Below are 72089 nucleotides of genomic sequence, written 5' to 3' on the forward strand. Positions count from 1 at the left end.
CTTGTGGCATTCGTCACAAAAAGGCAGTTTTCCGGCATAGCCTTTCTTGTCGTTGGAGGTAAAAGGCTTCTTGGCGGGGTTGTTGTTATTGTTGTGGTTGCTTGATTGAGAGGCTTCCCATGTTCTTTTGTTGTTACTCGGGTGGTTCTCGACCATTGGTGCCGGTGCTTCCATTTCATTCACCGTTTCTAAGGCTTGGCGGGCCATTGTTAAAGCCTCTTGTAGGTTAGTGGGTTGAGATGTCATTACCTTGTGTTGAATGCTCTTAGGGAGGCCATCCATGTAAAGTTCGACTCTTAGGGATTCGGGAGTCATGAGAATTGGACACATCGAGACTAGTTCGGTAAACCGTTGATTATAAGCCTCGAGGTCCTTTCCGGCCGTTTTTAAATTCCTTAGACCCTGTTCGAGCCTTCGAGTCTCGTCGCGCGGGAAGTATTCGGTGATCATTCTTTCTCTTAATTCGGTCCAAGAGAGTGTGTGGGCTTCATCGCTTCCCACTAATTGTACATACGTGTTCCACCATGAGAGAGCAATACCGGTGAAAGTGAGGGTGGAAAACTTGACCTTATCTTGGTCTCGACAACCGCTTGTGTTAAAAACGGTCTCCATTTGTTCAAACCATCGGGTGAGAGTAACCGGTCCCCCGGTTCCATCGAAAGTGGGAGGATTGTACTTCATGAAGTTCTTGTAGGAGCAACCTTCGATTGAATTACCGGCTCCATGATTGTTGTTGTTAGAAAAGTGATCGGCCACGGCCGTACCCACGGCGGTGGTTATCATTCGTTGAAGAGCTTGTTCTAGAGTTTCGAGAGGAGTATTGTGTTGACCTTGGTGAGCCATTGTTCCTTCATGAGACAAGAATATCGTTGGTTAGTATTTTCAACAATACTAACCGTGGCATGGAATAAGGATAGAGAGAAAATTTTCCTTGACTCGCCTTAAATTCTCTATGTCATAATGTCGGAACGTCCATGTGAATCACCGTAATATAATCCCGGAAATTATATTACCCTGATTCTCATGTGCATTTAACATTACTTCATAAAGTCAAGGTGGCGCACCAACAAAATTTATCAACGTAAGATCAAGATCGAATACGAGTTAGATATGATAGAAGAGTTCGAGTATAAATGCACAATTAGTCAAATAATTCCTACTTCAGTCTATATGCCGGTTGTAGTCTAGATTCACCTATGTACCCTATGACTCGGGGTGAACACAAATGAACTCTAAATCCCTACAACCAAGGCTCTGATACCACCTGTAGCGACCCCGACAAATCGTCAAGTGACGGCGTCGGCTACGTGGGTCCCATTACCTGATTATAAGTCTTTAAGATAACGTTTGACCAAAATATGTCGCCTTCATTTCAAAATAAAGATTGTTTCAAAGTTTACAAGAATTGTTCAACCCAAAAGTTAAGTTACAACGTTATAGATACGATTGAAATCTAGGCGACACGGTTTAAAGTAAAGTCAAAAGACGCTCCATGAAATGCATGTATACTCGACATCGGATGCAAGTATCAAATAGTAAGCGGAAGCATGTTTCACATATCGTGCAAGACCTGAGAAAAACATAGAAATCTGTCAACGAAAACGTTGGTGAAATCATAGGTTTAAGTAAGTAAGTACAAGTGAACCACAAGATTTGCATCAATGAAATAATAGTAATACATTCCAAAAGTTTGTTTCACGAGCACCCAATTATCAAAGCTTAACATTCCTTCCATTGTATACCCCATCACTTAGTGCTAGAACAAACACTGATTCTCGAAATTATATTTCATCCGTAGACGGTAGCGAACCGTCAAGGATGAGGGTTGTCAACCCATATGGCCATATAACATAAGTTCTCGCTTACACCCGGCAAGTGTAATTAATGATAATCGAATTGAGGATTTTGTTCTAAACTCGTATGTAGAATGTTTGTTTTCCCGTTCTTGTGTTCACTTAGTTCAAAAGAATCGTTTATGTTTTCTCATCCCAATATAAGTTCAAAAAGAGTAAAAGTGGGACTATGATCTCACCTTGAGTGCACGAGTAGTAAAGTACTTCAACAAGTAAACGTGTGCAAAGAACAATGCTAGTCTTGACCTAAACAATAGGTTGTATCAATAACGGTAAACACGATAGGTCAAAGATGTTCAATTAGTCCTATGGCTCAATACGACTCGATTAATATAGCATGTGAAGCAAATTGTCAAGTTTCATGCAAGATACAAGTATAAAAGCATGTTAGGAAGATTGCATAATTAATTGGTTAAGTTTGACAAAAAGTCAAACTTTGGTCGGTCAAAGTCAACGAAAGTCAACACGTTCGGGTCGGGTTTCGGACAAATTTTCTATGCTAGTTATTCATATATAAGCGTGTTAGGACAAGTTGCATGCGAATTGGAAGTCTAAAACATGGCAAACATTTCACGTGAAACGGACATTGGAGACAGAAGCTGGGCACGGCTTATGCCGCGCCGCGGCCAGGCCTGTCGCGCCGCGACAATGGCCGTGGCCTGGTCCCAGGCCTGTTTCACTTGTTCAAGACTTGGTCAATTTTCAAACAAACGCAAAACTCAAACCGTAAACAACTAGAAGACGTATCTTATACCGTTGGAAAGCTCTTTTGACAAGGAACACAACTAAACATGTTTCACCAAACAAAAACATCATTTATAATAGCCGAAAACTCATCAAGTGATCATTAAACGTTCATTTTTAAGGTTTCAAGTTCTTCAAATGCAATTTGAGTTTCGGGAAATCAATTCACACATATAATATGCCGTTTTGAAGGCAATGAAACATACATTACAACTAAACACTAATAATTAACATTCCATGGCATTCAAGCATCCAAAAATTCATGTCAAGAACTATCAAACCCTAGTCAAACATCACAAAATCAATATTCATGTTTTTGAAGTTTTCTTAATCAACCTACGCATCAAAACGAAGCTAGTGATACTAGTAACACAATTAAAACATGCACTTTAACAATCTAACAACATTAACTCATCCAAAATCAAGGATTAAGCACACCCATTTCAAGTTCATGCTAGTTACTCCAAAAACAAAAAATCGAGCAAACCAAACATATATTCATGTTAGACTCGAGCCATAGACACTAACTAACACCATTTCAAATCAAAAACACGAATTTAGAGAAATCTAGAGTTTTAGAAATGTTACCCAAACGAGATGAAGTTGGTATCAAATTGTAGAGGATGAAGAGAGGATTCCAAATATGTAATCGGATTTGTTGTGAGCTTCCAAGATTGAATTTAGATGATGAATGAATGGAATGGGTTTGTGTGTGTGTTCTTGAGATGGAGAGAAAAGGGATGAGGGAGATGATGGAATGGATGAAATGGGTTGACTAGTTGACCTAGTCAACTAGTTTGCCCATTTGGCAACTCCGGTCCCTCGAGTTTCAAAGCGGGTGCGGGATTTAACCGATCGAATATTTTATTAACGAGAGATGTTATAATTAAATGACGGAATTATTATGAACGTTAGTCAACGGAAACTACGAATTTAAATAACGAAAGATATTATTTAAAAGAAAAAGACGGTGTTAAAAATAAATTTAACGGAAAAACGCGGGATGTTACATGAAAGGTCCCCAGTAACGATGACGAAAGGGCAACATATCTATGGAGGTTATAATAAGACTAGTCCGACTGAAAAGTCAACGTTAACTTGCTGGAGCTATGACAAAACTGTCTACTTTGAAAATGAATTGAAAAGTCATTTTAGCTAATAAATGACAAAGGGTCTAACACGGATACGCGTCGAAATATGACTTTGGCTTCGAGAGCTTTTTAGGTACATAAATGTGGGTAATATGTGGTTGGATCATCATCTCGATTGTTCATTGTTTGAAGTGTCTTCGAAAACTTCGGAGAGTTTGAACACAGTTTGTAATCGTTAATATACATATGATGTTACACAGTTTTGAAGTCAAAGTATAGCTTTGAAAGATGTAGGAATCTAAGAGTGATGTCTTCTGTTAAATCATGACTTGGATTTTGATTTGTCAAAATCAGAATGCGTAATCAAATTTGGGTGAGAATGGTTGTTTTGATTACTATACAAGAATGTATATTGTTGTGAGATTTTAGGAGTATAGTTGATGATTTGCTTAATCAGATTCGAAAAATGTAATATATTAATTGTGAATTTATATATCTCTCGGGTATTACCTACCCGTTAAAAAAAATTTTCACAATTAATATTTTGTACAACAGAATTTTATTACAGTCTTTATGAAAATATATATGTGCATATTTTCTTCAGATGTAACATAGATTTAATGAGTTAATATTAAATTAAACTCATTTGATTTACGGTTGAAACTAGAACTGAATAATCCCTAAAGACTTTAGAAATTACATAACTTTTTCGGAGTATTTATTCAATAAAATTGAAATTATGAATTAATACTTCGTTATTTGTTGGTGTTTGTAACCCTTGCACCATATTCTCTAAAGCCACTACTCGAACACGAAGCGCGTTGACTTCTTCTATTACACCGGGGTGATTGTCGGTTCGAACGAGCGGATAAATAAAATCTAGAATTTGATGTAGTATATAATCGTGACGAGATACTCTGGAAATGAGAGAGAAAATGGTGTTTTGGACCGATTCGCTGGTAAGTGCTTCAGGTTCATCGCCAAGAGGGCAATGTGGTGGATGGAAGGGATCACCTTCTTCTTGTCTCCAATTATTGAAGAGGCTACGAACCTATCCCCAATTCATCCAGAATAGATGATGGCTAATTGGTTGATCCATTCTGGTCACACTGCTTTCGGAGCTTGAGTGGGATTCCATATCGGAATTCGAGGGACTTGAACTAATGACGAATTCCATTTCGTTCGAGTGAATAAAGGATTTTTCGATATGAAATGATTTTTCGGCTATCGGGTGGTATTCTAATTACATAGAATATCTATATATATAGCGCAAAAGATTTCGTAGATTACGGAGGAATTTACGGGATATGTCAGGCAAAGTTTACAGTAACAGATACGCTAAGATATGGATTAGCAGATACGCTAAGATATGAATTTTTTCTATACACTATTCATGCAATCAATGCAATAAGATGTGTCTAGACTAAGAATGATAAGCAGGTAATTTCCGACAAGAATGATGAGCGAAACTTTTGAAATGCAGACACGGTCGAAGTCCAGACTCACTAATGCATCCTAACGACTATCAGTTAGACACACTAATGTAGACCTGGTTCGCTAAGACCACCGCTCTGATACCAACTGAAAGGACCCGTTCATATACATTATAAACGATTCACAATAGTTGATTACATCGCCAGGTATTTGACCTCTATATGATACATTTTACAAACATTGCATTCGTTTTTAAAAGACAAACTTTCTTTACAACAAAAGTTGACGGCATGCACACCATTTCATAATACATCCAACTATAATTGGCTTTATAATAATCTTGATGAACTCAATGACTCGAATGCAACGTCTTTCAAAATATGCCATGAATGACTCCAAGTAATATCCTTAAAATGAGCTAATGCACAGCGAAAGATTTCTTTAATACCTGAGAATAAACATGCTTTAAAGTGTCAACCAAAAGGTTGGTGAGTTCATAGGTTTATCATAATAATCATTTCAATATATTAATAGACCACAAGATTTCCGTTTATAAATATATGTACACTCGCAAGTGTATAAAAGTATTCTATAAGTTGTAGGCACCCGGTAACAAGCCTTAACGTTCATGTTTTACCCTCTGAAGTACACCAGATCAGGTGTGTTTAAAATAACCTCGAAGTACTAAAGCATCCCATAGTCAGGATGGGGTTTGTCAGGCCCAATAGATCTATCTTTAGGATTCGCGCCTACCGTACATAGACAAGTAGTTTAATGTTACCAAGCTAAGGGTATATTTCTGGTTTAAACCCACGTAGAATTAGTTTTAGTACTTGTGCCTATTTCGTAAAACATTTATAAAAAACAGCGCATGTATTCTCAGTCCCAAAAATATATATAAAAGGGAGCAAATGAAACTCACCATACTGTATTTCGTAGTAAAAATACATATAACGTCATTTAACAAGTGCAAGGTTGGCCTCGGATTCACGAACCTATATTAATTATATATATTTATATGTTGGTCAATATTTGTCTAATAATTTTTGGTCAAGTCATAGTGTACCACAATCCTAATGCTCGAGACTAATATGCAAAAGTCAACAAAAGTCAACTTGACCCAAAATGACTTCTAAAATTTATACGTGTTTATTATATAACTTAACTATAGTCGTTTTATATATTTAAATATATTTATTAGATTTTATAATAATAAAAGTCATTTATTAATAAAAATTTATATTAACGTTTATATATGATAAAATATACTTTTATATATCTTAAGTAGTAAAATTTATAAAGTTCACTTAATATCGTAAAACTATAGTGGTAAGTATTATTAATGTAATTATATTACGCGTGGTGAAAAATATCTTTGTATCCCCTATTTATTTGATAAAATAATATTGATCATAATAATAATAAGTAAAAGTTGTATTATTTTGTAATAATAATTATTATTATTCTATAAAAAAATAACAATATTTATATTTACTAAAAATGGTATTATGATAAAATGATAATACTAACATAATAGTAATAATGATATTTTATAATAACAATGATATTTCTATTAAAATAATAACGACGATAGTAATAATAATCATTTTAACAATAATACTAAAATTCAGTTGACTATAACTTCTAATCTGTTCATCGAAACCATTCGATATCTAAATGAAAAGTTCTTAATTTTTCGCTAGCTTTCCAATGACATGCATATCATATACCCTATCTCAGTAGCATATGTATCTAATTCAGGATTCAACAAACCTATCTAAGGATAATATCGAATGTACAAGCATGCATAATCCTATATACTCGAGCACTAGTCAGGGATACACTATTGATATATAAAAGTTAAGTTATGAGTGCTCACGTATCAATATTGAGATTCAATATTGCAGGAAAGTACGTAGACGCAACGGAGATGATAAACACTAGATTGACCTCACGAGCATACCCATAAACCATACCCATCACCTCCATAGCTATAACCCATAATTTCCTTAGCTTCGACTCATTTAAAAAAAACTATTTTGAAATCACTCGGACATCACTCCGTCGTAATATTTTATGTATACTAATAATATCTTGAAATAATACAGAGCATATATATATAAATCGATTGAGAGAGTTTTAGAGAATTATATTTACAAATTATTCTGAATACCGTTAAGATGAATAGATTTTCTCAAATCATAGTGGACCTCTCAACAGAGACTTGTAATCATAATTCAATGTTTCTGATAATTCAATCATTTAATATATTTTTTTTTCGTCGAAAATCATATTGAAACAAATACGTTCGTGTAAAGTATTATACGTTTAATACTTTATTAATATTCTCAAGTTATAATATATATATACATATACATATCTATTTATATATAACGGTTCGTGAATCGTCGGAATTTGGTCGAGGTTATAATGAATGTATGAACACAGTTTAAAATTCTGGAGATTTAACTTAACAAACTTTGCTTATCGTGTCGGAATAATATAAAGATTAAAGTTTAAATTTGGTCGAAAATTTCCGGGTCGTCACAACAACTCAAACTATATATATTTTGGAATCAACCTCAACCCTGTATAGCTAACTCCAACATTCACATATAGAGTGTCTATGGTTGTTCCGAAATATATATAGATGTGTCAACAAGATAGGTCAAAACATTGTATACGCGTCTATGGCATCTCAAGATTACATAATATACAATACAAGTTGATTAAGTTATGGTTGGAATAGATTTATTACCAATTTTCACGTAGCTAAAATGAGTAGTTTTTACCAATTTTGTTTTGCTCGCCATTTCTTCGTTTCTAATCCGTTTTGAGTGATTTAAGCGGCCACGGTTTTGTATTGAACTTGAATTTATGAAACTAAACTGAAAAGGTATAGGTTTATAGTCGGAAATACAAGTTACAAGTCATTTTGAAAGAGGTAGTCATTTCCATCGAAAGAACGACATCTTGATGACTGTTTTGAAAAATATACTTTCACTTTGAGTTTAACCATGATTTTTGGATATGGTTTCATGTTCATAAGAAAAATCATTTTCCCAGAAGTATAGCTTTTAAATCAAAGTTTTTCATAGTTTTTAATTATCCAAACCAAAACAGCCCCCGGTTGTAACTACGACGGCGTAAATCCGGTTTTATGGTGTTTATCGTGTTTCCGGGTTTTAAATCATTAAGTTAGCATATAACATAGATATAGATCATGTGTATAGTTGATTTTAAAAGTGTAGTTAGAAGGATTAACTTTATTTGCGAACAAGTTTAGAATTAACTAAACTATGTTCTAGTGATTACTAGTTTACCACTTCGAATATGATAGCTTTTTATGTATGAATCGAATGATGTTATGAACATCATTACTACCTTAAGTTCCTTGGATAAACCTACTGGAAAAGAGAAAAATGGATCTAGCTTCAACGGATCCTTGGATGGCTCGAAGTTCTTGAAGCAGAATCATGACACGAAAACAAGTTCAAGTAAGATCATCACATGAAATAAGATTGTTATGGTTATAGAAATTGAACCAAAGTTTGAATATGATTATTACATTGTATTAGAATGATAACCTACTATAAGAAATAAAGATTTCTTGAGGTTGGATGATCACCTTACAAGATTGGAAGTGAGCTAGCAAACTTGAAAGTATTCTTGATTTTATGTAACTAGAACTTGTAGAATTTATGAAGAACACTTAGAACTTGAAGTTAGAACTTGAGAGAGATCAATTAGATGAAGAAAATTGAAGAATGAAAGTGTTTGTAGGTGTTTTTGGTGTATGGATTAGATATAAAGGATATGTAATTTTGTTTTCATGTAAATAAGTCATGAATGATTACTCATATTTTTGTAATTTTATGAGATATTTCATGCTAGTTGCCAAATGATGGTTCCCACATGTGTTAGGTGACTCACATGGGCTGCTAAGAGCTGATCATTGGAGTGTATATACCAATAGTACATACATCTAAAAGCTGTGTATTGTACGAGTACGAATACGGGTGCATACGAGTAGAATTGTTGATGAAACTGAACGAGGATGTAATTGTAAGCATTTTTGTTAAGTAGAAGTATTTTGATAAGTGTCTTGAAGTCTTTCAAAAGTGTATGAATACATATTAAAACACTACAAGTATATACATTTTAACTGAGTCGTTAAGTCATCGTTAGTCGTTACATGTAAATGTTGTTTTGAAACCTTTAGGTTAACGATCTTGTTGAATGTTGTTAACCCATTGTTTATTATAACAAATGAGATGTTAAATTGTTATATTATCATGATATTATGATATATAATATATAATATATCTTAGTATGATATATATACAGTTAAATGTCGTTACAACGATAATCGTTACATATATGTCTCGTTTCGAAATCATTAAGTTAGTAGTCTTATTTTTACATATGTATTTCATTGTTAATACACTTAATAATATATTTACTTATAATTTAAAATAATTAACCAAGTGTATCAATATCTTAGTATGATTCATATGTACCTAGTAAGACGTTGTTATAACGATAATCGTTATAGATATCGTTTTCGAGTTTCTTAAATTAATAGTCTCATTTTTTATGTATATAACTCATTGTTAAAATACCAAATGAGATACATACTTATAATAAAATCATCTTAACTATATATATAACCATATATATGTCATCGTATAGTTTTTACAAGTTTTAACGTTCGTGAATCACCGGTCAACTTGGGTGGTCAATTGTCTATATGAAACCTATTTCAATTAATCAAGTCTTAACAAGTTTGATTGCTTAACATGTTGGAAACACTTAATCATGTAAATAAAAATTTCATTTAATATATATATATATAAACATGGAAAAGTTCGGGTCACTACAGTACCTACCCGTTAAATAAATTTCGTCCCGAAATTTTAAGCAGTTGGAGGTGTTGACGTATCTTCTGGAAATAAATGCGGGTATTTATTCTTCATCTGATCTTCATGCTCCCAGGTGAACTCGGGTCCTCTACGAGCATTCCATCGAACTTTAACAATCGGTATCTTGTTTTGTTTAAGTCTCTTAACCTCACGATCCATTATTTCGACGGGTTCTTCAATGAATTGAAGTTTTTCATTGATTTGGATTTCATCTAACGAAATAGTGAGATCTTCTTTAGCAAAACATTTCTTCAAATTTGAGACGTGGAAAGTGTTATGTACAGCCGCGAGTTTTTGAGGTAGCTCCAGTTGGTAAGCTACTGGTCCGACACGATCTATAATCTTGAATGGTCTAATGTACCTTGGATTTAGTTTCCCCCGTTTACCAAATCGAACAATGCCTTTCCAAGGTGAAACCTTAAGCATGACCATTTCTCCAATTTCAAACTCTATATCTTTTCTTTTACTGTCCGCGTAGCTCTTTTGTCGACTCTGGGCAGTTTTCAATCTTTGTCGAATTTGGATGATTTTTTCGGTAGTTTCTTGTATTATCTCCGGAACCGTAATCTGTCTATCCCCCACTTCTCTACAACAAATCAGAGACCTGCACTTTCTACCATAAAGTGCTTTAAACGGCGCCATCTCAATGCTTGAATGGTAGCTGTTGTTGTAGGAAAATTCTGCTAACGGTAGATGTCGATCCCAACTGTTTCCGAAATCAATAACACGAGCTCGTAGCATGTCTTCAAGCGTTTGTATCGTCCTTTCGCTCTGCCCATCAGTTTGTGGATGATAGGCAGTACTCATGTCTAGACGAGTTCCCAATGCTTGCTGTAATGTCTGCCATAATCTTGAAATAAATCTGCCATCCCTATCAGAGATAATAGAGATTGGTATTCCATGTCTGGAGACGAATTCCTTCAAATACAGTCATGCTAACTTCTCCATCTTGTCATCTTCTCTTATTGGCAGGAAGTGTGCTGATTTGGTGAGACGATCAACTATTACCCAAATAGTATCAAAACCACTTGCAGTCCTTGGCAATTTAGTGATGAAATCCATGGTAATATTTTTCCATTTCCATTCCGGGATTTCGGGTTGTTGAAGTAGACCTGATGGTTTCTAATGTTCCGCTTTGACCTTAGAACACGTCAAACATTCCCCTACGTATTTAGCAACATCGGCTTTCATACCTGGCCACCAAAAATGTTTATTGAGATCCTTGTACATCTTCCCCGTTCCAGGATGTATTGAGTATCTGGTTTTATGAGCTTCTCTAAGTACCATTTCTCTCATATCTCCAAATTTTGGTACCCAAATCCTTTCAGCCCTATACCGGGTTCCATCTTCCCGAATATTAAGATGCTTCTCCGATCCTTTGGGTATTTCATTCTTTAAATTTCCCTCTTTTAAAACTCCTTGTTGTGCCTCCTTTATTTGAGTAGTAAGGTTATTGTGAATCATTATATTCATAGATTTTACTCGAATGGGTTCTCTGTCCTTTCTACTCAAGGCGTCGGCTACCACATTTGCCTTCCCCGGGTAGTAATGAATCTCAAAGTTGTAATCATTCAACAATTCAATCCACCTACGCTGCCTCATGTTCAGTTGTTTCTGATTAAATATGTGTTGAAGACTTTTGTGGTCGGTATATATAATACTTTTGACCCCATATAAGTAGTGCCTCCAAGTCTTTAATGCAAAAACAACCGCGCCTAATTCCAAATCATGCGTCGTATAATTTTGCTCGTGAATCTTCAATTGTCTAGACGCATAAGCAATTACCTTCGTTCGTTGCATTAATACACAACCGAGACCTTGCTTTGAGGCGTCACAATATATCACAAAATCATCATTCCCTTCAGGCAATGACAATATAGGTGCCGTAGTTAGCTTTTTCTTCAATAACTGAAACGCCTTCTCTTGTTCATCCTTCCATTCAAATTTCTTCCCTTTATACGTTAATGCAGTCAAGGGTTTTGCTATTTTGGAGAAATCTTGGATGAATCTTCTGTAGTAACCAGCCAATCCTAAAAATTGACGTATATGCTTCGGAGTTTTTGGGGTTTCCCACTTTTCAACGATTTCGATCCTTGCCGGGTCCACCTGGATACCGACTTTGTTCACTATGTGACCGAGGAATTGAAATTCTTCCAACCAAAATGCACACTTTGAAAACTTAGCGTACAGTTTTTCTTTCCTCAATACTTCTAGCACTTTTCTCAAATGTTCTTCGTGCTCTTGATCATTCTTTGAGTAAATAAGTATGTCATCGATGAAAACAATGACAAAATTGTCAAGATATGGCCCACACACTCGGTTCATAAGGTCCATGAACACAGCTGGTACGTTAGTCAATCCAAACGGCATAACCATAAACTCGTAATGACCATAACGCGTCCTAAAAGCAGTTTTTGGAATATCAACCTCCTTTACTCACATTTGATGATATCCGGAACGTAAATTGATCTTCAAATAAACCGACGAGCCTTGTAGTTGATCAAATAAGTCATCAATTCTCGGCAGTGGATAACGGTTTTTGATGGTAAGTTTGTTCAACTCTCTGTAGTCAATACACAACCTAAATGTACCATCTTTTTTTCTTGACAAACAAAACAGGAGCTCCCCATGGTGATGTGCTTGGTCGAATGAAAACACGTTCTAATAGTTCTTGCAGTTGGCTTTGCAGTTCTTTCATCTCGCTGGGTGCGAGTCTGTAAGGAGCACGAGCTATTGGTGCAGCTCCTAGTACAAGATCTATTTGAAATTCAACAGATCGATGTGGAGGTAGTCCCGGTAATTCTTTCGGAAATACATCGGGAAATTCTTTTGCGACAAAAACATCATTGCTGCTCTTTTCTTCAGTTTGTACTTTCTCGACATGTGCTAGAACAACATAGCAACCTTTTCTTATTAGTTTTTGTGCCTTCAAATTACTAATAAGATGTAGCTTCGTGTTGCCCTTTTCTCCGTACACCATTAAGGCTTCTCCTTCTTCTCGTACAATGCGAATTGCATTTTTATAACATACGATCTCTGCTTTCACATTCTTCAGCCAGTCCATGCCGACTATTACATCAAAACTCCCTAACTCTACTGGTATCAAATCAATCTTAAATATTTCGCTAACTAGTTTAATTTCTCGATTCCGGTGTATATAATCTGCTGAAATTAATTTACCATTTGCTAATTCGAGTAAAAATTTACTATCCAACGACGTCAATGGACAACTTAATTTAGCACAAAAATCTCTACTCATATAGCTTCTATCCGCACCCGAATCAAATAAAACGTAAGCAGATTTATTGTCAATAAGAAACGTACCCGTAACAAACTTCGGGTCTTCCTGTGCCTCTGCCGCATTAATATTGAAAACTCTTCCGCGGCCTTGTCCATTCGTGTTCTCCTGGTTCGGGCAATTTCTAATAATGTGGCCCGGTTTTCCACATTTATAACAAACTACATTGGCATAACTTGCTCCGACACTACTTGCTCCACCATTACTCGTTCCGACACCATTTGTTCCTTTCGTTCTGTTAACCCCTGGTCCTTAGACCTCATACTTAGCCGCGCTATGACCATTTCTTTTACACTTGTTGCAAAATTTGGTGCAGAACCCCGAGTGATACTTTTCACACCTTTGGCATAGCTGCTTCTGATTATTGTTGTTGTTGCGGTTGTTATTATTGTTGGGATGATTGTTGTAGTTGTTGTTGTTGTTGTTGTTGTTGTTGTTGTTGTTGTTGTTGTTGTTGTTGTTGGGCCGTTTGTTGTAGTTGCGATTGATGTTGCGATTGTTGGGATAATTGTTGCGATTATTATTGTAATTGCTGTTGTTGTTGTATTGGTGATTCTTATCACCGTTTTCCTCAAACTTTCTTTTGACTTGCTTCACATTGGCCTCTTCATCCGTCTGTTCTTTAATTGTTTCCTCAATCTAGTTCACTAGTTTGTGAGCCATTCTACATGCCTGTTGTATGGAGGCGGGCTCGTGTGAACTTATATCTCCCGGACACAATAGGCACAATTCTGTGAATCGTCTTTCGTATGTGGTAATATCAAATCCTTGGGTTCGTAACCCTCTAAGTTCTGTCTTGAGCTTATTGACCTCGGTTCTGGGATGGTACTTCTCATTCATCAAGTGCTTGAATGCTGACCACGGTAGTGCGTACGCATCATCTTGTCCCACTTGCTCTAGATAGGTATTCCACCATGTTAACGCAGAACCTGTGAAGGTATGCGTAGCGTACTTCACTTTGTACTCTTCAGTATACTTACTTATGGCAAACACCGATTCGACCTTCTCGGTCCACCGTTTCAATCCGATCGATCCTTCGGTTCCATCAAATTTCAAAGGTTTGCAGGCAGTGAATTCTTTGTAGGTGCATCCTACACGATTTCCTGTACTGCTAGATCCAAGGTTATTGTTGGTATGTAGCGCAACCTGTACTGCGGCTATGTTTGAAGCTAGAAAAGTACGAAATTCCTCTTCATTCATATTCACGGTGTGTCGAGTAGTCGGTGCCATTTCCTTCAAAATAGTCAAATGGAACAAGTTAATCATACAGAATATTAAGAGTACTTAATAGTATTTCGTAGCATAATATGAACTCATTTATAAAAGCTTTTTCTTCATATTAGCATTTTATAAGTTTAAATTCGGGTAGTACCTACCCGTTAAGTGAAATGTCCCGTTCTTATTGATTAAAAACGTTCCATATTAATTGATTTTGTTGCGAGGTTTTGACCTCTATATGAGACGTTTTTCAAAGACTGCATTCATTTTTAAAACAAACCATAACCTTTATTTCATAAATAAAGGTTTAAAAAGCTTTACGTAGATTATCAAATAATGATAATCTAAAATATCCTGTTTACACACGACCATTACATAATGGTTTACAATACAAATATGTTACATCGAAATCAGTTTCTTGAATGCAGTTTTTACACAATATCATACAAACATGGACTCCAAATCTTGTCCTTATTTTAGTATGCAACAGCGGAAGCTCTTAATATTCACCTGAGAATAAACATGCTTTAAACGTCAACAAAAATGTTGGTGAGTTATAGGTTTAACCTATATATATCAAATCGTAACAATAGACCACAAGATTTCATATTTCAATACACATCCCATACATAGAGATAAAAATCATTCATATGGTGAACACCTGGTAACCGACATTATCAAGATGCATATATAAGAATATCCCCATCATTCCGGGACACCCTTCGGATATGATATAAATTTCGAAGTACTAAAGCATCCGGTACTTTGGATGGGGTTTGTTAGGCCCAATAGATCTATCTTTAGGATTCGTGTCAATTAGGGTGTCTGTTTCCTAATTCTTAGATTACCAGACTTAATAAAAAGGGGTATATTCGATTTCGATAATTCAACCATAGAATGTAGTTTCACGTACTTGTGTCTATTTTGTAGATCATTTATAAAACCTGCATGTATTCTCATCCCAAAAAATATTAGATTTTAAAAGTGGGATGTCATAACCCGTCCTTAACCATAAGAACGTGTTAGATAACGTATGATTTCATTGCGAGGTATTGACCTCTATATGCGACATTTTTAAAAGAAAAACTGCATATATTATACATTACAAACCATGATCCTTATTTTTGATACAAGCTTTGGACAAAATAAAGATGATTATCATTTAGCGATAATCTTCGACTTACAAACTTTACAAATGATAATAACAACCCGATTTCTAGCATATTTTACAACACAAGTTCTTGGATATGCAGTTTTGTTTTTGACACATATATGCGTACGCAAGATCTTGCTCAAATTCAACATAATGCAGCGGAAGCTTCTAATTATCACCTGAGAATAAACATGTTTAAAACGTCAACATAAAGTTGGTGAGATATAGGTTTAATGCCGGCAGCAATATATATATATAGACCACAAGATTTCGTATATAAACAGTTTAATAAAAATATTCTAAGTGGTTGAGCACTTGGTAACCATACTTAACAATTAATCACGTCGCATATTCCCTTTAATATGAAATCTTACTACACTGTACCAAGTGTAGTCACGAAACGAAGTACTGTGCAACCGTTGAATACTGGTCGTCCAGTCCGGTTGGGGTTGTCAGGCCCGATAGATCTATCAACAGGATTCGCGTTTACAATACCGTTGTAAATATTAGTTACCAAGCTACAGGGAAGTATGCCAGTGGTACAACTCAACGTAGAATATATTTTTCAGTTACTTGTGTCCATAACGTAAAACATAAAATACATGTATTCTCATCCCGAAATATTTAGAGTTTAAAAGTGGGACTATATACTCACTTTCGTCTTGAAGATATATATAATTTGACTTGGTCTCCGGTTGATATCACGAACCTATCCATATATAATATATCAATACCTTTTCTTTTTAAACAAACGTCTCATATATATACTTGTTATACTTTTAATACTTTGAATAATTCCTTAGTCCGTAGTTAGCAGTTCGTTGTTAGTAATTCAATTTTAATGGTTCATTTGTAGATGTTTAATATACCCGCAATGAAATAAATAAAACCCCCAACGAAATAAATAAAACCCCATCGTATATGTATTGGTCGAGATTAATCTTGACCTACGGTACCGGTGTTGTCAAATGACGTGTTGCGTACATAAAGTACCGGTGTTGTCAAATGACGTGTTGCGTACAATCATGGGATCTTATGATTAATCTTCTCGTGTTGTTTACGGGTGATCCTGAACCATATAAAATTGAATTATAAGTACATATATATAAAATATCATGTTATCTTAGAAAGATGTGATTTTATTTAATTTTTCCCAATTAATCCCGAAGTTAAACTAGTCTTGGATAACCAATTTTGTTTCGGTCATAGTTTCTTCGTTACAACTCCATTTTCGTTGATTCAACTTGCCATCTCCTTGGATCGAGTCCCTATTTAAGACCATGAACTGTAAATACCTTAGTTTGTATTCAAAATCACACGGCATAGGTGAAACTTTAGTGAAACTTATGAAGTTAAACATTTTCCTTTATGTAAACAACCTTAAATGATTATTTTTCTAAAAATACTTATACTTTGAATTAGATCATGAAATTTTTAGGTGTTATCATATTCATAGTAAAAATCATTTTTCCAGAAAATAAACCTCCAATTCAAAGTTTAAGATGGTTTTTAATTATCCAACCCAAAACAGTCCCCGGTGGCACTCCGACGTCTTAAAAACAGTTTTTAAGATATTCTTTGAAAAACCAAGTTAAACCTTGTTAAGTTGGCATATATTTAAGTTATATTACAGGTCTTGAAGTATTTTAAAAGTTAAGTTAGAAGGATCTATTTAGTTTGCAAACAAGTTTGAAAACATTCAAACTATGTTCTTGTTGTTAAAATTTTATACCACAAAATAAGATAGCTATATATATATGAATTGAATAAGGTTATGAACATAGATTCTACCTCAAGTTCCTTGGACAAGGTTGCTGTAAAAGAGAAGTAAAAAGCTAGAACCAAAAGGGTGATGGAATTGGATGAAAGATTGGAAGTAAGTTTGTGTTCTTGGAAGGATTTCTTGAAGTGTTTTTGTAAGGTTTTCTTATGAGGTTTAAGTGTTGTTTTTGAAGCTAAATGATGGGGAAAATGCTTGGAGATGATCAAGTATGAAGTTAAGAGTATTTTTAGAGAGAAATGGAAGTGTAAGTATGAGAAAATGGGGTGAAGAAATGGTGTGCATGCATAAAAACGTTTTTAGGTTATAAAGGAAAAAAAAAATACCTAACTTTGTTTTCTTGCTAAATAATTCATGCTACTTGACAAATGGTTGGTTCCACATGTTTCTTAATCATTTAAGGCTGCTAAGGAGCAGATTTTTATTGGTATATACCAATAGTAAATACATCTAGAAGCTGCGTATGATACGGGTACATATACCCTAGGTATACGTATAGAAATCTTTGAGAAAACGGAACGAGGATTCAAATATAGCTATCTTTTGTAAATATACTTATATTGTTTTATGTATTTAAGTCTTTAAAAGTGATTAAATACATTATTTATACGATATATGTATAAACATTATAGGTCATAAGTATTTAAGTCAAATAACGTTACGTATGGTTATCGTTTTGAAAACTTAAGTTAGTAGTTTCAAAATATACTTATAACTTATTGTTATTAATACAAAATGAGATATTAAAACATTCTTAGATCATGTTAAATATGTATATATACATATATATACACAAACGTATAATTATCATATATTGTATAGTTCGTGATATCATCGGTCAAACTAGACGGTCAAACGTTGTATAAAACTCTTTTCGAAAACATAAGTCTCAACAATTTGGATTGCTTATCATGTTGGTAAGGTTTAATTTATGTAAATATTAATCTTATAAGTATAGAACGATCGAAAAAGTGCGGGTCGTTACATTACCTCCCCGTTAAATAAATTTCGTCCCGAAATTTTAAAATTGTACCTATTTTGCGTCATCGAGAAACAAGTGTGGATACTTTTGTTTCATCTGATCCTCTCATTCCCAAGTAAACTCAGGACCTCTTCGAGCATTCCAACGAACCTTAACGATCGGTATGTTGCTCTGCTTGAGCTGTTTAACTTCACGGTCCATGATTTCGATTGGTTCTTCGATGAATTGTAGTTTCTCGTCGACATGGATTTCTTCAAGAGGAATGGTGAGGTCTTCCTTTGCAAGACACTTTTTAAGGTTTGAGACGTGAAAGGTATTATGTACTCCGGCGAGTTGTTGCGGTAACTCGAGTCGATAAGCTACCGGTCCAATGCGTTCGATGATCTTGAACGGGCCTACATATCTTGGGTTCAGTTTACCCCTTTTTCCGAAGCGTATTACACCTTTCCATGGTGACACCTTTAACATAACCATGTCCCCGATCTGAAACTCTAATGGTTTCCTTCGGACATCAGCGTAGCTCTTTTGGCGGCTACGGGCTGTTTTCAATCTCTCCTTGATTTGTACTATCTTCTCAGTCGTTTCGTGTATGATCTCGCGACCAGTTAATTGTCGATCTCCTACTTCATTCCAACAGATAGGAGATCTACACTTCCTTCCATACAATGCTTCGAATGGCGCAGCTCCAATGCTCGCATGATAACTATTATTATACGAGAATTCTGCTAACGGTAAATACTTATCCCATCCGTTTCCAAAATCGATCACACATGCCCTGAGCATATCTTCAAGAGTCTGAATTGTTCTTTCACTCTGCCCGTCCGTTTGCGGATGATATGCGGTACTCATATCTAAACGAGTTCCTAGTGCCTCCTGTAGTGCTTGCCAGAACTTTGAGGTAAATCTACTATCACGATCAGATATAATGGAAATAGGTATTCCATGCCTTGAAACAACTTCCTTTATATACAATCGTAATAGTTTCTCCATTCTATCCGTTTCCTTTATAGGCAAGAAATGTGCAGACTTGGTGAGACGATCAACAATCACCCAAATGGTGTCGTAACCCCAGGTAGTCTTTGGTAACTTCGTGATGAAATCCATGGTAATACCATCCCATTTCCATTCTGGGATTTCTGGTTGTTGAAGTAACCCTGACGGCTTTTGGTGTTCTGCTTTGACCTTGGAACAAGTTAAACACTCCCCAACATATGTTGCTACGTCTGTCTTTAAATTAGGCCACCAATAACGTGTCTTAAGATCTTGATACATCTTTCCAACTCCAGGATGTATCGAGTATCTTGTCTTATGTGCCTCATTCAATATCAACTTCCTTAATCCACCCAACTTCGGTACCCAAATACGATTTGCAAAATATCGAATTCCGTCTTCCCGTATAACGAGTTGCTTCTCATACTTCTTCATTATTTCATTTCCTATATTTTCTTTAGTAAGTGCTTCTCGTTGAGCCTCTTTGATTTGTGAGTTGAGATTCATATGAATTTTTATGTTCATTGCTCGTACTCGAATTGGTTCTCGTTCCTTTCTGCTTAAAGCGTCAGCCACCACATTCGCTTTCCCGGGATGATAACGAATTTCACAGTCATAGTCGTTTATTAACTCGACCCACCTACGTTGCCTCATGTTCAGCTGTTTCTGATCAAAAATATGTTGAAGGCTTTTATGATCAGTAAACACAGTGCATTTAACCCCATACAAGTAGTGTCTCCATATCTTCAATGCAAACACGACTGCTCCCAGTTCTAGATCATGCGTCGTATAATTCCGCTCGTGAATCTTTAATTGTCGGGATGCGTATGCAATAACTTTCTTTCGTTGCATAAGAACACAACCAAAACCTTGTCGCGAAGCATCACAATATATTTCAAAATCATCGTTCCCTTCAGGTAACGATAAGATAGGCGCCGTAGTTAACTTCTTTTTCAGTAATTGAAATGCACTCTCCTGCTCAGAAGTCCATTCATATTTCTTCCCTTTTTGTGTTAACGCTGTCAACGGCTTAGCTATTCGGGAAAAATCTTGAATAAACCTTCTATAATAACCGGCTAAACCCAAAAATTGGCGTATCTGCATTGGTGTCTTAGGAGTCTCCCATTTTTCAATGGCTTCAATTTTTGCTGGATCAACCTGAATTCCTTTGCTACTAACAACGTGGCCAAGAAATTGCACTTCTTTCAACCAGAAAGCACATTTAGAAAATTTAGCATATAGCTGTTCTTTTCTTAACAACTCTAATATCAACCTTAAATGATGTTCATGCTCTTGCTCACTCTTGGAATAGATAAGAATATCATCAATGAAAACGATAACAAACTTATCTAAATATGGACTACAAACTCGATTCATGAGGTCCATGAATACAGCTGGCGCATTCGTCAATCCAAACGGCATGACCAAAAATTCGTAATGACCGTAACGTGTCCGAAAAGCAGTTTTCGGTATATCTTCTTCTTTGACACGTAATTGATGATAACCCGATCTTAGGTCGATTTTTGAATAAACACATGATCCTTGGAGTTGATCAAATAAGTCGTCAATTCTCGGTAGTGGATACCGATTCTTGATAGTTAACTTATTTAATTCACGATAATCTATACACATTCGGAAAGATCCGTCTTTCTTCTTGACGAATAAAATTGGAGCTCCCCACGGTGAAGTACTTGGTCGTATGAATCCACGATCCAGTAATTCTTTTAACTGACTCTGAAGTTCTTTTAACTCGGACGGTGCAAGTCTATATGGAGCACGGGCAACCGGTGCAGCTCCTGGTACAAGATCTATTTGAAATTCTACAGATCTAAATGGAGGTAATCCCGGCAACTCTTCCGGAAATACTTCAGGAAAATCTCTTGCCACAGGCACGTCATTGATGCACTTCTCTTTTTCTTTCTTTTCGACTTTATTAACATGTGCTAAGATAGCATAGCACCCTTTCTTCAAGTACTTTTGAGCTTTCAAATAACTAATGAGTTTTAGCTTTGAGTTACCCTTCTCTCCATAAATCATTACCGGCGTTTTATCCTTACGAGGAATGCGAATTGCCTTCTTGGCGCACACAACTTCAGCTCCTATTTTGGACATCCAGTCCATGCCGATTATTACATCAAAACTTCCTAATTCTACGGGTATCAAATCAATCTTAAATGTTTCTCCGGCTAAATTTATTTTACAATCACGGCAAATTTTATCGGCTTTAATTAGTTTACCATTAGCTAACTCAATCATGTACTTAGCATCTAGAGGTAATGATGAACAATTCAATTTAGCGTGAAAGTCTCTACACACGTAACTTCTATCAGCACCAGTATCAAATATAATAGATGCGGATAAGTTATTAATGGTAAACGTACCCGTAACAAGCTCCGGGTCTTCACATGCCTCTCTAGCATTAATACCAAATGCTCTCCCACGTGCAGGTCCGATATTCTTCTCTGGATTCGGGCACTGGCTCTTATAGTGACCTTGTTTTCCACACCCAAAACAAGTAATGGTAGCCAAAGCAGTTCTATTTGCATTGGTGGCAGGAGTCTTGGTACCATTTGTATTTGTAACGAGAGCCCTACAATCTTCAGCAAGATGACCCTTTCGATTACATTTGTTGCATACCACATTACAGTAACCAGAGTGATGTTTGTGGCATCGGTTGCATAAAGGATTTTGTCCTTTATAACCAAAGCTTAAACCACTACCCGCACCTTGCGTGATTTCTTGTTTCTTAAAAGATTGTTGTTGGTTACCTCGATCATAATTTCCATTCCACTTTCTTTTGTTACCTGATACCTTCACATCAGTATTGGATACTTTCTTATCCATGATGACCTGATCCATTAGCTCGTTTGCCATGGTTATAGCTTCATGAATTGTCTTAGGTTTCGATGCTGTAACATTTGCTTTGACCTTTTTGGGCAAACCATCTTTGTACATTTCAATCATCCGTTCTTCGGTTGGAACCAATTCAGGACATAGCAAAACTAATTCCATGAATCGCTGATTGTAGTTGGTGATTTCAGTACCAATAACCTTCAAACTTCGTAACTCATCTTCCAACTTCCTAACCTCGTTCCTTGGACAATATTCGTTGATTAACATTGTTTTGAATTCTTCCCACGGAGTATCATAAGCTACATCTCCTCCTACAGCCTTCACATAATTTTTCCACCACGTGAGTGCACTATCTTGTAAAGTGCACGATGCATACTTGGTCATGTCCTTTTCAACACAACCACTGATTTTAAACACAGTCTCCATCTTTTCTATCCACCGGGTTAAACCGATCGGTCCTTCTGTTCCACTGAATGATGAGGGCTTGCAAGCTTGAAAAGTTTTGTAAGTGCACCCCACACGAGGATTTGGGTTAACTGCAGCACCTCTTGCAGCCTTGACCCATAACATTCTGTCGTTCACTCGCTGATTGATGAGTTCCTGGATTTCTGGTTCCGTCATTCGGTTCAATCGCGCCATATTCTTCTATAAGAATGAAAAGAAAATAATTATTCACATGGAATATTATAGATGTAGTGTATATTTACAGTACATTATAGCTTATTAATAATATGAACCAGGTATTATTATAAAAGCCTTTTCTTCTTATTAGCGTTTTATAATTATATCTAGGGTAGTACCTACCCGTTAATGTCCATACTTAATAGCTTAGTACAGAATCAATTACTACCATCTAAATAATACTTAACCATGGAAAATTATTGCATTTCACACTTCACTATTTTACATATGCTTATCTTACATCGAACATTAAGCAAACCACACTAATAATATTATACAAAACATTATATGATCCCATGGTTTAATACGGCAGCGCATCGTTTGGTCTATTTTCTAGGACGTTTAGGTTCAAAGAATCGCTTAACGCTTATCCTGGCTGTCTGCCTATATTTTGGCTGTGGGACTGAAGAACTGGATGCCGGGATAGAACGAATAGGAATAGCGGGAATAGGGGTGGTAGTGTCTAGTGGAGTTGGTACCACATCATCCTTATTAAACTCAGGATTTGAATTTTCTAATTCATTAGCCTTTCGTTTCTTTCCTAGTTCGAACTCTTCTTTTGTAATTTCCTGTATTTCTTCCTCGGGTTCACTTTCCTCCTCGGGTTCACTTTCCTCCTCGGGTTCACTTTCCTCCTCGGGTTCACTTTCCTCCTCGGGTTCACTTTCCGGGTTCTCTATAGTCGGTTCATCCGGAATTTGTGAGTCTTCCCCAAAGATATTATTTTCATCATCGGATAGGTTAATGACTGGAACACCATCTGAAGATTCTGGTTCGGAGTCGCTGAATGTGATAACAAGTTTTGAGCCCGACATCTATCACACAACAACTAACCCATTAGTACTACATAATATTTACATATAAATTTTAACCAACAATGATAAGCAATGGTTTTTAAATCAGACCCGGTCAAAGTCCAGACTTACTAATGTATCCTAACGACTTATCAGTTAGACACACTAATGCAAACCTGGTTCGCTAAGACCACCGCTCTGATACCACATGTCATAACCCGTCCTTAACCATAAGAACGTGTTAGATAACGTATGATTTCATTGCGAGGTATTGACCTCTATATGCGACATTTTTAAAAGAAAAACTGCATATATTATACATTACAAACCATGATCCTTATTTTTGATACAAGCTTTGGACAAAATAAAGATGATTATCGTTTAGCGATAATCTTCGACTTACAAACTTTACAAATGATAATAACAACCCGATTTCTAGCATATTTTACAACACAAGTTCTTGGATATGCAGTTTTGTTTTTGACACATATATGCGTACGCAAGATCTTGCTCAAATTCAACATAATGCAGCGGAAGCTTCTAATTATCACCTGAGAATAAACATGTTTAAAACGTCAACATAAAGTTTGTGAGATATAGGTTTAATGCCGGCAGCAATATATATATATATATAGACCACAAGATTTCGTATATAAACAGTTTAATAAAAATATTCTAAGTGGTTGAGCACTTGGTAACCATACTTAACAATTAATCACGTCGCATATTCCCTTTAATATGAAATCTTACTACATTGTACCAAGTGTAGTCACGAAACGAAGTACTGTGCAACCGTTGAATACTGGTCGTCCAGTCCGGTTGGGGTTGTCAGGCCCGATAGATCTATCAACAGGATTCGCGTTTACAATACCGCTGTAAATATTAGTTACCAAGCTACAGGGAAGTATGCCAGTGGTACAACTCAACGTAGAATATATTTTTCAGTTACTTGTGTCCATAACGTAAAACATAAAATACATGTATTCTCATCCCGAAATATTTAGAGTTTAAAAGTGGGACTATATACTCACTTTCGTCTTGAAGATATATATAATTTGACTTGGTCTCCGGTTGATATCACGAACCTATCCATATATAATATATCAATACCTTTTCTTTTTAAACAAACGTCTCATATATATACTTGTTATACTTTTAATACTTTGAATAATTCCTTAGTCCGTAGTTAGCAGTTCGTTGTTAGTAATTCAATTTTAATGGTTCATTTGTAGATGTTTAATATACCCGCAATGAAATAAATAAAACCCCTAACGTAATAAATAAAACCCCATCGTATATGTATTGGTCGAGATTAATCTTGACCCACGGTACCGGTGTTGTCAAATGACGTGTTGCGTACATAAAGTACCGGTGTTGTCAAATGACGTGTTGCGTATAATCATGGGATCTTATGATTAATCTTCTCGTGTTGTTTACGGGTGATCCTGAACCATATAAAATTGAATTATAAGTACATATATATAAAATATCATGTTATCTTAGAAAGATGTGATTTTATTTAATTTTTCCCAATTAATCCCGAAGTTAAACTAGTCTTGGATAACCAATTTTGTTTCGGTCATAGTTTCTTCGTTACAACTCCATTTTCGTTGATTCAACTTGCCATCTCCTTGGATCGAGTCCCTCTTTAAGACCATGAACTGTAAATACCTTAGTTTGTATTCAAAATCACACAGCATAGGTGAAACTTTAGTGAAACTTATGAAGTTAAACATTTTCCTTTATGTAAACAACCTTAAATGATTATTTTTCTAAAAATACTTATACTTTGAATTAGATCATGAAATTTTTAGGTGTTATCATATTCATAGTAAAAATCATTTTTCCAGAAAATAAACCTCCAATTCAAAGTTTAAGATGGTTTTTAATTATCCAACCCAAAACAGTCCCCGGTGGCACTCCGACGTCGTAAAAACAGTTTTTAAGATATTCTTTGAAAAACCAAGTTAAACCTTGTTAAGTTAGCATATATTTAAGTTATATTACAGGTCTTGAAGTATTTTAAAAGTTAAGTTAGAAGGATCTATTTAGTTTGCAAACAAGTTTGAAAACATTCAAACTATGTTCTTGTTGTTAAAATTTTATACCACAAAATACGATAGCTATATATATATGAATCGAATAAGGTTATGAACATAGATTCTACCTCAAGTTCCTTGGACAAGGTTACTGTAAAAGAGAAGTAAAAAGCTAGAACCAAAAGGGTGATGGAATTGGATGAAAGATTGGAAGTAAGTTTGTGTTCTTGGAAGGATTTCTTGAAGTGTTTTTGTAAGGTTTTCTTATGAGGTTTAAGTGTTGTTTTTGAAGCTAAATGATGGGGAAAATGCTTGGAGATGATCAAGTATGAAGTTAAGAGTATTTTGAGAGAGAAATGGAAGTGTAAGTATGAGAAAATGGGGTGAAGAAATGGTGTGCATGCATAAAAACGTTTTTAGGTTATAAAGGAAAAAAAAATACCTAACTTTGTTTTCTTGCTAAATAATTCATGCTACTTGACAAATGGTTGGTTCCACATGTTTCTTAATCATTTAAGGCTGCTAAGGAGCAGATTTTTATTGGTATATACCAATAGTAAATACATCTAGAAGCTGCGTATGATACGGGTACATATACCCTAGGTATACGTATAAAAATCTTTGAGAAAACGGAACGAGGATTCAAATATAGCTATCTTTTGTAAATATACTTATATTGTTTTATGTATTTAAGTCTTTAAAAGTGATTAAATACATTATTTATACGATATATGTATAAACATTATAGGTCATAAGTATTTAAGTCAAATAACGTTACGTATGGTTATCGTTTTGAAAACTTAAGTTAGTAGTTTCAAAATATACTTATAACTTATTGTTATTAATACAAAATGAGATATTAAAACATTCTTAGATCATGTTAAATATGTATATATACATATATATACACAAACGTATAATTATCATATATTGTATAGTTCGTGATATCATCGGTCAAACTAGACGGTCAAACGTTGTGTAAAACTCTTTTCGAAAACATAAGTCTCAACAATTTGGATTGCTTATCATGTTGGTAAGGTTTAATTTATGTAAATATTAATCTTATAAGTATAGAACGATCGAAAAAGTGCGGGTCGTTACATGGGACTATAACTCACTTTCACAGATTTTTTTACTTCGTCGAGAAGTAAGACTTGGCCACTGTTGATTCACGAACCTATAACAATATATACATATATATTAAAGTATGTTCAAAATATATTTACAACACTTTTAATATATTTTGATGTTTTAAGTTTATTAAGTCAGCTGTCCTCGTTAGTAACCTACAACTAGTTGTCCACAGTTAGATGTACAGAAATAAATCGATAAATATTATCTTGAATCAATCCACGACCCAGTGTATACGTATCTCAGTATTGATCACAACTCAAACTATATATATTTTGGAATCAACCTCAACCCTGTATAGCTAACTCCAACATTCACATATAGAGTGTCTATGGTTGTTCCGAAATATATATAGATGTGTCGACATGATAGGTCAAAACATTGTATACGTGTCTATGGTATCTCAAGATTACATAATATACAATACAAGTTGATTAAGTTATGGTTGGAATAGATTTGTTACCAATTTTCACGTAGCTAAAATGAGAAAAATTATCCAATCTTGTTTTACCCATAACTTCTTCATTTTAAATCCGTTTTAAGTGAATCAAATTGCTATGGTTTCATATTGAACTCTATTTTATGAATCTAAACAGAAAAAGTATAGGTTTATAGTCGGAAAAATAAGTTACAAGTCATTTTTGTAAAGGTAGTCATTTCAGTCGAAAGAACGACGTCTAGATGACCATTTTAGAAAACATACTTCCACTTTGAGTTTAACCATAATTTTTGGATATAGTTTCATGTTCATAATAAAAATCATTTTCTCAGAATAACAGCTTTTAAATCAAAGTTTATCATAGTTTTTAATTAACTAACCCAAAACAGCCCGCGGTGTTACTACGACTGCGTAAATCCGGTTTTACGGTGTTTTTCGTGTTTCCAGGTTTTAAATCATTAAGTTAGCATATCATATAGATATAGAACATGTGTTTAGTTAATTTTAAAAGTCAAGTTAGAATTAACTAAACTATGTTCTAGTGATTACGAGTTTAAACCTTCGAATAAGATAGTTTTATATATATGAATCGAATGATGTTATGAACATCATTACTACCTCAAGCTTAGTAGGTAAACCTACTGGAAGTGACAAGAAATGATCTAGCTTCAAAGGATCTTGGATGGCTTGAAAGTTCTTGAAGTAGGATCATGACACAAAAACAAGTTCAAGTAAGATTTTTACTCGAATTAAGATAGTTTATAGTTATAGAAATTGAATCAAAGTTTGAATATGAATATTACCTTGAATAAGAAAGATAATCTACTGTATATAACAAAGGTTTCTTGATCTTAGATGATTACTTGAAATGGATTAGAAAGCTTGGAAGTAAATTAGTAAACTTGAAGGGATTTTTGAAGTGTTCTTGAAGTGTTCTTCCTATGATGATTATAGCTTGATTCTTGAAGTGATTTTTGATAAAGATGATGATTAACTACTGGAAAAATACGTTCATAATAGTGTGTGTATGTTGAGAGAGAATTAGAAAGAGAATTGGAAGTGAAATGGAGTGAATGATGAATGGTAATTGGTGAGTGGTGAGTGGGGTTAAAAGGAGTTCTAGTTAGTTGACTAGATCATGGTAGAAGTTAAAATTGATTAGTCATACATGACATAATCAAGAGTGGAATCCCATGCTAGTTCCTATTGGTATATACCCATAGTAAGTACGTTTTGAAGCTGTGTATAATACGGGTAAGAATACGACTAGAATTCTTGATGAAAGAAAAGAATGGGAAAGTAACTGTAACCATTTTCGTTAAGTATGAGTGTTTTGATATATGTCTTGAAGTCTTCCAAAAGTATTTTAATACATCTAAATACACTACATGTATATACATTTTAACTGAGTCGTTAAGTCATCGTTAGTCGTTACATGTAAGTGTTGTTTTGAAACCTTTAAGTTAACGATCTCAATTAATGTTGTTAACCCATTGTTTATTATATCTAATGAGATGTTAAATTATTATATTATCATGATATTATGATATATTAATATATCTTAATATGATATATATACATTTAAATGTCGTTACAACGATAATCGTTACATATATGTCTCGTTTCGAAATCCTTAAGTTAGTAGTCTTGTTTATATGTATATAAATCATTGTTAATATACTTATGGAGATACTTACTTATCATAATCTCATGTTAACCATATGTATATCCATATATATATCGTCATGTCATTTTTACAAGTTTTAACGTTCGTGAATTGCCGGTCAACTTGGGTGGTCAATTGTCTATATGAAACATATTTCAATTAATCAAGTCTTAACAAGTTTGATTGCTTAACATGTTCGAAAAATTTAATCATGTAAATATCAATCTCAATTAATATATATAAACATGGAAAAGTTCGGGTCACTACAGTACCTACCCGTTAAATAAATTTCGTCCCGAAATTTTAAGCTGTTGAAGGTGTTGACGAATCTTCTGGAAATAGATGCGGGTATTTCTTCTTCATCTGATCTTCACGCTCCCAGGTGAACTCGGGTCCTCTACGAGCATTCCATCGAACCTTAACAATTGGTATCTTGTTTTGCTTAAGTCTTTTAACCTCACGATCCATTATTTCGATGGGTTCTTCGATGAATTGGAGTTTTTCGTTGATTTGTATTTCATCTAACGGAATAGTGAGATCTTCTTTAGCAAAACATTTCTTCAAATTCGAGACGTGGAAAGTGTTATGTACAGCCGCGAGTTGTTGAGGTAACTCAAGTCGGTAAGCTACTGGTCCGACACGATCAATAATCTTGAATGGTCCAATATACCTTGGATTTAATTTCCCTCGTTTACCAAATCGAACAACGCCTTTCCAAGGTGCAACTTTAAGCATGACCATCTCTCCAATTTCAAATTCTATATCTTTTCTTTTAATGTCAGCGTAACTCTTTTGTCGACTTTGGGCGGTTTTCAACCGTTGTTGAATTTGGATGATCTTCTCGGTAGTTTCTTGTATAATCTCCGGACCCGTAATCTGTCTATCCCCCACTTCACTCCAACAAATCGGAGACCTGCACTTTCTACCATAAAGTGCTTCAAACGGCGCCATCTCAATGCTTGAATGGTAGCTGTTGTTGTAGGAAAATTCTGCTAACGGTAGATGTCGATCCCAACTGTTTCCAAAATCAATAACACATGCTCGTAGCATGTCTTCAAGTGTTTGTATCGTCCTTTCGCTCTGCCCATCAGTTTGTGGATGATAGGTAGTACTCATGTCTAGACGAGTTCCTAATGCTTGCTGTAATGTCTGTCAGAATCTTGAAATAGATCTGCCATCCCTATCAGAGATAATAGAGATTGGTATTCCATGTCTGGAGACGACTTCCTTCAAATACAGTCGTGCTAACTTCTCCATCTTGTTATCTTCTCTTATTGGCACGAAGTGTGCTGATTTGGTGAGACGATCAACTATTACCCAAATAGTATCAAAACCACTTGCAGTCCTTGGCAATTTAGTGATGAAATCCATGGTAATGTTTTCCCATTTCCATTCTGGGATTTCGGGTTGTTGAAGTAGACCTGATGGTTTCTGATGCTCAGCTTTGACCTTAGAACACGTCAAACATTCTCCTACGTATTTAGCAACATCGGCTTTCATACCCGGCCACCAAAAATGTTTCTTGAGATCCTTGTACATCTTCCCCGTTCCAGGATGTATTGAGTATCTGGTTTTATGAGCTTCTCTAAGTACCATTTCTCTCATATCTCCAAATTTTAGTACCCAAATCCTTTCAGCCCTATACCGGGTTTCGTCTTCCCGAATATTAAGATGCTGCTCCGATCCTTTGGGTATTTCATCCTTTAAATTTCCTTCTTTTAAAACTCCTTGTTGCGCCTCCTTTATTTGAGTAGTAAGGTTATTATGAATCATTATATTCATAGATTTTACTCGAATGGGTTCTCTGTCCTTTCTGCTCAATGCATCGGCTACCACATTTGCCTTCTCCGGGTGGTAACGAATCTTAAAGTCGTAATCATTCAACAATTCAATCCACCTACGCTGCCTCATATTCAGTGGTTTTTGATTAAATATGTGTTGAAGACTTTTGTGGTCGGTATATATAATACTTTTGACCCCATATAAGTAGTGCCTCCAAGTCTTTAATGCAAAAACAACCGCGCCTAATTCCAAATCATGCGTCGTATAATTTTGCTCGTGAATCTTCAATTGTCTAGACGCATAAGCAATCACCTTCGTTCGTTGCATTAATACACAACCGAGACCTTGCTTTGATGCGTCACAATAAATCACAAAATCATCATTCCCTTCAGGCAATGACAATATAGGTGCCGTAGTTAGCTTTTTCTTCAATAACTGAAACGCTTTCTCTTGTTCATCCTTTCATTCAAATTTCTTCCCTTTATGCGTTAATGCAGTCAAGGGTTTTGCTATTCTGGAAAAGTCTTGGATGAACCTTCTGTAGTAACCAGCTAGTCCTAAAAACTGGCGTATGTGTTTCGGAGTTTTCGGGGTTTCCCACTTTTCAACAGTTTCTATCTTTGCCGGATCCACCTTAATACCTTTTTTGTTCACTATGTGACCGAGGAATTGAACTTCTTCCAACCAAAATGCACACTTTGAAAATTTAGCGTACAATTCTTCCTTCCTCAATACTTCTAACACCTTTCTCAAATGTTCACCGTGTTCTTGGTCATTCTTTGAGTAAATAAGTATGTCCTCAATGAAAACAATGAAAACTTGTCAAGGTATGGTCCACACACTCGGTTCATAAGGTCCATGAACACAGCTGGTGCATTAGTTAAACCAAATGGCATGACCATAAACTCGTAATGACCGTAACGTGTTCTGAAAGCAGTCTTTGGAATATCATCTTCTTTCACCCGCATTTGATGATACCCGGAACGTAAGTCAATCTTTGAATAAACAGACGAGCCTTGTAGTTGATCAAATAAGTCATCGATTCTTGATAGTGGGTAGCGGTTCTTGATGATAAGTTTGTTCAACTCTCGGTAGTCGATACACAACCTGAATGTACCATCTTTCTTCTTGACAAACAAAACAGGAGCTCCCCACGGTGATGTGCTTGGTCGAATGAAACCATGCTCTAAAAGTTCTTGTAATTGGCTTTGCAGTTCTTTCATCTCGCTGGGTGCGAGTCTGTAAGGAGCACGAGCTATTGGTGCAGCTCCTGGTACAAGATCTATTTGAAATTCAACGGATCGATGTGGGGGTAATCCCGGTAATTCTTTCGGAAATACATCGGGAAATTCTTTTGAAAGGACCCGTCCTAATCCATCTGGACGAAGTCACCAACAACTGGTTCCATTGCGATGATCGACTCCAAGTACTGTCTTTAAAATGAGCAAATGTATAGCGGAATGTTTCTTTTATACCTGAGAATAAACATGCTTTCAAGTGTCAACCAAAAGGTTGGTGAGTTCATTAGTTTAACATAAATAATCATTTTCAATAATATAATAGACCACAAGATTTCATATTTCCATTTCTCATAAACATACGTCCCATGCATAGAGACAAAATATCATTCATATGGATTGAACACCTGGTAATCGACATTCATAATATACATATAAAATATCCCCATCATTCCGGGATCCTCCTTCGGACATGATTTAAATTTCGAAGTACTAAAGCATCCGGTACTTTGGATGGGGCTTGTTGGGCCCGATAGATCTATCTTTAGAGTTCGCGTCAATTAGGGTTTCTGTTCCCTAATTCTTAGATTACCAGACTTAATAAAAAGGGCATATTCGATTTCGATCATTCAACCATATAATGTAGTTTCAATTACTTGTGTCTATTTCGTAAAACAGTTATAAAAACATCGCATGTATTCTCAGTCCCAAAAATATATATTGCAAAAGCATTTAAAAAGGGATTAATTAAACTCACCTAATGTATTTTGTAGTAAAAATACATATGAAGACATTGAACAAGTGTAGGGTTGGTCTTGGATTCACGAACCTATACCAATTATATATATATTAAGACCTATAATAACAATTAAGTGATTATATATATATATATATATATATATATATATATATATATATATATATATATATATATATATATATATATATATATATATATATATATATATATATATATATATATATATATTAATATTAATATATTTAATAATTTGCATGTGATGTTAATAAATAAATTAGTTATAACTATTTTATATACTTTAGATAAATAATTAATATTTATATAGATTATTATATTAAAATATTAATATTTTATAATGATAACATTTCATTTAAAAACAATATGTAATATTAATATAGGTATGATACATGTAAAAATATATTTTTATATAAATATCATTTGTTTGTTAGAATTATAATAATTCTAAAATAATGATAATAATAATAATTCATTGTAACTTAATCACTTTCATGTTATTATTTGTATCTATATTCTTTATGTTTGTAATCATAATAATAATAATAATGTTAATAATTATAATAATGATAATAATATTATTAATAATAATGTGTTAATGATAATAATAAAAATAATAATACTTAATAATAATAATAATAATAATAATAATAATAATAATAATAATAATAATAATAATAATAATAATAATAATAATAATAATAATAATAATAATAATAATAATAATAATAATAATAATAATAATAATAATAACAATAGCATTAATACTACCTTAAGAGAATTAATAAGCTTCAAAAATAAAGGAAACTGCCACTGCCCAGAATTGAACCCACGACCCCTCTTTCCACACAAACCCTTCCATACCATTCAGCTGCTTCGGTTTTTCGAAATCAAGCAATATCCAAAAATATATAACCCTTTAGTGATAAAATGTAGTCCAATAACCCTTAGCCCAACAACAACACAAAAGCCCATTTAATTTCTTTTGTTTCTTGGCCCGGCTCGAACAAATACAGAAACAAAGCAGCTCAATTATTGGAAAACGATTACCAACAATAATTTGACAAGTAAGGTTACGGTCTATCATCATGTCAACGTATCGTCATAATCTCATCATCATCATCATCATCGCGATCAAGATCATTACGAATTCATCATCTTCTTAATCATCATTTACATCATTAATCATCATCATGATCTCATTATTTTTTTTTTAAAAACAGCGTATAGCTGTATCCTGTCATAGCAGCAAATGGCAAGGGTTTTCATCGACTTTGAGGGATGGTTTCATGGATTAGTAGCAACGAGTTCAGGTAAGTAGCAGCATGTCATCCCTAGTTAATTCACGTGAGTCTTGGACCACTTTAGATCAATTTTAAATAAAAAATATAATGGGTGTCGGTTACCTTAATAAATGTCATATAATTTGCACGTCTAATATTATAACATTAATATACACCCATTATCCCACTAGCGAATAAAAAGAGATGGCAGTGGGGTATTCCATGATTGATAAATGTCGGGCAAGAAGAAAAAGATATGTATGAAAACGAATTTACGTGATTTAAGTAAGTAGTTGGTTAATTAACCTTCTTTCTGGGGTTCTACTCTTGAAAGAACCGAAACTTTATTCATCATATAATTGGTTCTTTATCATCATTCATCTCATTTAATAGAGTCAAATCTTCATTTATCTCCTTTTTATTTCTACACTCATCATGTATCATACACCTTTAACATTGTGATCAACATTATATTCTTAGTTTGGAAACAGAAAACTATCGTAGGCAACAGCAAAACGTATTCTGTGTTTGGGGTTTGTGAACTATTGAGCAGGACAGAAAAACAAGTATAGCATCGGTTATAGTGGCTGCTGGGTTTTGATTGTTGCTGTGGTGGTTGGTTGTTTTGGGTTTTCTTCGAACAAACAAGAGAAAAAGATGCAGGTTTGTTTTATATGATGGTTTTGATGAAGGGTTTTCGATTTAAGGTTGATCGAAAGGAACAAGAAGGCTTTGATGAGCTACTTTGGTTCTCGATTTGAAACAGAAAAGCATAAGTAGTCACAGCAGTTTAGTGATCGTAAAGGATTGTTACAGGTTGTGGTCATGTTGAGTAACTTAATTGTTTATTAGTAGATACAGGGTTTTCTTTATAATCGATTTCATCAAATTGCAGTATATAATATGTGTAATTAATTGGGTAATATGATAGTAACAGTTTAAGATTTGATTTGTACCAACTGATATCGAAAGGTATGCTCACGGGTTGAAGAAGAAACAAAAAAAAAATAAAGCAGATGTTGAAAAACAAGATCCCACTAATATCTTTATATCTTTATATTTACATTATATATTATATAATAAATAATAATAATAATTATATTAATAACAATTTATTTAACAATAAATAATTAATAATAATACTTTTAATATTAATAACTAGGATTATTAATAGCATTCATGATAAATATAACAAGTTGTATTATTTTAATAAAAATAATAAAAATAATACTATTAGTATTACTAGTGATAATAATAATGATAAAAAAATAATGGTAGTCGTGATTTTTAAATAAAGTGATAATAATAATAACAATGTCAATAATATTAATTTTACTCGTACATATCAAGTTTTACATATTCATATATATTTTATTAATTATTCAAATATTCATATTAGTGTTTATAATGTAATTAGTGTTAATAATATTAACATAACGATTGTATTCAAACTTGTAATTTAAATTATTATAATTTATGAATTTCATCCTAGTCACTAATTATATAATATATATTATATAATAACTTATATTAAGTATTTAATATTTATGATTTATAATACCTATAATATTATTTATGTTCATAATTCATGTATATAAATATATATATATTCTACTAGCAACTTATTTGTTCTATATTTTATTTTTACATTATTAATTCCAATTGATTGGAGTTTATTTTATTAATTCGTATTAATATCTATGTATACTTATAATTTGGATTTATATCCATATATTTATTTACAAACAATTGTTCGTGAATCGTCGAGAATGGTCAAAAGGTAATTGATTATATAAACACAACATCACAGACTTTGCTTATCGTGTCGAAATTAATAAAGATTAAGTTTAAATTTGGTCAAAAATTCCCGGGTCATCACATCTTTTGCGACGGGAACATCATTGATGCTCTTTTCTTCAGTTTGTACTTTCTCGACGTGTGCTAGAACAGCAGCAACCTTTTCTTATTAGTTTTTGTGCCTTCAAATTACTAATAAGATGTAGCTTCGTGTTGCCCTTTTCTCCGTACACCATTAAGGGTTTTCCTTTTTCTCGTATAATGCGAATTGCATTTTTGTAACAAACGATCTCTGCTTTCAATTCTTTCAACCAGTCCATACCGATTATCACATCAAAACTCCCTAACTCTACTGGTATCAAGTCAATCTTAAATGTTTCGCTAACCAGTTTAATTTCTCGATTCTGACATATATTATCTGCTGAAATTAATTTACCATTTGCTAATTCGAGTAAAAATTTACTATCCAAAGGCGTCAATGGACAACTTAATTTAGCACAAAAATCTCTACTCATATAGCTTCTATCCGCACCCGAATCAAATAAAACGTAAGCAGATTTATTGTCAATAAGAAACGTACCCGTAATAAGCTCCGGGTCTTCCTGTGCCTCTGCCGCATTAATATTGAAAACTCTTCCGCGGCCTTTTCCATTCGTGTTCTCCTGGTTTGGGCAATTTCTAATAATGTGGTCCGGTTTTCCACATTTATAACAAACTACATTGGCATAACTTGCTCCGACACTACTTGCTCCGCCATTACTCGTTCTGACACCATTTGTTTCTTTCGTTCTATTAACCCCTGGTCCGTAGACCTCACACTTCGCCGCGCTATGACCATTTCTTTTACACTTGTTGCAAAATTTAGTGCAGAACCCCGAGTGATACTTTTCACACCTTTGGCATAGCTGCTTCTGATTGTTGTTGTTGTTGCGGTTATTATTGTTGTTGGGATGATTGTTGTAGTTGCTGTTGTTGTTGTTGTTGTTGTTGTTGTTGTTGTTGTTGTTGTTGGGCCGTTTGTTGTAGTTGCGATTGATGTTGCGATTGTTGGGATAATTGTTGCGATTATTGTTGTAATTGCTGTTGTTGTTGTATTGGTGATTTTTATCACCGTTTTCCTCCCACTTTCTTTTGACTTGCTTCACATTGGCCTCTTCAGCAGTCTGTTCTTTAATTCTTTCTTCAATCTGGTTCACTAGTTTGTGAGCCATTCTACATGCCTGTTGTATGGAGGCGGGCTCGTGTGAACTTATATCTTCTTGGATTCTTTCCGGTAATCCTTTCACAAACGCGTCGATCTTCTCTTCCTCATCTTCGAATGCTCCCGGACACAATAGGCATAATTCTGTGAATCGTCTTTCGTACGTGGTAATATCAAATCCTTGGGTTCGTAACCCTCTAAGTTCTGTCTTGAGCTTATTGACCTCGGTTCTGGGACGGTACTTCTCGTTCATCAAGTGCTTGAATGCTGACCATGGTAGTGCGTACGCATCGTCTTGTCCCACTTGCTCTAGATAGGTATTCCACCATGTTAACGCAGAACCTGTGAAGGTATGCGTAGCGTACTTTAATTTGTCCTCTTCAGTACACTTACTTATGGCAAACACCGATTCGACCTTCTCGGTCCACCGTTTCAATCCGATCGGTCCTTCGGTTCCATCAAATTCCAAAGGTTTGCAGGCAGTGAATTCTTTGTAGGTGCATCCTACACGATTTCCTGTACTGCTAGATCCAAGGTTATTGTTGGTATGTAGTGCAGCCTGTACTGCGGCTATGTTTGAAGCTAGAAAAGTACGGAATTCCTCTTCATTCATATTCACGGTGTGTCGAGTAGTCGGTGCCATTTCCTTCAAAATAGTCAAATGGAACAAGTTAATCATACAGAATATTAAGAGTAGTTAATAGTATTTCGTAGCATAATATGAACTCATTTATAAAAGCTTTTTCTTCATATTAGCGTTTTATAAGTTTAAATTCGGGTAGTACCTACCCATTAAGTTCATACTTAGTAGCTAATATACAATTCAACTACTACAATTCTATATGAAAAACTGATTATAATAATATTTCGCGTTCAAACTTTTACACAATATTTTACAAACTTACAATACCGCTTATTTTACATATAGCATGAAATATAGCACACAATAAATTTGATACAAGATGGTTGTGAAGATAATTCTAGCTAGTACACAAGTCGTTCAGCAAAGGAAATAAAGACACGTAATTCATACGTCCAGAAACAAGTCATGCATTCTGGTTTTACTAGGATTACTTCCCACCCTTGGTCTTGTGGAACATAACCGTTATGGCCGTTGATAAGACAGCGTGTTGTAACGTCGTCAAAGGGAGGAGGGTTACGTAATGTCCAACAGTCCCGTAACAATCTAAAAACCTCATTTCTTACCCCAATTACCGACTCCGTCACTTGTGGGAACGTTTTGTTTAATAGTTGTAGGCCGATGTTCTTGTTCTCACTTTGGTGAGAAGCGAACATTACTAATCCGTAAGCATAACATGCTTCTTTATGTTGCATGTTAGCCACTTTTTCTAAATCACGAAGTCCAATATTCGGATATATTGAGTCAAAATAATTTCTTAACCCATTGCGTAAAATAGCATTTGGGTTCCCCGCAATATATGCGTCAAAGTAAACACATCGTAACTTATGGATTTCCCAATGTGATATCCCCCATCTTTCGAACGAAAGGCTTTTATAAACCAAGGCAATATTGGAACGTTCTTCGAATGTCTTACAAACTGATCTCGCCTTAAATAGTTGTGCCGAAGAATTCTGACCGACTCTAGACAAGATTTCATCAATCATGTCTCCAGGTAGGTCTCTTAAAATATTGGGTTGTCTATCCATTTTATGTTTTTATACTGTAAAATAGACAAGAGTTAGATTCATAAAAAAAAATACTTATTAATACAAGCAATTTTTACATATATCATAAAGCATAAGCACACTATATTACATATATTACACCACACGAATACAACTATCTTATTCCGACTCGCTTGTTTCTTCTTCTTCGGTTTTGGTTCGTTTTGCCAAGTTTCTAGGGATATATGATGTTCCCCTAATACGAGCCGTCGTTTTCCACATTGGTTTAGAAAAACCTGGTGGTTTAGAGGTTCCCGGGTCATTGTTACAACTTAAGGACTTCGGGGGTTGACGATACATATAAAGTTCATCGGGGTTGGAATTAGATTTCTCTATTTTTATGCCCTTTCCCTTATTATTTTCTTTTGCCTTTTTAAATTCTGTTGGGGTAATTTCTATAACATCATCGGAATTCTCGTCAGAATCCGATTCATCGGAGAATTGGTAATCCTCCCAATATTTTGCTTCCTTAGCGAAAACACCATTGACCATAATTAACCTTGGTCGGTTGGTTGAGGATTTTCTTTTACTTAACCGTTTTATTATTTCCCCCACCGGTTCTATTTCTTCATCCGGTTCCGATTCTTCTTCCGGTTCCGATTCTTCTTCTGGTTCCGACTCTTCTTCCGGTTCCTCTTCGGGAACTTGTGAATCATTCCACGAATCATTCTAATTTACATTTGACTCTTCATTATTATTAGGTGAGTCAATGGGACTTGTTCTAGAGGTAGACATCTATCACATAATATCAAACGCGTTAAGAGATTAATATATCACATAATATTCACATGTTAAAAATATATAGTTTCCAACAAAATTTGTTAAGCAATCATTTTTCAAGTAAACACGGTCGAAGTCCAGACTCACTAATGCATCCTAACAAACTCGATAAGACACACTAATGCAAAATTCTGGTTCTCTAAGACCAACGCTCTGATACCAACTGAAATGTCCCGTTCTTATTGATTAAAAACGTTCCATATTAATTGATTTCGTTGCGAGGTTTTGACCTCTATATGAGACGTTTTTCAAAGACTGCATTCATTTTTAAAACAAACCATAACCTTTATTTCATAAATAAAGGTTTAAAAAGCTTTACGTAGATTATCAAATAATGATAATCTAAAATATCCCGTTTACACACGACCATTACATAATGGTTTACAATACAAATATGTTACATCGAAATCAGTTTCTTGAATGCAGTTTTTACACAATATCATACAAACATGGACTCCAAATCTTGTCCTTATTTTAGTATGCAACAGCGGAAGCTCTTAATATTCACCTGAGAATAAACATGCTTTAAACGTCAACAAAAATGTTGGTGAGTTATAGGTTTAACCTATATATATCAAATCGTAACAATTATGTGTAAATAAATATGTATATATATGTATATATATATATATATATATATATATATATATATATATATATATATATATATATATATATATATATATATATATATATATATATATGTGTGTGTGTGTGTGTGTGTGTGTGTGTGTATATTAAATTGAGAAATATTAATAAAACATTAAACGGTTTGGTTGATATGAAAATAAATTATGAAATCTATTATATGACTTGAAAAAGTTAACAAAGTGTTAAACGTATAACATTATACGTATTCGTTTTAGATAAACATCTACGTAATAAAACATGTTATGTGAAACATGTATATATATATATATATATATATATATATATATATATATATATATATATATATATATACATGTTTAACCTATATATATCAAATCGTAACAATAGACCACAAGATTTCATATTTCAATACACATCCCATACATAGAGATAAAAATCATTCATATGGTGAACACCTGGTAACCGACATTAACAAGATGCATATATAAGAATATCCCCATCATTCCGGGACACCCTTTGGATATGATATAAATTTCAAAGTACTAAAGCATCTGGTACTTTGGATGGGGTTTGTTAGGCCCAATAGATCTATCTTTAGGATTCGCGTCAATTAGGGTGTCTGTTCCCTAATTCTTAGATTACCAGACTTAATAAAAAGGGGCATATTCGATTTCGATAATTCAACCATAGAATGTAGTTTCACGTACTTGTGTCTATTTTGTAGATCATTTATAAAACCTGCATGTATTCTCATCCCAAAAAATATTAGATTTTAAAAGTGGGACTATAACTCACTTTCACAGATTTTTTTACTTCGTCGAGAAGTAAGACTTGGCCACTGTTGATTCACGAACCTATAACAATATATACATATATATTAAAGTATGTTCAAAATATATTTACAATACTTTTAATATATTTTGATGTTTTAAGTTTATTAAGTCAGCTGTCCTCGTTAGTAACCTACAACTAGTTGTCCACAGTTAGATGTACAGAAATAAATCGATAAATATTATCTTGAATCAATCCATGACCCAGTGTATACGTATCTCAGTATTGATCACAATTCAAACTATATATATTTTGGAATCAACCTCAACCTTGTATAGCTAACTCCAACATTCACATATAGAGTGTCTATGGTTGTTCCGAAATATATATAGATGTGTCGACATGATAGGTCAAAACATTGTATACGTGTCTATGGTATCTCAAGATTACATAATATACAATACAAGTTGATTAATTTATGGTTGGAATAGATTTGTTACCAATTTTCACGTAGCTAAAATGAGAAAAATTATCCAATCTTGTTTTACCCATAACTTCTTCATTTTAAATCCGTTTTGATTGAATCAAATTGATATGGTTTCATATTGAACTATATTTTATGAATCTAAACAGAAAAAGTATAGGTTTATAGTCAGAAAAATAAGTTACAAGTCATTTTTGTAAAGGTAGTCATTTCAGTCGAAAGAACGACGTCTAGATGACCATTTTAGAAAACATACTTCCACTTTGAGTCTAACCATAATTTTTGGATATATTTCATGTTCATAATAAAAATCATTTTCTGAGAATAACAACTTTTAAATCAAAGTTTATCATAGTTTTTAATTAACTAACCCAAAACAGCCCGCGGTGTTACTACGACGGCGTAAATCCGGTTTTACGGTGTTTTTCGTGTTTCCAGGTTTTAAATCATTAAGTTAGCATATCATATAGATATAGAACATGTGTTTAGTTAATTTTAAAAGTCAAGTTAGAAGGATTAACTTTTGTTTGCGAACAAGTTTAGAATTAACTAAACTATGTTCCAGTGATTACGAGTTTAAACCTTCGAATAAGATAGTTTTATATATATGAATCGAATGATGTTATGAACATAATTACTACCTCAAGTTTAGTAGGTAAACCTACTGGAAGTGACAAGAAATGATCTAGCTTCAAAGGATCTTGGATGGCTTGAAAGTTCTTGAAGTAGGATCATGACACAAAAACAAGTTCAAGTAAGATTTTTACTCGAATTAAGATAGTTTATAGTTATAGAAATTGAATCAAAGTTTGAATATGAATATTACCTTGAATAAGAAAGATAACCTACTGTATATAACAAAGGTTTCTTGATCTTAGATGATTACTTGGAATGGATTAGAAAGCTTGGAAGTAAATTAGTAAACTTGAAGGGATTTTTGAAGTGTTCTTGAAGTGTTCTTCCTATGATGATTATAGCTTGATTCTTGAAGTGATTTTTGATGAAGATGATGATTAACTACTGGAAAAATATGTTCATAATAGTGTGTGTGTGTTGAGAGAGAATTAGAAAGAGAATTGGAAGTGAAATGGAGTGAATGATGAGTGGTAATTGGTGAGTGGTGAGTGGGGTTAAAAGGAGTTCTAGTTAGTTGACTAGCTCATGGTAGAAGTTAAAATTGATTAGTCATACATGACATAATCAAGAGTGGAATCCCATGCTAGTTCCTATTGGTATATACCCATAGTAAGTACATTTTGAAGCTGTGTATAATACGGGTAAGAATACGACTAGAATTCTTGATGAAAGAAAAGAATGGGAAAGTAACTGTAACCATTTTCGTTAAGTATGAGTGTTTTGATATATGTCTTGAAGTCTTCCAAAAGTATTTTAATACATCTAAATACACTACATGTATATACATTTTAACTGAGTCGTTAAGTCATCGTTAGTCGTTACATGTAAGTGTTGTTTTGAAACCTTTAAGTTAACGATCTCAATTAATGTTGTTAACCCATTGTTTATTATATTTAATGAGATGTTAAATTATTATATTATCATGATATTATGATATATTAATATATCTTAATATGATATATATACATTTAAATGTCGTTACAATGATAATCGATACATATATGTCTCGTTTCGAAATCATTAAGTTAGTAGTCTTGTTTATATGTATATAACTCATTGTTAATATACTTATGGAGATACTTACTTATCATAATCTCATGTTAACCATATGTATATCCATATATATATCGTCATGTCATTTTTACAAGTTTTAACGTTCGTGAATCGCCGGTCAACTTGGGTGGTCAATTGTCTATATGAAACATATTTCAATTAATCAAGTCTTAACAAGTTTGATTGCTTAACATGTTGGAAACATTTAATCATGTAAATATCAATCTCAATTAATATATATAAACATGGAAAAGTTCGGGTCACTACATTAAGTTCATACTTAGTAGCTAATATACAATTCAACTACTACAATTCTATATGAAAAAATTGATTATAATAATATTTCGCGTTCAAACTTTTATACAATATTTTACAAACTTACAATACCGCTTATTTTACATAAAGCATGAAATATAGCACACAATAACTTTGATACAAGATAGTTGTGAAGATAATTCTAGCTAGTACACAAGTCGTTCAGCAAAGGCAATAAAGACACGTAATTCATACGTCCAGAAACAAGTCATGCATTCTGGTTTTACTAGGACTACTTCCCATCCTTGGTCTTGTGGAACATAACCGTTATGGCCGTTGATAAGACATCATGTTGTAACGTCGTCAACGGGACGAGGGTTACGTAATGTCCAACAGTCCTGTAACAATCTAAAAACCTCATTTCTTACCCCAATTACCGACTCCGTCACTTGTGGGAAAGTTTTGTTTAATAGTTGTAGCCCGATGTTCTTGTTCTCACTTTGGTGAGAAGCGAACATTACTAACCCGTAAGCATAACATGTTTCTTTATATTGCATGTTAGCCTCTTTTTCTAAATCACGAAGTCCTATATTCAGATATATTGAGTCAAAATAATTTCTTAACCCGTTGCGTAAAATAGCATTTGGGTTCCCTGCAATATATGCATCAAAGTAAACACATCGTAACTTATGGATTTCCCAATGTGATATCCCCCATCTTTCGAACGAAAGCCTTTTATAAACCAAGGCATTCTTGGAACGTTCTTCGAATGTCTTACAAACTGATCTCGCCTTAAATAGTTGTGCCGAGGAATTCTGACCGACTCTAGACAAGATTTCATCAATCATGTCTCCGGGTACGTCTCTTAAAATATTGGGTTGTCTATCCATTTTGTGTTTTTATACTGTAAAATAGACAAGAGTTAGATTCATAAAAAAAAATATACATATTAATACAAGCAATTTTTACATATATCATAAAGCATAAGCACACTATATTACATAGATTACACCACACGAATACAACTATCTTATTCCGACTCGCTCGTTTCTTCTTCTTCGGTTTTTGGTTCATTTTGCCAAGTTTCTAGGGATATATGATGTTCCCCTAATACGAGCCGTCGTTTTCCACATTGGTTTAGAAAAACCTGGTGGTTTAGAGGTTCCCGGGTTATTGTCACAACTTAAGAAATACGGGTGTTGACGATACATATAAAGTTCATCGGGTTTAGAATCAAATTTCTCTATTTTTATGCCCTTTCTCTTATTGTTCTCTTTTACCTTATTAAATTGTGTTGGGGTAATTTTTATAACATCATCGGAATCCTTGTCGGGATCCGATTCATCAGAGAATTGGTAATTCTCCCAATACTTTGCTTCCTTGGCGGAAACACCATTGACCATAATTAACTTTGGTCGGTTGGTTGAGAATTTTCTTCTACTTAACCATTTTATTATTTCCCCCACTGGTTCTATTTCTTCTTCCAATTCCGATTCTTCTTCCGGTTCCGATTCTTCTTCCGGTTCCGACTCTTCTTCCGGTTCCTCTTCGGGAACTTGTGAATCAGTCCACGAATCATTCCAATTTACATTTGACTCTTCATTATTATTAGGTGAGTCAATGAGACTTGTTCTAGAGGTAGACATCTATCACATAATATCAAAAACGTTAAGAGATTAATATATCACATAATATTCACATGTTAAAAATATATAGTTTCCAACCAAATTTGTTAAGCAATCATTTTTCAAGTAAACACGGTCGAAGTCCAGACTCACTAATGCATCCTAACAAACTCGATAAGACACACTAATGCAAAATTCTGGTTCTCTAAGACCAACGCTCTGATACCAACTGAAATGTCCCGTTCTTATTGATTAAAAACGTTCCATATTAATTGATTTCGTTGCGAGGTTTTGACCTCTATATGAGACGTTTTTCAAAGACTGCATTCATTTTTAAAACAAACCATAACCTTTATTTCATAAATAAAGGTTTAAAAAGCTTTACGTAGATTATCAAATAATGATAATCTAAAATATCCTGTTTACACACGACCATTACATAATGGTTTACAATACAAATATGTTACATCGAAATCAGTTTCTTGAATGCAGTTTTTACACAATATCATACAAACATGGACTCCAAATCTTGTCCTTATTTTAGTATGCAACAGCGGAAGCTCTTAGTATTCACCTAAGAATAAACATGCTTTAAACGTCAACAAAAATGTTGGTGAGTTATAGGTTTAACCTATATATATATCAAATCATAACAATAGACCACAAGATTTCATATTTCAATACACATCCCATACATAGAGATAAAAATCATTCATATGTTGAATACCTGGTAACCGACATTAACAAGATTCATATATAAGAATATCCCCATCATTCCGGGACACCCTTCGGATATGATATAAATTTCGAAGTACTAAAGCATCCGGTACTTTGGATGGGGTTTGTTAGGCCCAATAGATCTATCTTTAGGATTCGCGTCAATTAGGGTGTCTGTTCCCTAATTCTTAGATTACCAGACTTAATAAAAAGGGGCGTATTCGATTTCGATAATTCAACCATAGAATGTAGTTTCACGTACTTGTGTCTATTTTGTAAATCATTTATAAAACCTGCATGTATTCTCATCCCAAAAATATTAGATTTTAAAAGTGGGACTATAACTCACTTTCACAAATTTTTACTTCGTCGGGAAGTAAGACTTGGCCACTGGTTGATTCACGAACCTATAACAATATATACATATATATCAAAGTATGTTCAAAATATATTTACAACACTTTTAATATATTTTGTTGTTTTAAGTTTATTAAGTCAGCTGTCCTCGTTAGTAACCTACAACTAGTTGTCCACAGTTAGATGTACAGAAATAAATCGATATATATTATCTTGAATCAATCCACGACCCAGTGTATACATATCTCAGTATTGATCACAACTCAAACTATATATATTTTGGAATCAACCTCAACCCTGTATAGCTAACTCCAACATTCACATATAGAGTGTCTATGGTTGTTCCGAAATATATATTTATGTGTTGACATGATAGGTCGAAACATTGTATACGTGTCTATGGTATCTCAAGATTACATAATATACAATACAAGTTGATTAAGTTATGGTTGGAATAGATTTGTTACCAATTTTCACGTAGCTAAAATGAGTAGTTTTTACCAATTTTGTTTTGCTCGCCATTTCTTCGTTTCTAATCCGTTTTGAGTGATTTAAGTGGCCACGGTTTCGTATTGAACTTGAATTTATGAAACTAAATAGAAAAGGTATAGGTTTATAGTCGGAAATAAAAGTTACAAGTCATTTTTGAAAGAGGTAGTCATTTCCGTCGAAAGAACGACATCTTGATGACTGTTTTGAAAAACATACTTTCACTTTGAGTTTAACCATGATTTTTAGATATGGTTTCATGTTCATAAGAAAAATCATTTTCCCAGAAGTATAGCTTTTAAATCAAAGTTTTTCATAGTTTTTAATTATCCAAACCAAAACAGCCCCCGGTTGTAACTACGACGGCGTAAATCCGGTTTTATGGTGTTTATCGTGTTTCTGGGTTTTAAATCATTAAGTTAGCATATAATATAGATATAGATCATGTGTATAGTTGATTTGAAAAGTGTATTTAGAAGGATTAACTTTATTTGCGAACAAGTTTAGAATTAACTAAACTATGTTCTAGTGATTACTAGTTTACCACTTCGAATATGATAGCTTTTTATGTATGAATCGAATGATGTTATGAACATCATTACTACCTGAAGTTCCTTGGATAAACCTACTGGAAAAGAGAAAAATGGATCTAGCTTCAACGGATCCTTGGATGGCTCGAAGTTCTTGAAGCAGAATCATGACACGAAAACAAGTTCAAGTAAGATCATCACTTGAAATAAGATTGTTATGGTTATAGAAATTGAACCAAAGTTTGAATATGATTATTACCTTGTATTAGAATGATAACCTACTGTAAGAAACAAAGATTTCTTGAGGTTGGATGATCACCTTACAAGATTGGAAGTGAGCTAGCAAACTTGAAAGTATTCTTGATTTTATGTAACTAGAACTTGTAGAATTTATGAAGAACACTTAGAACTTGAAGTTAGAACTTGAGAGAGATCAATTAGATGAAGAAAATTGAAGAATGAAAGTGTTTTTAGGTGTTTTTGGTCGTTGGTGTATGGATTAGATATAAAGGATATGTAATTTTGTTTTCATGTAAATAAGTCATGAATGATTACTCATATTTTTGTAATTTTATGAGATATTTCATGCTAGTTTCCAAATGATGGTTCCCACATGTGTTAGGTGACTCACATGGGCTGCTAAGAGCTGATCATTGGAGTGTATATACCAATAGTACATACATCTAAAAGCTGTGTATTGTACGAGTACGAATACGGGTGCATACGAGTAGAATTGTTGATGAAACTGAACGAGGATGTAATTGTAAGAATTTTTGTTAAGTAGAAGTATTTTGATAAGTGTCTTGAAGTCTTTTAAAAGTATTTTAATACATCTAAATACACTACATGTATATACATTTTAACTGAGTCGTTAAGTCATCGTTAGTCGTTACATGTAAATGTTGTTTTGAAACCTTTAGGTTAACGATCTTGTTGAATGTTGTTAACCCATTGTTTATTATAAAAAATGAGATATTAAATTTTTATATTATCATGATATTATGATATATAATATATCTTAGTATGATATATATACAGTTAAATGTCGTCACAACGATAATCGTTACATATATGTCTCGTTTCGAAATCATTAAGTTAGTAGTCTTATTTTTACATATGTATTTCATTGTTAATACACTTAATAATATATTTACTTATCATTTAACATAATTAACCAAGTGTATCAATATCTTAGTATGATTCATATGTACCTAGTAAGACGTTGTTATAACGATAATCGTTATATATATCGTTTTCGAGTTTCTTAAATTAATAGTCTCATTTTTTATGTATATAACTCATTGTTAAAATACCTAATGAGATACATACTTATAATAAAATCATGTTAACTATATATATAACCATATATATGTCATCGTATAGTTTTTACAAGTTTTAACGTTCGTGAATCACCGGTCAACTTGGGTGGTCAATTGTCTATATGAAACCTATTTCAATTAATCAAGTCTTAACAAGTTTGATTGCTTAACATGTTGGAAACACTTAATCATGTAAATAACAATTTCATTTAATATATATATATATAAACATGGAAAAGTTCGGGTCACTACATTCCGCCACTAGATGGTACGATTGAAGAAACAGTTGCTGAAACTGCAGAAAGGCTTAAGCATTTGGCAACTAATTTGGAGAAAAGGCCGGTAATCGAAGAAACGACAACCAAAAGTGCAGAAAGACTTCCAAATTTTGTTACTAATCTAGAGCGACGACCATTGATGCAACCACAGCGATGTCCATCATTTATACCTTTTCGGCGGATGGCGGATGGCAAAGACAAGCAAATCATGAAAAGGCAATCTATATCAAAATACAGGTTATCCAGGCTACTTGACAAGCTGGGCAGTCTTATTGATGATTCTGGGGATGATGATGACCTGAGCTATGATAATAATGACACTGATGATGTAATTGACAAAGATGAGTTCATGTCAGAGAAGCAGGCAGTGTTGCTTTTAAATGACATCCTTAAGCAGACAGCTCCGGCAAAATATAAGCATTGCTTAGCGCAGCCCGCCGTCTGTGCTGTAGCTGTCGATAATTTCTTCGCCCTCGTTTCTGGAGAGCAAGCTACAAAGCCACCAGCTATGGCAGAATCCACTTAGTGTTTCATTGATCGAATTGCCAACTATTCGTTGCCCAGGAATCTTGGCATACCGAAAATTGGAGTTTATGATGGTACAACAGATCCTGAGGATTTCCTCACCATGTTTGAAGGCGCTATGAGGTTGCAGCATTGGGATGACGAGGTAGCTTGTCATATGTTTCCAATAGTGCTGCAGAAAATGGCAAGGGAATGGTTTGCTAGCTTGCCGCCAAGAAGCATCACCAGTTATTTGGACCTCCATGCAAAGTTTGTTATGCGGTATCAAAACCTTCGAAGCTGTACTTTGACACATCTTGATTCACATGAGATCACAATGCATCATAATGAATCCTTGAGTAATTTCATGAAGTGATACACACTTGAAGCACAGAAGATACCTGATTGTCCAGAATCTCAGCTAGTATCTGGTTTTATTTTTTGTTTGGATCAGCGACGGTTTAGTGCACTTATTCGTACGTTAAGGTATGACTTTCCAAAAACTCTGCATCAGGCGTTGGAAGTTGCACAGATGCATGTTCGAGCCGGTGAGCGGGGGATGAATAAGTTTAACGGCAGCAGCAGTAGCAAACCGCAAAACGGAGGGCGGTACTTTGACAGAAGTCAGAGGAGGAATGACAATTCCAATGGCGGATGGAGAGGCAAAAATCATCCCAATGATTTTCATCATAATCGAAGGCCAATAGAGAGGCATCCGTTGATAATGGCGCTGACTAAAACTTCAAAAGAGATTCTTTTCACCGAACCAATTCGGACCACTTTCAATCCGCTGGCACCTATGGAGGAAAGAGAAGGTCCAAAAAGTGAACTATGGTGTGACTTTCATGAAGCATGGGGTCATGATACAGATAATTGCAAATCGCTGATGAGAGAGATCATCGCAAAGATCAAAGCTGGAGAGTTAAACCACTTATTGCCAGGCAAACAGTACAGGAGGAATGATCCTCGCAGGAAATTTGGATGGCAAAAGAATGATGGTGGAAGAGGTCGTCGAGGAGATAACAGAAGAAGGGAAGAGCATGGCGGAGGAGATAACAGAAACCAGTACGGAAACCGGATCATGGAGCGTGAGTCAACTCCAGACGTTGTAATCAAAATGGTGTGGTTGAATGGAAGTCACTATGAGGACGGTGAGCAGTCGGATAACAATGTTGATAGCTGGAGATATGCTCCAATTATTTTTCAACCAATTCAAAATTGGGCTTTGTCCGTTCAGCCAGTGGTCATTTCAGCAGAAATTGCAAACAAGTTCATTAGCCATATTTACACAGATACAGGCAGTGAGGCTGACATCATTTATTGGCATTGTTTCAAGGCTTTTCCAAGGCATGTGCAGGTAAGAGCTAGGAGGACGAATTTGAAGGTTTCAGGGCTAATAGGAGCGCCAGTGAATGCAATGGGGCAAATTCGTTTGGAAGTTGTTTTGGGAACATTTCCACTAATGAGAACAGAAACAATCGATTTCACTATCTTGGATGGCAATTCACGATTCAATGTCCTTTTTGGACGAGCAGCTGTGATGACCCGAGAATTTCCGATCAAATTCAAACTTGATCTTAATATAATTTCGACACGATAAGCAAAATCTGTAATGTTGAGTCTCGAAAGTTTTGAAATCTATATTCATGTAATTAATTATCCATTTGACCTTGACTAATTCCGACGATTCACGAACAATTTCTTGTAACCAAATATGTATATATATATAAATGTGAGTATATATATAATAGATAGAAATTATAAAAAGGTAATTTAAACATTTAAAATTAAATAAGTATAATAAGATATAAACTAAATAAGTTGTATATATTAAATGTAAATACAAGTTAAGAATATAATTAACATAATAATTTTCATTATTAATTATTAATACAATACTAATCTCAATACCTATATTAGTTTATTGAATATATTATAATTGTAATTTATGAATTATCATTATTATAATTGTTGTTATAAAGTATTAGTAATATAATTATTGTTAATGTAATTAATATTAAAAGTTATAAATATTATGATTATTAATGTTATCATTCTTATTACTAAACTTATTAATTAACATTAATATGATTATTAGTATCTTATTAGAATCATTGTTATTTATTGTTATTATTGTTAATAAAAGTAGTGATATTATTTTTATTATTATTATTATCATTTTATTATGATTGTTATTATTAAACCCAATAAAATTATCAATTTCTTTTTATGATCATTATTATTTGTTATTATTATTAATAGAATTATTGATAGTATTATTATTATTAATTTTATTATATTTTATATAATTATTACTAGTATTATATATACTTATTTATTTATTAACACAAAATTGTATGTAATCAGTTATATATATATATATATGCAGAATCCATTTACATCACAATCAAATCATAACAAATTTTGTTTCTATCTATGAATATGTTAAACAACTTAGTCAATCGTACAAGCTGTTGAAAAATCACAAGTTTACTTTAAATTTTTTATTAATATTCGTACTGAACAAATGATTTTGTGTCGATCAAATTGCTTTAAACCAAGGATTTCAATCAAAGTTGGACACACTCAAGCAACTGCACGTTCTCCTATCAGTATCAATTAAAATTGCTATATCAATTTTTTTTTGTTTAAAACAGATATAAACAAGAACAGACGACGTGTCCTGTTCTTAATACTTTTTCACAATGTCTCGATTTCCTATTTAATTCCAAATTGTGTTAATGCAGAGATGTTAGGAAACCTTCATTTAATCTATCTGTAAATTTACAAGTTTCACTTTTTAGTATCGATTATCAATTTCAGAAGTCAAATTTGATTTTAAAAAGTCAAACATTTGATTCATCACAAAATTTGATTACCTGTTAGTGTTTTAATTTCAATTGATGATTCTTGTATATTCCAATGATGATTTAGAAACTATTTCATGTAGATATCATTTACCAAAAAGTCCCAAAAATCAAATTTAATTTTTTTTTTGCTATTAAACAGTCGTCGCTGTTGGCTGTCTTTCTGTTATTTTTTTTTTTTTCAAGAAATTTAAAGACTCATATGGACTGATTATGATTCGTATGAAAGTCCTAAAGTCGAGACATAATGTGTTGAGGCTAATTTTGAGCTTGGTCGATTGAGTACTTGAGAGAAGAAGAAGAAAAAGGAAGCATAAGCAATACGGGTTAAATATAAATTTTTGCTGTGTTATTTCGGATAATGGGTGATAGCCCAGTTGGTTTAAGGATCGTGTTGGGTTACGAGAGGTCACGGGTTCGAGTCTCGGGTATGGCATAAATTTTTTAAAAAGGCCTTGAGGTAGTTTTCCTTTTCCATTTTCATTTTCATTATTATTATTATTATTATTATTATTATTATTATTATTATTATTATTATTATTATTATTATTATTATTATTATTATTATTATTATTATTATTATGGTTATTGTTATTATTATTGTTAGTGTTACAATTATTATTATTATTACTAATAAGTGTTAGTTATCAATTATCATTATTATTATTACAAGTAAAGTTATAACTAAAAATATTGTTATTATTACTATGATTATTATATTTATTAACTAATAATAGATGAATTATTATTATCATTATGTTCACATAAATACTCTGACTAATAATACTAACATTTTGATTAAGTAACGTCATTAGGTATTATTAGCAATATTATTAGTAATATTAATATCAATATAAATATTATTATGATTAAAAATTATTATTATAGTTATCAAGAAAGTAATATAAACCATTACAATTATCGCTAATATTAGCATTTGCATCATTTTAGACTTATTATTTTTAGTAACAAAAGTATTATTATTAAGACTACCATTAGTAACAAGATAGTTATAAATATTATTATTATCCAGTAATAAGTATTATAAGATTATAAATCATCATTCTCGGAACCATTATCATTATTAAATTTTTCATTTTATTAAAAACTACTGTTATTATTATTATTATTATTATAAGATTTAACATTAAAACTATTAGTAGTATTACCATTATCATTATATTATCATTACAAATATTATCTTAGTATTATCAAAGATACCATTTTAACAAACAAATGGTATATATAAATAAAATGTATTTAGTACATATAACCTAACAAAACTTATATTCTTAAAATATATAAAATGAATATGTAATGAAATATATAAATATTTGATATAAAAGTATATCACTAATAATAATATATATGTTTGTTCGATTACAAATATATGTTTTAATATATATATGAATATGAATAATATAGGTTCGTGAATCCAAGGCCAACCCTGCATTGTTCTGTTGTTCAATGATGTCATATGTATTTTTACTACAAAATACAGTACTGTGAGTTTCATTACTCCCTTTTTAAATGCTTTTGCAATATATATTTTTGGGACTGAGAATGCATGCGCTGTTTTTATAAATGTTTTACGAAATGGACACAAGTGATTGAAACTACATTATATGGTTGAATGATCGAAATCGAATATGCCCCTTTTTATATAGTCTGGTAATCTAAGAATTAGGGAACAGAAACCCTAATTGACGCGAACTCTAAAGATAGATCTATCGGGCCCAACAAGCCCCATCCAAAGTACCGGATGCTTTAGTACTTCGAAATTTATATCATGTCCGAAGGAGGATCCCAGAATGATGGGGATATTCTTATATGCATATTGTGAATGTCGGTTACCAGGTGTTCAATCCATATGAATGATATTTTTGTTTCTATGCATGGGACGTATGATTATGAGAAATGGAAGTATGAAATCTTGTGGTCTATTAAAATTTTGAAATGATTCTTTATGATAAACTAATGAACTCACCAACCTTTTGGTTGACACTTTAAAGCATGTTTATTCTCAGGTACGAAAGAAATCTTCCGCTGTGCATTTGCTCATATTAGGGATATTACTTGGAGTCATTCATGACATATTTCAAAAGATGTTGCATTCGAGTCGTTGAGTTCATCAAGATTATTATTAAGTCAATTATATTTGGATATATTATGAAATGCTTTACATGCCTGTCAACTGTCGATGTAACGAAAGTTTGTCTTTTAAAAACGAATGCAATGTTTGTAAAATTTATCATATAGAGGTCAATTACCTCGCGATGTAATCAACTGTTGTGAATCGTTTGTAATCGATATGGACTTCGTCCGGATGGATTAGGACGGGTCTTCACAGTTGGTATCAGAGCAGAGGTCTTAGCGAACCAGGTCTGCATTAGTGTGTCTAACTGATAAGTCGTTAGGAGGCATTAGTGAGTCTGGACTTCGACCGTGTCTGCATATCAAAAGTTTTGCTTATCATTTCTAGTCGGAAATCATCTGCTTATCATCCTTAGGAAATTACCTGCTTATCATTCTTAGTCTAGACACATCTTATTGCAATGATTGCATGAATAGTGTATAGATAAAATTTATATCTTATCGTATCTGCTAATCTATATCTTAGCGTATCTGTTACTGTAACTTTGCCTGACATATTCCGTAGATTCCTCCGTAACTTATGGGATGTTAGTATTATATATGCATATGTAAATTATGTATTGCAGGGTACTAATCTACATCCTATAATCTATTTTTTATCGAAAATCCTTCATCTGATCGTACGAGATGAATCCTGCAACCTGTTCGAGTCCCTCAGGTTTCGATAGCTATTCTGATAGTTATTCCGACAACTATTCCGACATAGATGTTCACCTAAGCTCCGAAAACAGCGTCACCGGCATGAATCAAACAATTAGCCATTATCAATTCATCTGATGGGTTCGTAGTCGACTTAATTAATGGAAACGCGCAGAAGGCAATCCCTTCCACCAACTGAATTCACCTCTTGACATTGAACCTGAAGCGTTTACCGGCGAACCTGTTCGAGACACCATTTTCAGTCTCATTTCCAGGGTAACTCGACAATATTATATTCTATCCACAATTCTGAATCTTATTCATCCACTCGTTCCGACCGACAATTATCCTGGAGTAATAAATCAACGAACTTCGCGCTCGAATAATCAATTCGGAGAATATGGTGCAAAATGTACCAGCTTCAACAACATCACCGGCACCAACAGTACCATCAATAACAGCACTAGTACCATCAGCAATCCATGCTTCAATATCGTCATCTGTACTTTGAGTATGATCTTCGTTCTACGTATCGTTCTACCTCATTTATCTTCGTTCGACATGGCGAATATGTAATCTCTAAAGTTTTAGAGATTATTTATTCTAGTTCCAACCGAAAAGCAAATGAGTTTAATATCATATTAACTCATTAAATCCATGAATACATCTGAAGAAAATATATATGTATATATGTTTTCATAAAGATTGTAATTAAAAATTCTCTTGTACAAACTGTTAATGGTGAAAATATTTTAACGGGTAGGTAATACCCGAGGAATATTTAAATTTTACATTAATAAGTTACATTGTACGTTCTTCGAATCTGTTTCAACAGTCATATACTATCCTACTTACATCCACCGATATACAAATCCGTTCACCACAGAATAACCATATTCATCTAATTTAATATTTGGATTTTGATTTATCAGAATCCAACAAGTGGCATAATGAAGAAAACATTTGACAAAATAAAATTTGTTAGAAACAAACAAATTAACTATGAGAAATTTTGTTAAGAATCCACGCTAACTGTTCCTAGCTAATTGTTCCTAGCTAACTGATTACATTTTATTTATCGCAATTTAATTATCGCAATTTACATTCTCGCAATTTTATTTATCGTCATTTAATTTCTGTTATTTACTTTACGCACTTTATTTATCGTCATTTAAATTTCTGTTATTTATTTTTTTACGCACTTTAAATATCGGGACACGTATACAAGGTTTTGACATATCATATCGACACATCTATATATATTATTTGAAATCACCATAGACACTCTATATGCAGTAATGATCGAGTTCTCTATACAGGGTTGAGGTTGATTCTCAAATAATATATATACTTTGAGTTGTGATCGAGTCTGAGACGTATACGGGTCACGATACATATTAACCAATTCGAATATTATATATTAAATTATATATGAATTATTGGACTGTCAACTGTGGACTATCAACTGTAGACTGCCGACATTGGACAATTAAAATGAATTAAAATATTGATTATAAAATATGAAACTAAATAATTTTTCAAGTTTGCCACTTGATTTCATCCTAAACTTCAAATTATATCTTGACAATTACGATCTGCGTTCAAACTTTTCATGATGCTTGAAAACACATCAATCGAAAGGATGAGCTAACCACACTTCATCTACGGGAGAAAAGATTGATGCATTTAGTTATGCATCTGAAAAACTCTCAGAAACTGAGTAAACGTTTAACACATAGTTGTGCTAATTCCTTTAGTATTATTATTACCCAAAATAACTTGGTAATTCCTTTCAAAGTAGCAAATTTTGTCACAGCTCCAGCAAATCAACTTCGACTTTTCGTTCGAAACAACCTTATTATCACCTTGATTTATATGTATGCTCTTTTATTGTTACCAGGGAACCTTTCATATTCCACCATATTACCATCAGCGTTTAATCATCTAAAAACACAATTTTCCTGAAACCACCTCGGATTAATAACCGATGATTCAGATATCACAGCATTAAATGCAGAGGAAACAGAAAAAATGGTAGATGGCCTAAACAACCAAAAGTTTGATGATAAAGAAAGGAGTGTTAGGAACGCTCGATAGAAAATTGGGTATTGAAAAACAGATTAAGCTACCCATGAAGGATACCAAGGACAAATACAAGAACCAAACCCTATATTCAAAGGATTCAGGTAATTCTGGATCCGTTGAAATCTTTAGAGAATATCTTGCTCCGAAGTCATGTTAGAATTTTACGGAAAATTTTTCTCTATCAACCATCCAACTTAGAAATTCCAAAATATCATCATCAATATCTTCGATATTTATGAGGATATTTTCATAAATATTCTCGTCCGAAAGTATATACCTCTTCGTGCTTCCTGGGTATCATTATATTGGAAACATTCAATAGAAAATTTAGTACCGAAAAGCAGATTATGCGAAACTATGAAGAAAGCCGTGGACAAATCACAAAGAATAAGTTTGACTTCAAAGAATCCAAATGATTCTGTTTCTGATGAAATCTTTAGCGAATACCTTGCTTCCGAATCTAAACCCTTACGGATAAATCTTCTTCATAATCCATCGATATTAGAAATTCCAAGATATCATCGTATCTTTCATTATAAATATCCTCCATATTTCTGAAGATATTTTCATAACTAATCAAATCTGAAATCATTAATCTCTTCGTGCTATCAGTGTTACATCATATAGAAACTGTTAGTTTTCTATATTCTGTAAACTTTCGAGTTTAAAATACGAATGTTTTGAAGTAGTGTTGGGAACTGATACATGAGTTAGTATAATATAATGACACTTGATCAACGTGATTATATTACAGTAAGTCATGCTGAGTTTCTAATGGAACGTGATGATTCACTGATCTTAACGTCATCATGTGCCATGTTACATAACTCTTTCATTCTACTTAACTTCGGAACATATCAAGAAAATGTATTCTTGATGATTCTATCTTCTGTAATTTTGATAAATTTGAAAATCAAATCGTACTATCACGTTCCACCCTACTTAGAACATTATTATCATTCGAAACTCTATATCTAAGAATTCTGGACCATTATTCGCTTGACTTGGAGTCGGGAAAAGAAAACAAGAGCAGGGAGCACCGAAAAATAAAAGGAAATAGAAAACTGATCATAAACACAGGAATTACAAACTATGCATATCAATGTTTATCGAAACATAAAGACATGGGAGAATTAAAAACATTATAACCCCAAGGGCGAAGTAGAAGAAAACAGATTCCTCCGGTGGTAGTTGGAAAAGGAGAATAATTGATGCGATAGTAAGGATAAGGACAAGGATTAAAACTGGATGAAGCATATTTACTGATGAATTGAAAGTATGAATTAAAATATAGAAATTGGAAGTGGTGAGAAGTAATAGAACGGAAGAAGTTCATTTATAGTGAAAATACCAGACAGAGAAATCGAGACAGATGATCACATTTAATTATAGAGATCTTATTTTCCATAAATCCCGAAGAATCAGATCTTATAGATTTTCTTTTAAATCCCTTGAATTCCGGAATCCAACCAAGACAACGTAAAAGGTTAAGACGCACCTTATTTTCTAAATTCAACCCTATTTACGTCAAAAGCTAAGGAAAATCTTATTTTCTTCAATTCATTTTTTTTACGATAGCTTCACTCATACGCTTCAAGTAACCGAATCGTTTAATTTATATTACTCAAAAACGATAAAACTCTATTTACCACTCATATTCGCCAGGAAAACATTTTTATTGTTAGCCATGACGACCTCACTCAAATTTCGGGACGAAATTTCTTTAACGGGTAGGTACTGTGATGACCCGAGAATTTCCGATCAAATTCAAACTTGATCTTAATATAATTTCGACACGATAAGCAAAATCTGTAATGTTGAGTCTCGAAAGTTTTGAAATCTATATTCATGTAATTAATTATCCATTTGACCTTGACTAATTCCGACGATTCACGAACAATTTCTTGTAACCAAATATGTATATATATATAAATGTGAGTATATATATAATAGATAGAAATTATAAAAAGGTAATTTAAACATTTAAAATTAAATAAGTACAATAAGATATAAACTAAATAAGTTGTATATATTAAATGTAAATACAAGTTAAGAATATAATTAACATAATAATTTTCATTATTAATTATTAATACAATACTAATCTCAATACCTATATTAGTTTATTGAATATATTATAATTGTAATTTATGAATTATCATTATTATAATTGTTGTTATAAAGTATTAGTAATATAATTATTGTTAATGTAATTAATATTAAAAGTTATAAATATTATGATTATTAATGTTATCATTCTTATTACTAAACTTATTAATTAACATTAATATGATTATTAGTATCTTATTAGAATCATTGTTATTTATTGTTATTATTGTTAATAAAAGTAGTGATATTATTTTTATTATTATTATTATCATTTTATTATGATTGTTATTATTAAACCCAATAAAATTATCAATTTCTTTTTATGATCATTATTATTTGTTATTATTATTAATAGAATTATTGATAGTATTATTATTATTATTAATTTTATTATATTTTATATAATTATTACTAGTATTATATATACTTATTTATTTATTAACACAAAATTGTATGTAATCAGTTATATATATATATGCAGAATCCATTTACATCACAATCAAATCATAACAAATTTTGTTTCTATCTATGAATATGTTAAACAACTTAGTCAATCGTACAAGCTGTTGAAAAATCACAAGTTTACTTTAAATTTTTTGTTAATATTCGTACTGAACAAATGATTTTGTGTCGATCAAATTGCTTTAAACCAAGGATTTTAATCAAAGTTGGACACACTCAAGCAACTGCACGTTCTCCTATCAGTATCAATTAAAATTGCTGTATCAATTTTTTTTTGTTTAAAACAGATATAAACAAGAACAGACGACGTGTCCTGTTCTTAATACTTTTTCACAATGTCTCGATTTCCTATTTAATTCCAAATTGTGTTAATGCAGAGATGTTAGGAAACCTTCATTTAATCTATCTGTAAATTTACAAGTTTCAATTTTTAGTATCGATTATCAATTTCAGAAGTCAAATTTGATTTTAAAAAGTCAAACATTTGATTCATCACAAAATTTGATTACCTGTTAGTGTTTTAATTTCAATTGATGATTCTTGTATATTCCAATGATGATTTAGAAACTATTTCATGTAGATATCATTTACCAAAAAGTCCCAAAAATCAAATTTAATTTTTTTTTTTTGCTATTAAACAGTCGTCGCTGTTGGCTGTCTTTCTGTTATTTTTTTTTTCAAGAAATTTAAAGACTCATATGGACTGATTATGATTCGTATGAAAGTCCTAAAGTAGAGACATAATGTGTTGAGGCTAATTTTGAGCTTGGTCGATTGAGTACTTGAGAGAAGAAGAAGAAAAAGGAAGCATAAGCAATACGGGTTAAATATAAATTTTTGCTGTGTTATTTCGGATAATGGGCGATAGCCCAGTTGGTTTAAGGATCGTGTTGGGTTACGAGAGGTCACGGGTTCGAGTCTCGGGTATGGCATAAATTTTTTAAAAAGGCCTTGAGGTAGTTTTCCTTTTCCATTTTCATTTTCATTATTATTATTATTATTATTATTATTATTATTATTATTATTATTATTATTATTATTATTATTATTATTATTATTATTATTATTATTATTATTATTATTATTATTATTATTATGGTTATTGTTATTATTATTGTTAGTGTTACAATTATTATTATTATTACTAATAAGTGTTAGTTATCAATTATCATTATTATTATTACAAGTAAAGTTATAACTAAAAATATTGTTATTATTACTATGATTATTATATTTATTAACTAATAATAGATGAATTATTATTATCATTATGTTCACATAAATACTCTGACTAATAATACTAACATTTTGATTAAGTAACGTCATTAGGTATTATTAGCAATATTATTAGTAATATTAATATCAATATAAATATTATTATGATTAAAAATTATTATTATAGTTATCAAGAAAGTAATATAAACCATTACAATTATCGGTAATATTAGCATTTGCATCATTTTAGACTTATTATTTTTAGTAACAAAAGTATTATTATTAAGACTACCATTAGTAACAAGATAGTTATAAATATTATTATTATCCAGTAATAAGTATTATAAGATTATAAATCATCATTCTCGGAACCATTATCATTATTAAATTTTTCATTTTATTAAAAACTACTGTTATTATTATTATTATTATTATAAGATTTAACATTAAAACTATTAGTAGTATTACCATTATCATTATATTATCATTACAAATATTATCTTAGTATTATCAAAGATACCGTTTTAACAAACAAATGGTATATATAAATAAAATGTATTTAGTACATATAACCTAACAAAACTTATATTCTTAAAATATATAAAATGAATACGTAATGAAATATATAAATATTTGATATAAAAGTATATCACTAATAATAATATATATGTTTGTTCGATTACAAATATATGTTTTAATATATATATGAATAATATAGGTTCGTGAATCCAAGGCCAACCCTGCATTGTTCTGTTGTTCAATGATGTCATATGTATTTTTACTACAAAATACAGTACTGTGAGTTTCATTACTCCCTTTTTAAATGCTTTTGCAATATATATTTTTGGGACTGAGAATGCATGCGCTGTTTTTATAAATGTTTTACGAAATGGACACAAGTGATTGAAACTACATTATATGGTTGAATGATCGAAATCGAATATGCCCCTTTTTATATAGTCTGGTAATCTAAGAATTAGGGAACAGAAACCCTAATTGACGCGAACTCTAAAGATAGATCTATCGGGCCCAACAAGCCCCATCCAAAGTACCGGATGCTTTAGTACTTCGAAATTTATATCATGTCCGAAGGAGGATCCCGGAATGATGGGGATATTCTTATATGCATATTGTGAATGTCGGTTACCAGGTGTTCAATCCATATGAATGATATTTTTGTTTCTATGCATGGGACGTATGATTATGAGAAATGGAAGTATGAAATCTTGTGGTCTATTAAAATTTTGAAATGATTCTTTATGATAAACTAATGAACTCACCAACCTTTTGGTTGACACTTTAAAGCATGTTTATTCTCAGGTACGAAAGAAATCTTCCGCTGTGCATTTGCTCATATTAGGGATATTACTTGGAGTCATTCATGACATATTTCAAAAGATGTTGCATTCGAGTCGTTGAGTTCATCAAGATTATTATTAAGTCAATTATATTTGGATATATTATGAAATGCTTTACATGCCTGTCAACTGTCGATGTAACGAAAGTTTGTCTTTTAAAAACGAATGCAATGTTTGTAAAATTTATCATATAGAGGTCAATTACCTCGCGATGTAATCAACTGTTGTGAATCGTTTGTAATCGTTATGGACTTCGTCCGGATGGATTAGGACGGGTCTTCACAGCAGCGTTAGCAAAATTTGGAGCGATAACATCAACGGCCCATGCAGAGATCAGGTTCCCAACTCCTAACGGAGTAGCTGCCATACACTCACAGTATGTGGCACCAACAAGGGAACGATCAACATTCGCAAGCATACCAGAAGGCAATATGAATCAAAGGAGGAGAAATCGGTTGTTCAGGGAAGATGAGGTTCAGGAGTTTTTCATTCCATAATCAAGTGTTTGGGCCGGACAGCGCTGGGCGCTCGGCGCGTGATGAAGCAAATTGTTAGCATTTTTTATCAAGAGCAGAATTTATCATTTCAATAAACACAGTTTGTTAGCATTTTCTGAAGAGCAACTTGTATCAATTTACTGTAGACCATTGTGGTCATTTTTACAGTGCATGTATTCGCAATAAGCATACACTAAACATTCATGATGTACTAATTAGGCTTGATCCACCTAAATTTGTCATCAATCGTTTATGTATTGCTCAGTACTGATCAATAAATCTTATATTTTTCTTAAACAAAGTGCTACCCGTGACAAATGTAGAACATTGCATTTATGTCCTGCCCACAAAAGGAGTGTATTTTTATACCTCCGATGGCGGAAGCTTTTGTGTCGGTTAGTAAAAGGCACAAGGGATCGGCTAGAAAACGTTTAAGTTTTACTAGAACGCACCGAGGCATGATACAAAACTCAGATACTTGTTATGACAAACATTATAAAAACTTACTTCACAGAACGAAAGAATTTTATATTTTATGAAGGTCAAATATATTACACAATTCTTCCTCATATATTTTATGACGGAAGGCGTATGATGGACAAGTCACTAACTCATAACTAATATTTATGTAATATTTCAAAAATTCTTCCTCATATACTTTATGACGGAAGGCGTACGGCGAAAAAATTATTTTATAATCACTCTTCAAAGAACACTCCATAACTATTCCTCATCAATTTGATGATGGAAGGCGCATAACATACTTTAAATATCCTATTAATTATTTGAAGGCACAATGTTTGCAAAGTGAGTTTTCAATATTTGATATGTTATTCACTCAGTAGAAATTGACATTGCAAGACATCTGCATACGAATTACTTCAAGCAATTTTTCAATATGTTTTACAGCACACAATTGTACATATATGCGTAGGTGCATAACAGATTTGTTTTAAGCATTAAACATCAAAATATTTGAAGCAAGCATGAAAACACACATAGTCATTGCAATGGAAACAGTATATATATGGTATCAAAAACAATAAAAAGTTTATTACAAGTATTGTTCATCACAAATTACACAACTTATGCAAATTCCACACTTAACACATCCTGAGCAGATGACTCCTCCCTGCTGCATACATCGTCATACACATTTATCTTCAGATTAACCAGTTTATCCTTAGCTTCATCAACCTTTTCCGAGGTTCCAGGAGGCATTAGGTTGGTAATAGCAGTAGGAAGGGCCTGGTTTGGAGCAAAGCGTTTGATCAACTTGCTTGTCACATCAGCAATGCAATGGGTGCGAACAACATCAACATAATAATTATAAGGATCCCCTACAAGTTTGGATCCCAGCACTTTCGCTATCACACCCGGTATTCCCTTCTTAAGCTCGGCAAAGTTGCTCTCACCCTTCTCCGCCCTCTAGAGAAGCCCATCAGACTTTTCCCTTTCTGCAGATAGCTGCTTTTCCAACTCAGCAATCTTCAACTGCTCCTCCTCAACCCTTTTCTTCTCAGCATCCACCAACTTGTCTTTCTCCTCTTGCAGGGCAGTAGCAGCATCTAGAGCATTTTTTAGCTCAGTCTCCTTAGGTTTTATCGTTGCCTGAGCAGCACTTAAGGTACGCTCAGCATCCATAGCCCTCTTACGAGCATTTGCACCTTCAGTAATTTCTTTACGGGACAAGGCAAGGATGGATTCCTGCTGCTCCTGCAGTTACAGGACAGACTCCAGGTGATTGGTTAGCAGCAAGTGAGCAGCAGCAGTTGATTCCCTGAGTTGTTCAGAATGGAGAGCGATTAAATGAGGTTTCAACTCAGGGATAGCACAACCCTGCAACGGCAAAATATTATGATTAAATATTGCAAGATTACATAAATAAATTGCAAGTACAGGCATACAGATGATTTAATCGTTAATACCTGAAGAGCAGTTGCAAAAGCTTTGCTCTTAGTAGCAGGATAATCAATGAGTGCCTGCAACGTACTAACATGAGCAGGAACTTGTGGCACTTGCACATTTGATGATGTGACAGCAGGGTTGCCAGTATTGGGAGGAGGAGAACGATAAGAGACATCGTCCTCCGTCCTCTGCTCAAACTCAGATTCATTAAAGGGAGTGAAGTTGTATTCCGGAGTTTTTAGTGTATTATCTCCTTCACTCTCACGGTTTTCCTCCGGCACCGGTTTACCGCCCTCAATGGTCTTCCCCTGGCTGTCATCAGATTCTGCTAAAATTACTAACAGAAACAAATGAAATGTCCCGTTCATATTTGAAAGGATCCGTTCATATACATTATAAACGATTCACAATAGTTGATTACATCGCGAGGTATTTGACCTCTATATGATACGTTTTACAAACATTGCATTCGTTTTTAAAAGACAAACTTTCTTTACATCAAAAATTGACGGCATGCATACCATTTCATATTACATCCAACTATAATTGACTTAATATTAATCTTGATGAACTCAACGACTCGAATGCAACGTCTTTCAAAGTATGTCATGAATGACTCCAGGTAATATCCTTAAAATGAGCTAATGCACAGCGGAAGATTTCTTTAATACCTGAGAATAAACATGCTTAAAAGTGTCAACCAAAAGGTTGGTGAGTTCATAGGTTTATCATATCAATCATTTCAATATATTAATAGACCACAAGATTTCCGTTTATAAATATATGTACACTCGCAAGTGTATAAAAGTATTCTATAAGTTGTAGGCACCCGGTAACAAGCCTTAACGTTCATGTTTTACCCTCTGAAGTACACCAGATCAGGTGTGTTTAATATAACCTCGAAGTACTAAAGCATCCCATAGTCAGGATGGGGTTTGTCAGGCCCAATAGATCTATCTTTAGGATTCGCGCCTACCGTACATAGACAAGTAGTTTAATGTTACCAAGCTAAGGTTATATTTCTGGTTTAAACCCACGTAGAATTAGTTTTAGTACTTGTGTCTATTTCGTAAAACATTTATAAAACAGCGCATGTATTCTCAGCCCAAAAATATATATTGCAAAAGCAATTAAAAAGGGAGCAAATGAAACTCACAATACTGTATTTCGTAGCAATTATGTATATGACGGCACTGAACAAGTGCAGGGTTTGTCTCGGATTCATGAACCTATATTAAGTATATATATATTTATATGTTGGTCAATATCTGTCTAACAATTTAGGTCAGGTCATAGTGTATCACAATCCTAATGCTCGAGACCGACATGCAAAAGTCAACAAAAGTCAACTTGACCCAAAATGACTTCCAAAATCTATACATGTTTATTATATAACTTATATATAGTCATTTTATATATTTAAATATATTTATCAGATCTTATTATACTAAATAATACAAGTCATTTATTAATAAATAAAAATTTATATTTAAATTCATATATGATAAAAATATACTTTTATATATCTCAAGTAATAAAATTTATAAAATTCACTTAATATCATAAAAATATAGTGGTATGTATTATTAATGTAATTATATTACGTGTGGTAAAAATATCTTTGTACGCATATTTATTTGATTAAATAATATTGATAATAAAAATAATAAAATGATAGTTTCAATAAAAATATTAATTTTTAGTAATAAAAATAATTTTAGTAATAACATCAACTGATAACAATTATAATAATCGTTTTAATAATAATATTAAAATTAATAATAATTCAGTTGACCATATCTTTTAATCCGTTCATCGAACCCACACGATTTCTAAATGAAAAGTTATTAATTTTTCTTTAGCTTTTCAACGACATGCATATCATATACCTTATCTCAGTAGCATATGTATCAAATTCGTGATTTATCATAAACTATTTAACGACGAAACTAAGCATACAAACATGCATAATCATATATACTCGAGCACTAGTCAGGGATACACTATTAATATATAAAAGATAAGATATGAATGCTCACGTATCAATATTGTGATTCAATATTGCAGGAAAGTACGTAGACGCAACAAAAATGATAAAGGTTAGGTTGACCTCACGAGCAATACCCTCGAACAATATCCATAACCTCCATAGCTATAACCCATAATTTCCTTAGCTCTATCCCGTTTGAAAACTTATTTTGAAATCGTCTGAATATAACTCCGTCGTAGTATTTTATGTATACTAATAATATCTTGAAATAATACTAAGTAAATATATATATGTATCGATCGATATAGGGAGACCTTTTTTCTATCATTTTTCTATCGATCCATCTATCTATTATCAATATCAATTATCAATATCTATATTCTATATCTCTATCATAATGTTAACTTAATAAGATATAACAATAATCTTAATTTTAATTTTAAATTATGATAATAATAAGATTTATGATAGAGATCGTTTGAGTGTGTAAGTCGAAATTCTGTCCGTGTAACGCTACGCTATTTTTAATCATTGTAAGTTATGTTCAACCTTTTTACATTAATGTCTTGTAGCTAAGTTATTATTATGCTTATTTAAAACGAAGTAATCATGATGTTGGGCTAATTACTAAAATTGGGTAATTGGGCTTTGTACCATAATTGGGGTTTGGACAAAAGAACGACACTTGTGGAAATTAGACTATGGGCTATTAATGGGCTTTATATTTGTTTAACTAAATGATAGTTTGTTAATGTTAATATACAGATTTACAATTGGGCGTCCCTATAAATTACCATATACACTCAATCGGACACGATGGGCGGGGTATTTATATGTACGAATAATCGTTCATCTAACCGGACACGGGAATGGATTAATAGCCACTAGAATAATTAAAACAGGGGTGAAATTATGTACAAGGACACTTGGTATAATTGATAACAAAATATTAAAACCTTGGGTTACACTCAGTCGACATCCTGGTGTAATTACTAAACAAAGTATTAAAATCTTGTTACAGTTTAAGTCCCCAATTAGTTGGAATATTTAACTTCGGGTATAAGAATAATTTGACGAGGACACTCGCACTTTATATTTATGACTGATGGACTGTTATGGACAAAAACCAGACGGACATATTAAATAATCCAGGACAAAGGACAATTAACCCATGGGCATAAAACTAAAATCAACACGTCAAACATCATGATTACGGAAGTTTAAATAAGCATAATTCTTTTATTTCATATTTAATTTCCTTTATTTTATATTTAATTGCACTTCTAATTATCGCATTTTTATTGTTATTGTTGCACTTTTAATTATCGTACTTTTTAATTATCGCAAGTTTATTTTATCGCACTTTTATTATTCGCAATTTCATTATCGTTATTTACTTTATGCTTTAATTTAAGTCTTGTATTTATTTTTAATATTTTACATTTGGTTTTAACTGCGACTAAAGTTTTAAAATCGACAAACCGGTCATTAAACGGTAAAAACCCCCCTTTATAATAATAATATTACTTAAATATATATATTTGTATTTTTACAATTATTGTGTGTAAAAAAATATAGTGTTATACTTCACGAGCTCCCTGTGGAACGAACCGAACTTACTAAAAACTATACTATAATACGATTAGGTACACTGCCTATAAGTGTTGTAGCAAGGTTTAAGTATATCCACTCGATAAATAAATAAATAACTTGTGTAAAATTGTAGCATATTTAATAGTATTTCGCACTAAAAATAATACTATTTTGTATACACCCCCTACGACATCAAGTATTTTTGGCGCCGCTGCCGGGGACCGCTAAAACGCTATATTTTGAATTTATATTTGTGAAAATATAAGTTTGTAAAAAAAAAAAAAAAAAAAACGTAAAAAAAAAAAAGTAAATAAACGTAAAAAAAAAACAAAAACGTAAAAAAAAAAAAAAAAAACAAAAACGTAAAAAAAAAAACGTAAAAAAAAAAAAAAAAAAAAACACGAGTTTTGAATCTGCATCAGTTTTGAGCCTGCATAATTTTGAATCTGCATCAGTTTTGAACCTCCATCAGCTTTTGAACTTGCATTCAATTTTGAATCTGCACTCCCATTTTGAGCCTGCATATAAAAAAAAAAATTTATTAAAAAAAAAATATATTTTTTTAAGATTTTGTCTATAAAAAAAAATGTTTTTTTAGTTTTATTACCTTTAGATTTTTAGACTATAGTCGCAACTTTTAGTATTAAGTTTAGTTTTGCCATAGTTATTTTCTTATTTTTATTTTTCGACGCCTTTTACCTATGTATCAATTACAATTCCAATTAGTGATCTCTATTTGTAGTTTTAATTTTAAGATAGTGATAGTTATAAGGTTGGATTAACCGCGTGTTTACAAACCACTCTTCGTCTTTTTCATTTTTCGACACTTTTCGACGCGCAATCTTTTTCTCTCTTATTTCTCGCCATTCTAGTTTTTAGGACTTAGAATTTTTTCTACTTCTTCTCTAAATTTCTTAAAATTACGAAAATTTATTTTAAGTGGTTAAATTGATAGACATCAAAATTTTCTGGTTCGTAGTAATAGTTGGATTTGTACGTGGACCGGGTTATTGGAGCCAAACCGTCCTCAATTATATTGAGACCAAACGAATCCTGCCCCTCTGCTGCATCTTTTGGCTATTCGAAACGTGGGCAAAATCAGAAAAGTCTATTGATTGGATAACTTATATAATTTTTCTTTCCTTTTTAAAAACTAATAGGATATTCAGTGAATGCACCGAGCAAGACGTTCACCGCCGGTCATACGTTCACCACCTGTAACTCGATCAAGACATCGTTTAACAAATATCGCCGCCGTTGATTTTTCTTTAGAATCGTCATCTAGTCGACCAAGTACTCCAATTCAAATTTCCGATAATCCATCTTTTGAACCCGATTTCACAACTAAGAACCCGGAAGATATTCAAGGACAATTCCAAGATCCTGAACACCAAACCGTTAAATCAGAATCCTCTAGTGATTCGGATACAACAAATCCAATCATGGAAAATCTAGAACCTCTAAGTATGGAAGAACGAATGAGAGCTAAGCGCACTGGCCAAGGTCACGCCATTATTAAACCAGAAGTTAATGCTCCAGATTATGAAATTAAAGGACAAATTCTACACATGGTAACTAATCAGTGCCAATATAGTGGTACGCCGAATGAAGACCCAAACGAACATCTTCGTACGTTTAATAGGATCTGTACACTATTCAAAATCCGAGAAGTGGAAGACGAACAAATTTATCTCATGTTATTTCCCTGGACTTTAAAGGGAGAAGCCAAAGATTGGTTAGAATCGTTACCTGAAGGGGCGATTGATACATGGGATGTTTTAGTTGAAAAATTTCTTAAACAATTCTTTCCGGCATCTAAAGCCGTGAGACTTCAAGGAGAAATTGTTACGTTCGCGCAAAAGCCAAATGAAACATTATATGAGGCGTGGACAAGATTCGGAAGGATGTTGAGAGGATGTCCTCAACACGGATTAGATACTTTTCAAATAGTACAAATCTTCTATAAAGGCGTAGACATCGCCACACGAAAAGACATCGACATAACCGCTGGTGGATCCATTATGAAGAAAACCGCAACTGAAGCTTACAAAATTATTGATAACACAGCCTCCCACTCGCATGAGTGGCACCAAGAAAAAGATATCTTTCGATCATCTAAAGCGGCTAGAGCCGATTCTAGCCATGACTTTGATTCCGTTTCCGCAAAAATAGATGCTTTCGAAAGACGAATGGAAAAGATGAATAAAGATATTCACGCAATACGAATCAGTTGTGAGCAATGCGGTGGACCACACTTATTGAAAGATTGTCACATTGAACCAACGATGGAACAACGAGAGAATGTTTCCTATATGAACCAAAGGCCGGGAAATAATTATCAAAATAATTATCAACCGCCAAGGCTAAACTTAAATCGAAATCAAAACATTCTTTACAATCCAAAAGGACCCGAAAATAACTGGTATAACCAACAAGGTCCGAATAACCAACCGACTCAAAACAACACTTTCAATCAACAAAGACCTAGCTTGTATAAACCACCACAACAACCCGAAGATAAAAAGCCAAATCTAGAAGAAATGATGGCAAAGCTGATTGAATCTCAAACACAATTCATTACATCTCAAACCCAAACGAACGAGAGGTTTGATCAGTCATTAAGAACTCAACAAGCTTCCATTTTGAATCTTGAAAAACACGTAGGTACTCTTGCTAGCATGATGAGTGAGAGGGAACAAGGAAATCTACCGAGTAATACTGAAGTAAATCCTCGGAATGAGAATGTTAATATGGTTTCAACGAATTCTGAAAAACCAGCACCAAAAGATGGGAAGGTTTTAGATGAGAGTAACAATGAAGAAGTTACACCACCACCACCCGAGTATGTAAAGCCAGTGGTGACACCATACAAACCACCCCTCCCGTTTCCAAGAAAAGGAGTTGAGTATGAGCAAGTAATAGGTAATAAAGTTTGTGAGACCTCTGGAAAGAAGAAGAAGAAGAAGAATAAGAAAGTGCAAGAAACAAAAATCATAGAAGTAAACCCGGTAAAGACAGTTCCACCAAAACCTCCACCTAGGGTAGGTGATCCGGGTGAATTTATTGTTCCTTGTCTACTTAGTGATTGTGTCATGTATGATGCACTAGCAGATTTAGGTGCGAGTGTGAGTGTTATGCCTCTTTCCTTATATAAGAGATTAGGTGTAGGTGAGTTAAGTCCAACGGATATGAGTGTTCGACTCTTTGATCAAACCATTAAGCACCCAGTTGGAATTGCCGACAACCTACCCGTTCAAGTAGGCAATTTAACCTTTCTAGTCGAATTCATTGTCATTGACATAGAAGAGGACCCAAACATTCCTCTAATTTTAGGTCGACCATTCTTAGCGTCCACCGGGGCGTTCTTTGATGTAAGAAACGGTAGAATGACACTTAGTAGTGGTGACAAATCGATCACCTTTATGATTCGAAAGTCTAAATCTCCACCAACCAAAACCGTTGAACCAGCAAAAACGATTGGTAAGAACCATGTTGTTTTACCAACTCCAACGGTAGTGCTTAACAATAATAAAACGCCTAAGTGTGGGGAAAATGAAGTAACACCTAATGATGACATGATAACAAAGAACCCCGTTGTTGATACGAAATTAAATGACCCCGTTATTAATAGTTCAATGAAGAAACTTATTAAACGGATTCGCGATGCTATAACCAAGGGGAACTTTAAGTTATGTAACCGGTTAGTATCTGATGTCAAAGCAGAGGGGTATAAAATACTATTAAATTTTAGCAGAAAATACTATTAAATACGATACAATTTTACACAAGATATTTATTTATTTATAGAATGGATATACTTAAACCTTGCTACAACACTTATAGGCAGTGTACCTAATCGTACAGTAGTGTAGTTTTTAGTAAGTCCGGTTCGTTCCACAGGGAAATCTTTAAACAAAGCTCAACGCTATATTAATTTACTTTTATAAAAATACAAATATATATATAGGTAAT

Source organism: Rutidosis leptorrhynchoides, chromosome 11 (assembly GCF_046630445.1).
Source record: "Rutidosis leptorrhynchoides isolate AG116_Rl617_1_P2 chromosome 11, CSIRO_AGI_Rlap_v1, whole genome shotgun sequence".
NCBI classification, from domain to species: domain Eukaryota; kingdom Viridiplantae; phylum Streptophyta; class Magnoliopsida; order Asterales; family Asteraceae; genus Rutidosis; species Rutidosis leptorrhynchoides.